General features: G+C 46.4%; 1 protein-coding gene across 1 annotated transcript; it reads right to left on the bottom strand.

Moving 5' to 3' along the window:
- Positions 1 to 19402: 19402 nt before the first annotated feature.
- Positions 19403 to 47919, bottom strand: LOC144802894 (uncharacterized). The gene is made up of 2 exons (XM_078671834.1): positions 47678 to 47919; positions 19403 to 23454 (listed from the first exon to the last, which is right to left on the bottom strand). The coding sequence occupies exon 2, from the start codon at positions 22739 to 22741 to the stop codon at positions 20732 to 20734; it is 2010 nt and encodes a 669-aa protein (XP_078527960.1). The 5' UTR covers positions 22742 to 23454; positions 47678 to 47919; the 3' UTR covers positions 19403 to 20731.
- Between the last annotated feature and the right edge of the window lie 24170 nt (positions 47920 to 72089).

Below are 72089 nucleotides of genomic sequence, written 5' to 3'. Positions count from 1 at the left end.
CTGGTTAAAAACGCGGATGGGAAAATAGGTTGAGCTAAGAGCCCAAATAAATAGGGAGTACCCGTGCCTCTATGCAAATGGCACCCCTTGGAACATAGGCCGAGATAAAGAACAAGATATATATACAGTTGGCAGTGTGTTCAAAACTGAACAAGAGGAGGCAAATGTTGGAGGGTCACGTTTTAATATCTAAATTCCCAACCTAGCATTATTGCTCGACCCATGTAGAATGAAGGTCCCTGTGTGCTAAAACCTGGAAATATGCTATTTTTACCATTTTCACCATACAAAGTCAGTAAGTGACAGCCCACACATCCCTTGAACCCCCAAAGCCCACTACCTCAGGTTACCATCTTTGATAATAAAATCTACTAGGCCCCAATGTTCTTGAACATGCATTTATTTTGTGCCGAACACGACGAGGCAGCTTGGGCAACCACAGAACTGAAACTTTCCATAATTGCAAGACCAACACACACACAAGATCAGTTGGTACATCTTTGACCGTTGCTTCATTTTTATTTTGAAATGTTCCTAGCTTCCTCAAATTAAACCACAAAGGCATCTTGCATAGGCATCTTAGAAAATAATAGCCCCTGTTTTTAAGTTCCGCTCTCACATATATTTTTAGAGATATCTACGCTACAAATGTTTTTTTTTATTTTATATTTTTAAATACATATATATTAAAATGTATTATAAACCCAAAATAGTAAACATCTGTAGGTTCGCTAAGACATAACAGTAAGATAAGCTACAACCTCTTCATTAGCATGACTGTATCAAGCACAGTGTTAGGTCACTGTACCATAATGTTAAATGATAGAAGAAGACTACTACTGCAGCTGTCGGCATATATCAATCACTACAAAGCAAACATGAAAGTTCTCATCTCTTAAAAAGGCAGAAAGATGATGGAAGGAGGATATTGGTCAGAATTTGAGCCGAACACATGTAGTTTAAGATTTGCTTACTTAATTTGTGTTTAAAATGGCACTAATATTACTAAATATATATATATATATATATTTTAACTTTATTTTTGATTTTATTATATATTATAACAATGCATTACCATAAACATACAGCAGGTTGTACGCATAAAAGACAGCATTTCCCATCATCATTACATTAAAAAAACAATAACCGATACATCTCCAGTGGGGCACATACCTATGATCGGCCATATTTACCGGTATGACATTTACATGAGGAAAAGGAGCTTCATTGGCATACGTCCACCCTCAACCTTACCAAACCAGTCAGGCGAATCATAGGTCCTGTATCATCCACCTCCCAACATGAGCGACAACAAATATATTGCCTTTTCAAATGGGACAAGTGCCAAAAGATATCTCGTTGTTCTCCTGTGCTATCTACGGGTGTTGCATCCAGCTCTTCTGAAGGAAGTAACTTTGAAGAGGCCCACATATATCATTCGGCCTGGACACCCTGGGGAGGGTTTCCGCATATGTAGTTGTTTGCTCCTGACAGTAGAGCATATCTGTCAATAATGATATTGCAATGAACTATTGATAGGATTTGGGAATTTGTGCTGTGTAGCTAAGAAAGGCCAATAACAGGATTTTTTTTCAAGCATGGCATTTGTCATTGTCCCAAGCGCCTCATAAAGTTGGTGCCAGAAATCCTGCACGACTGGGCAGTGCCATGCAAGATGTAAGACACCCGCCCCCTCCCTGCCATGATCCTGTAAGCGGAATTGGAATTTTTTGGCAGGTGTGTCATACAAACGTTGCAAATATTTAAAAAGTATAACCCGTAATCTGCAGCTGGTGGATATTTGTGAGGTTTGCATACAACAATAGTCCCATTGTTCATCAGTAATCTCGGAGCCCAGCTCCTCTTTCCAATGTATGCATGCGAGACTCGGGACTTTATTTTGTTGAGTATGAATGCCTTTGTATAATTGGGACACTAAATACCTCCGGTCGGTGGATCCCAGCATATTGTCCAATGGAACAAGATTTGCAGGCTGCTGGGGAAAATCCGTGAGGACCGCTTTCATCCCTTGTCTCAGCCGCACATAAAGAAAAACGTCTAGTGGTGTGGGTTGTATCCCCTGAAAGAGGTGTTCTGAGGAGCGGAACTTTCCCTCATGGAATAAGTCTCCCCATTTAGTGACATAGATACGTGTGCATAAGTGTTGAAACCATTTCTCTTGTAGCAAAGAAACAGGAGGATGATATGTCAAGGGCAAACGGGAAGAGTAGAGAAGGGGTTGGGAGAGAATCTCTGTGATCCGATGCCATGAATTCACTGTACTTGTAACTACCGTGGGGTGCATGGTGCGTGCCTGTCTAGGGCCATGTATAATGCCATTCAATGGTATGGGATTCGCTAACCAATCTTCCGTGGCTACTTGCGGCATGTATCTAGGGGGTTATATCCGGTAATAGGCATACTGCGCCTGAGCGTTCAGGTAATAGAGTTCAAAATCCGGTATATCAAACCCCCCCTGTTCATATGGCTTGGTCAAGGTTTTCCAATTGAGCCGAGGCTGTTCTCCCCCCCCCCCAAAAGCAATCTAATCAGCTCAGGGCGTATAGTTTTTAAATATTAGGAACCTGGATGATAGGGTATGTTTGAGAAAAGATACAAAAATTGTGGGAGCACTACCATTTTTATCAGAGAGGCACGGCCCGCCAATGACATTGGAAGTGAGATCCAGCGTGTGACATTACTACTTAATTTCGTGACAGCTGTACCATAATTCAGCCTGACTGTCTCCTCCCTATCCCTTGTCACCTGTATGCCTATATAACGAAGGTCTGTATCACACCATTCCAAGGGAAAATCAAGGGGGAATTTGGGGACCGCTGGCGTAAGTGGGAAGATCTGAGATTTCCCCAATTAATGTTGATACCAGATAATCTACCAAACACTATGAATTCTCATAAAAGGGGGTTAATATTCTGCTGAGGATCTCTGACATAGAGCGTCATGTCATCCGTATATAGCGAAATCAAGATTTGGCGGACACAACATGGAAATGCTTTTTCCTTATGGCATTGACGAAGTCTGCAGGCCAGCGGCTCGACTGCTATAGCGAATAATAATGGGGAGAGGGTGCACCTCTGGCGGGTGCCTCTCGAAATAGAGAGCGCAGAGGACATGTAACCATTAATTAAGACTTTAGCCATTGGCTGATTGTATAGTAACCTAACTCAGGATATAATTATCAGCGGAAAACCCATGCGCTGCAATACTGCAAAAAGATCATCCCATTCTACGGAATCAACCGCCTTGGTGGTGTCTAAAAAATGCTGCCAAGGGGAATTCAGGCGCTATCGTCTGGACGAAAGAGAACAGAGTTCTGAGATTAAGGGAGGTGGCTCTACCAGGGACGAAGCCCGATTGGCCAGGTAGCACAAGCTTGTCTAGTAGTAGAGTCAGGCAGTTAGCCAAGACTTTAGCCAATATTTTTGTATCACAATTAATCAAGGATAGCGGCCTATATGCATCACTAGAGTAGGGGGACTTTCCGGGCTTCAGTAGTGAGGTGACCATTGCCTCCCTCATTGAAGGTGGAAGTATTCCGACTTCCAAGGACTCCTCATATACCTCCTTGATAACCGGTGCCATTATGTCTATGTAACTCTTATAAAATTCGGCAGGGACATCGTCTAGCCCCGGTGCCTTCCCGTTACTTAATTGCATGATAACCTCTCTAATTTTGTCTACCTCAAATGGTAGGCTAAGGAATTTCGTTGTGTATCCCCAACCACCCCAATACTATATCTCACATGAACCTATCTAACTCTAATGTGCCATGCCGTTGTGAAGTGTAGAGTGTTTTATGATGCATAGTGAATTCTTCCAGTATTTCATGCGTATCTCGATGCATGATCTCCCTGGGCCCTTCTAGCTCCAATATATGAGATGTAAATCTCGGACATCTTATCTCCTCTGCCAATGCCCTCCCTGGACACTCCCTTTCCCCGTATTTACGGGCCATCCAATGCCGCCCTTTGAATTTCATCTCTCTTTCCGCAATCTCTTCATTCTCTGATACGTCTCCCGAAAGTCTTGTTGCGCCTGGCTCGCCATCCCCCTTCCATTTTCCCCTCCAGTGCTTTCAGTTCCCGTTCTAATTCCTGAAGGGTTCTTTGAATATCCCTCAATACCCCAAAACCTTTGGACATACAGAAGCCCCTAATCGTGACTTTGAACACTTCCCAAACCACTTCCACACTGTCCACGGAATATTTGTTTCTAGCAAAAAAGTCTTTTATTTCCTCCCCCAACTCTGTCTGAAAGACCACGTCTGTCAGAGCCCTTGGTTGTAACCTCCAGCTAGGCCTCGGTCTATCATATCCTGGAATTGTGAGTGCTAGCTTCACCGGACAGTGATCTGAGAAGGTTCTGGCCGGATGAATTACACGTCGAATACCAGAACCCAACCCTCTTGATACTAAGCAATAGTCAATGCGCGCCCATGTGCCTGTGTATGATGTGAAATGGGTGCCCTCTTTCTGTTGGGGGTGAACGTAGCGCCAACTGTCTATTAATCCGCCTTCTTCCATAATACCCTGCATGATCTCCTGACAGCGATTATAATGATGTATCTGTGGATTAGATCGGTCTCACACCGGGTTCAAAGATAGATTAAAATCCCCCCCCATATTAAGTGTGTGGAACCCATAGTGAGGATCTTCCCCCATATTGTCGTGTAAAATTCAGGGGTTTCTATGTTGGGACCATGGTAATTTGCCAGCGTAACCGTTTCCCTGCCCAACCTCCCCCATGGTACAACGTATCTCCCATTAGGGTCTTCCATCGCTCCCAATAATTCAAAAGGGGTCCTCTTTTTAATCAGTATGGCTGTACCTCGGGCGTAAGAGGAGTAGGAGGCAAATAATCTTATACTTGCCCATTTGCTGGCAAATGTGCTTGGAGATTTTGAATTAATATGCGTCTCCTGTAGCATAGCAATTTGAATCTGTTGTCTGTCTAGATATGCCAACAGCTGTCTACACTTTCTCGCATCCCCTAAGCCCCTGATGTTCCATGTTATGATTCTTAGTGACCCAGCGACCACTTGAAATGCCGGGTCGGCGCAATGCAGCGTCAGTCAACTGCCCTTCTGCTAATTCAGTACATTGCAATAAAGCATTCCTGCTACTAACAACCCTCCCCATGTCTCCCCCTCCCACTGAAGTATCCCAATCATGCCAGCATTCACCGTTCCCCCACCCCATCAACAAACATTAGAACCACCATCGGAGATATCCTTGGTTAGAACAAAGATGTCCAGTTATAACAACTATGGGGTGCACCTATGTGGGGATGTTCTGCTGGGTGGCCCACGATTACCTCTCACTTCTGAAGTTCGCTCAACGTTACCGCCCTGTCCCCTGAATGAGTGCCGAGGGTGTCCGGTCCTTCAGTTTCTTTATGTACTTATCCAAATCTTTATCTTGATAGCCATAGTGTGACCAATTGACAGCCCGTCATAATGCCAGTTATGTATCATCTAGCACCACTATCGTATGTATGTGGAGCGTGAGACAAGAGTCGCGAAAGCTCTTTTCTGATGTTTTAAGCACTATTCCACATAAGATGTCTGTGCTTCACTGTGTCCCTCCAGAACCGGGGCCACACGCTTTTGTTTCTTGATCTTTTTCAGGATGTCTTCCACTTGCTGAGGCGTGGCATAAATCCTATACGCCCCCTGATAAGTGATGGAAGCCGGGCTGGATAAAGTAATGCGTATGCGATTTGAGCCTCCCTCAATTTTTGCTTGACATGAATAAACTTCCGTCTTTCTTCTTGCACATGCAGCGTAAAGTCTGGGAACATAGTAAAGGGTATTCCATCATATGTTAGCTCTCTTTTCTCTCTCGCCACCCGTAGAGCTGTATCCTGGTCTCTATAGTTTAGAAGACGTGCAATTATTGGTCTAGGTGTACTTTCAGGAGGTGGCTTAGGCCCGAGTGCACCGTGGGCCCTCTCTACAATGAATTGTGAAGATAGCGATTCTGCTCCTACCACCTCTCTAAGTAGATTTTCAACATAGTCCACCATCCTACCTGTGTTTGCGCTCTCTGGAATTCCTAAAATTCGAATGTTGTTCCTCCTGCTGCGTGCTTCAATGTCCTCGTTCTTGGCGGCTATAATTTTTAAGAGTTTATCCATTTGTGTGACAGTTTTCTGCAGGTGGGCCGATGTGTCTTCAGTGTCCGATATTCGTTGCTCTGCCTCTTTTATCCGTGTTTCATGCCCTTCCAGTTTGCGAGCTATGGTGTCCATCCTTGTAGCAAACTTATCCATTTTGTCTACAATAGTGGCAAACCCCTGCCGCACCTCCATAAGCATTGATTTCCGTTCTTCACTTGCCTCTAGCTGGCAGTCATGGGCTCCCCTGACTGCTCGGACCTCCTCCTCTGATGATTGCTGCCTGGACCCCTTCTTAGCTTTGAATGTTAGACGAGGCTGGCGCGTGTCCTTTTTCCCCATTATGGCGCCTGGCCGTGGCTTACCTCTTCCCTGTGGCAGAGTGGAAGCCTCTGGTTGCTCTATTCGCTTCCCTTAGTTCTCGGCGTGTCTGAATGCAACTAGCAGGCTGGTGTTTACCCGTGCAAGATCGTGGTGTGCACTGTGATGCTATCTTGCACGCGCGCACTCGGCAGTAAGCCCAGTGTGGCCCCCCGCCTTCTCTCGCCACCTGGTACTTTTGCCTGTAGGTATCAACACACCCTCTACAGTTCCCTTCGAGAGGCACACCGTAGAATACAGCACATCAATATCCTGTTCTGAGGTGCTAGTTCGGTGTTGCCAAGGATATCGCACCTCTGGTTCCCTGCAGCGCCCTGCCACCAATATACTCAACGTTATCAGTGCTGCGATTTAGTCCAGTCCTTACGTTCTTGCTTGCAGAAAAATATGGCGCTTCCCTATCTCTGTCACTGTAGGATCTTGTATGACGCTGGGCCACAGGACCACCCTTACAGTTGGGGAGATGCAGTTATTAGGCGACACATCCTTCCGCCACTCAGAAATGCCCAAAAAGCCGGTATAGTTATCAACCAGCTTCGCGTCGATGCAAAACACCCCTTCAGGCACCGCGCGCTGTTTCTCTATTGTAGCCTGTCACTCTTCCGCCCCCGCCAGCAGACCGCATCCAACAGTCTCGAGGAGTAGTGCCGCTCCCCTCTGTCCTCTCACCGTGTTTTTACTATGTGTTCAGGTTGGCATCTGTGCAGCCAAAACCTAGTCCGGGGCTGTGGCAGGTAGCAGAGGCAGGCAGGCACTGATGTGCTTACTGTCTCCCACAGAGCGCCCGCTCCGCCATTTCGTGTCACCGGTCCAGTCGCCTGGTGTACAGCCGGGCCTTGCGTGCCCGCTGTGCCCCACTCTCTGCTCCAGACGGAGCAGGGGCACCTCTCACGCCTGTCCTCTCCGCTCTTGTCCCAGCAGCAAATCGCTCCACACTCCTCCAAACCCACCTCATCTGCAGCTGCCAATGTTCCGCTGTATATACCTGCACCTTCACGAGAGTATGACTGGATTAAGGACCAGGATAATTGGTGGATTACAGCTGGACTGCGGGAGCCTCACTCAGTGGCGGCCATTCCGCTCGTGCGCCACCTAGCGCCCCCCACGCTACAAATGTTCTTTGTTTATAAATTGCAGTCAGGCATGGCCGACCACTTGCTCAAACACCTGACCCAATAGGTCACCACTTCTGTGTCTTAGAATTGTAGCAATACCACCGTAGGCATGCAGTCAACCACCTGAGCCAGTATGACTCCAGTACCAACGTCAATGCGGTTCAACCATTCAGCATTAACCAGGTATATATGTCCTGCACCCCACTTAGGAGCCCAGAACTTTCCTGAAGTGCCTGGCACAAGCATGGGTTATCCTGCCTGCCGTTTATCTGATTTGGGACTTCCAAGCCTATGCTCAGGTGGTACATCCCAATTTAGATACCCTTATTTAATCTCTTTCTCTGTGTTTTTCATCCTCACCCAATTCATTGCATTTACAGTCTCTTAAAATGCTAAATCTTGCATGATTAGTTTTCTCTAGTAAAGTTATTTTTATTCTCTGATTGATTTCAATTGTGCCTTTTAAAAGATTCTTGCCCGGTTAATGAATTGCTGAATACATTTTTTGATGTTCTAATGACTTAATGAATAAAGTGCAATTTCAAAATTGTTTTCGTCGCCTCTCTTCTATGTACCTTTTTTCTCAGTGAAGAGGTGTTTCGGTAGCTTGTGACCACGGTGACCACACCAGAGGGGTGATTTAATTCCCTTTATCTCGACTTGAGTAGGGAGTTCTAGTTTTCCGAAGAGGAATCAAATAGATTGGTAGTAGCCACTATCTTTTTTGATTTAGGTTTTGTTGGCCATTCTTTAGCGAAATTTCCTGATTTTCCACAATATAAGCATAACTGTAATTTTCTTCTTCTCTCTTTTTCTTCAGTTGTTAGTGGCCCTTTCATTCCACCTATTTGCATGGGTTCTACTTCAGATCATTTCATTTTAGGTTCTTTACGATCTAGTCTTAGTGAAAATGGTTTAAAGTCGTTTTGGGATTTTTTTCTCCTTTTTGCTCACCTAACCTATGGTCTAGTCTTACCACTAGATTGACAAAATCAGAATAATCATCTGGTACATCAACTATGTGAGATAGTTCATCTTTCAGACTTTCATTTAACCCAGGATAAAAAAAGAGAAATGCTTTTGTCATCGGGTCATTGTGTCTCAGTGAGGAGTCTAGTAAAGGTAGTAACATATGTTAGTAAGTCTTTATTTCCTTGTTTAAGATTTAATAATTTGATATCACTAGCTTGCATACATTTTGTGCTTAGCAAATAAACGAGTCTTTGGCTACCTTGAAAGCTGACCACAATTAGGATCTATAGAGGGTAATTCATCAGGTCGCCCTCCACTCATAAGTCACAATAACCCAAAGACGTGACAAAAAGGGCACACAATCTATATAGCTTCCTTTAAGACACTGGACAGGGAGGATACACAATTTCTATATCCTCCAACTGACTCTCTTAGAAAAAAATCTGCAAACTGGGATAGCCTACTATATACTGTTGAAAATTCATAGCGCCCATGTCGGGGCAGCGACGTGATGCACGGGAGTCAGCTGACTGCGAGTGCCTCATTGACGCGCCCGCATTTAAATACACTACATTTTGGTAGAAGCATTGCGCCGGAACGAGTTAAGGTTAACAGTTCAGGGATACATTGTAAGAGTGTGCGTGTGTCCAGTTGTCAAAACTGGGAGCCGGTTTGATGCAGCCCAGTTAGGACGCGGTTTTATAAAATGAGTGCGTCTTGACAAGAGAAACGGGCTTAAGAGAACAGAGGCTCCTCCCGGCAGGTGACCTGGCAGGGTGATGCGTGTGGGATTTGAAAAAGTGTTTTGTACATTAATGAGGCTCATGATTGAGTGAGCGAGAGGTAAATGCATTGTGGAGTTATCGTCACAATTAGATTGAGTGTATGTATGATGCCAAAGCTTCCCAGTTCTAAGGGATAAAGCGACTTGGTAGTTGGCAGAGAAATAGCTATGTCGACTGTAGGAGGTCGCAGTGAAACACGTAGTGCAGACAGGTGGGGGTTTCCCGGTGATGAGGACTAATCATGTGATACATGTTTTACATGTATAATCTCAGTAACCGAGTGTGCTGGATAGGGGCCCTTTTATAATTGAAGATAATGCCCCTTGTCACGGTGGGAAGCCGGTACGATTGACTTTGGCTACCACATGGTAAATATTATTGAGTAGTAAAGTGGCATGAGCCAGTTCCCAACTTGAGCATGAGTAGTAGCTTTGGAGGTACCACATTCGTTGGGGGTTTTAATTATTGTTCTTTTTGTTTATCAGTCATTCTTCACACGAAAGTTGGAGTCCAGGGAGGTGAATGACGACCTCAAGCCCTGATGAAATTGCTACAAAAAACAAGAGACAATGAAACATGTTGGTCCATCTTTAAATGGTCTATAACGTGCAGTTTGGTTTTAATCTTGAGTAAGGCTCACGGTTTGGAATAAAATTGAAGTTTGGTATATGGGAGACCTAACTCAATTTTATATTGGAGGAATTTTTCCTTTTTGCACATTGGGGTCTGTTCTAGACATAGATATTTCTGTCTGCACCTCTTTTCTTTATATTGGAAGTGTTTTTCTGTTTTTTCTTCACTGGTGAGAGAGATTCCGATGATGAGAAAGTGGGCAAGCTGGTGAGAACCAACCAGCAGCCCCTCTGGTGATGCGCACGTGAGGTACTCTCTCACCTACACAGTACTTTGTTTCAAAGAAAGAAGGAGGTGCACTCAATAATTATTTCAGGAGAGCTAGTAACGTCCAAAGGATCTTCTTTATTCAAAAACATTTTTTTATATAGATTGAATCACAGCCAATGCGTTTTGTTCCTGTCTGCCAAGGAAATTCCTCAGGGCCGAAACAATTATATAAAAACATATGTTTGTTATTGTGTAATATAAATGTTACAACTCTATTTATATTATGTTTTTATATAATTGTTTCAGCCCTGAAGAAGTTCCTTGGCAGACAGGAACGAAACACGTTGGCTGTGCTTCAATCTATATAAAAAAAATAATAAAGAAGATCCTTTGGACATTATTATTATTATTAGGAGCATATAAATCGCACTTATACTCAAGGGCGTCCTGGCGCTGCAAACTGACTCCCTATAGCACATGAAGATCTAACCCCTGAATAACCAGGTCTTAAGCCCCTTTCTGAAAGAGATGAGCTCCGACACATTCCTGAGATGAGTCGTCAGGCTATTCCAGGCCTTAGCTGCACCGTATGAAAAGCTGCTTCCTCCCCAACTGGCCTTTTTTATTCGTGGCACCACAACTAGTCTGCCTCCCTGGCATGTACCATTTGAAACACCTACTCAAAAACTCTGGGCCACTGCCCATCAGAGTATAAAGACAATGCACTGCGCTTTAAATTGTGCTGGTCTCATTACCTGCAGCCAATGCAAACATTACTGGCTCTCCTGAAATAATTATTGAGTGCACCTCCTTCTTACTTTGGAACTCTTTGTATTAGTGGCACCTATCCCCGGCAGGTGCTGGGAGTTGTAGCACCTAATTTCTATAGATTTGGATTAAAAGTGCTTAACCTTGGTTAGCCGTTGTGTTCTTTCATGTAAAACAATTCTTTGTTTACATACGCTTTTCTATTAAGGGGATATGTCTATAGAGCGGGAACTAATAAACAATTATTTTTAAGAATGTTCCTCGGGCAGTTAAGACTGGATAAAGACTGAAAACATTTTTGGTAACCAGCAGAGGGTTGGAGGATATAGAAATTGTGAATCCCCCCTGTCCAGGGTCATAAAGGAAGCTATATAGATTGTGTGCCCTTTTTAGGTCGAGCCTTGCTCGACTTTTAGTAAGTGGGATTTCAAAGTGCTACCCACCGCTGGCCTAAAGCTTGTGTTCACGTGGGCGTAAATGTGCACAGCTGCCAGCTTTCGCGTGATTACTTTAACTTTTGGCGCTGCTGCGCGCGCACCACTCAGGTGTTTGCCGGCGCATGCACTCCCCCACCCCTCCCACTTGTTTACTTTACTTCTTGTGACTTCCAGCTTAACCTTAAACCAAGACCCACCCCTAGCAGTTTCCGGTCCTCGCATGCTCCCTGAACGCTCCTACCTTCAGTGCTTGATATATTGAATAAAAGTCTCCCTCTGAAGCAAGCTGACTCTCGCTTGCTCTCTGAACTCTCCTCCACCCCTCCCCCGCCGTGTCACGCAATTGACGCGCTCATTTCACTTTCGCCGCACACCAAACAGAGCCTTCATGTCTTTAGTGACTCGCTCAGGCTTTCGACCGGCTTTGTGTGCTGCAAACAACATTTCCCAGATCTGCACTCTCCCCTCATCTTTCACCATGCAATACTGTAGAGTCGGCGCTCTAGCTGGCGTGAGCCGGCGTGAGCCGCGTGATGACGCGGCACGCCCGCGGCCATGATGGGATGCGCGTGCAGCCCACACAGAAGGAGCGCGAGTGTCGGAGCCGGCAAGACTTGCGGCTCGGCGCTCTCTGATTGCTTGTAAGTAGAATAAAGGCTCAAAAGGTACCCACGGCTCTTGTCATTATTTCGGGAGCGATAGGTAACTTTACAATGGCGACGAGGAGGTGATGGCATATACAGAAAAAAATGATGATGAAAAAATGAACCACAGGCAATATCGACCACTGAGCCTCGGGGCAGGAGCACTCCCTAAACAACACGACGTGCTCGCCAAACCCTCCACTATTACTGGACAAGGAAATCAGAGAGCGTGGCAGAGCCCACCCACGTGCAAAGGAGCCACACAGCCACCACAGAAGGTGAGAGGGCCCGAAAGGAGGGGGCAAGACAGCGCAGGAACCCACCGACCCCACACCCCAAGGGCTGGAGAGCTGGCTACTCCGGGGAAAGACAAAGGGGAAGACAATAAGAGCCCCCAGAGACAACCAAAGAAACAGGAGGAGGACGACTCGACAGGCAGCCCAAGAACCACAGTGGGACTAGCCCCCCAGAAAAGCGCGAGAGGATGTGTGCCCAGACATCTTCAGCTATGGCACCGGTGCCATTCCTACCCAAACCAGGGGAACCCCTCATGCGGTGGGAAGATTGGAGAGAATATATATACAACTTTATAGAAGTACTGGAGGAGGAAAATGAGGAGAAATTTACAAGCCAGAGGAAGAGACGTATACTACTACTTAACCTAGGCCCAGAGGGACTCAGGGTCTTCAAGAACTTAGTACCCAAGCAACGGGCAAGCACGGACGACGACGTCTACGCCCATGCCATCGAGGAATTAAATGAACACTTTCGCCCAGCGGTCTGCGTCTCAATCGACAGATACAATTTCCAACAAAGGAAAAAAGAGGCAGGTGAATCAGTTGAAGAATACGTGGCGGCATTGAGGAAATTGGCCTCCACGTGCAGGTATGCTGCGTTCCAGGATGAGTTCATCAAGGATCAGATTGTGATGCACACCACGAGCAAAGCTGTGCAGGAGAAACTATGGGCAAGCGGAGACACCACGCTGAAGGAAGTCATGGTGACGGTCAAGAAAGCAGAACTCGCAAAACGGTGTGCTGAGGCAGCGAAGAAAGAGCCGGTGGCCAGACCAATGGTGAACAGGATAGAGGACGAGGGGCCCCGAAGAGAAAGCAAGTACAAAGGTACGGTGCAGAAGAATCCCAACAGATGACAAGGCAATCCAGGACCCCCAGGGAAACAGGCGGGAACCAACAAACGGAGCTGTTACAGGTGCGGGAGCATGGCACACGAGGCTCACGACAGGAAGTGCTTGGCATTCCGCGCCAAATGCCTGTTCTGCGGGATCGTAGGGCACTATGAGAAGGTGTGCCGCAGGAAATCAACCAAGACCATGGTGAAGTTTGTAGAACAAGAGCAGGAAGACCAAGGAGAAGACAACTACGAAGAAGACGACACCGTGCTATGCATCTACGACCAGATACTCTGCGTCGACAACAAAAGGTCAACCAAACCAGTGCTGGACATGACAATAGGAGGAGTACCAATCAGCATAGTGGCGGACACAGGCTCTCCATACACAATAGTCCAGAGGGCGGTATGGAACGAGACATTCAAGCCGTCACTGGGACCGGAACTGGAGGGTCTAGATATTCGCCCGGTCACGTACAACAGAGACCGCATACCCATGGCAGGGTTCAGGCCGTTGAAGTTCGAATTTAGGGGGCGCACAGCCACCTCCAAACTGTACGTCTCGGAGAAGGGACCCTCAGTCCTGGGTTGGTTGTATCAAGGGGACCTGGGTATCAAACTAGACCCGGGGGGAAAGGTCCAGATACTGCTCACCGAACCAGACAGTTGGCCGGACTTAGACCAGTGGAAGAAGGAGTACCCCAAGGTGTACCGAGGCAAGGTGGGGAGACTTGAGAAGTTTACGCACAAGATAGTACTCAAGGAAGGAGCGGTACCGGTATCGCACAAAGTGAGGAACATACCCCTGGCCGTAAGAGAGGCAGTCCAGGAAGAGCTACAAGAACTAGAGAACAAGGGTATAATCGAACCCATCACGTGTGCAGAATGGTTGGCACCACTGGTGGTGGTAATGAAACCCAGTGGTAAGGTCAGGCTGTGTGTTGACCTCCGAGAGCTCAACAAGAGCATCGTAGTGGAAATGTTTCCCTTGCCCCGCATCGAGGAGATGCTAGCAAAGACCCGGGGGATAAAGTGGTATTCCACGATAGACTTGACTTCTGCCTACCACCAGATCGCACTACATCCTGAGAGTAAGAGACTGACGTCCTTCATCACCCCCTTTGGGTGCTACCAGTTCTGCCGCATGCCGTTTGGACTGGCATCGGCTGCGGCGGTGTTCCAAAAGTTGATGCATCAACTTTTCAAGAACATGGACGGCATCCAATATTTTCAGGATGATATCCTGGTGATGGGGCGAGACAGACTAGACCACGACGCCAAACTGACCAAGGTCCTGAGCGTACTGGAGGAAAAGGGCCTGACGGCGGAATGGAAAAAATGCCGCCTGGGCATGGAGTCAGTAACCTACCTGGGGCACGAGATAGGAGTACAAGGAATCAAACTAAAAACTGAAAATGTGAGAGCAATTTGTGACGCACCGCCCCACGCCAACAGAGAGGATGTCAGATCCTTCTTGGGCATGGCGAAGTATTATAGTAAGTTCTTCCAACATTTCGCAACAAAGACCCACCACGTGCAGCAATTGACAAGGGAGAAGACGCCGTTCAACTGGACGGAAGAAACACAACAGGAGTTTGAGAGTGTAAAGAGAGACGTGGTGAACGCAGTGCCCCTACAAGGATACGACCCCCAGGGCCAAACGGTACTCACGACAGACGCCAGCGACAAGGGGCTAGGCGCAGTGTTAATGCAGGACAGAGGCCAAGGAGTGGTGGAAACGTTGAGCTTTGCATCGCGCACACTGAGTGACACAGAAAAGAAATTCAGTGTCATAGAAAAGGAGATGCTGGCGGTAGTGTGGGCAATGGCAAGATTCCGACAATTCCTGTGGGGCACACGGTTCCCGTTGAAAACGGACCACAACCCGTTAGTGAAGGTATTAACCTCAAGTGGACATGCCAGCGCCACGCCCAGAATAGCCAAGATGACGTTGAAGCTGCTGGAGTACAGATATGACGTGGAGTATATCCCGGGCAGTCGGAACAAAGTAGCTGACTATCTGAGTAGAGCAGCAGCAATGTAGACGGAAGCAGAAGACGGAGAAGTCAGAGGAGAAATGGTGGCATTGACGGAGGACCAGGAAAGAGTCATCAGCAACCAAGAATGGCACGAAAGCTTATAAAGAGGACGAAGGCTTACAGGAGGTGAAGGAATGCATAGTGAAGGGATGGCCGGAGAAAAGACATATGGATGAAAATCTAAGGAAGTACTATCAGTTGGCGACAAGGGAATGTTCGTATACAGAGGGGACAAGGTCATCCCCCCGGCTGGAATAGTCCCAAGATTACTAGCGATACTCCATGAGGGACATCTGGGGATTGGAAAGATGAAATTACGGACCAAGCAAGGGTACTGGTGGCCGGGCGTGGATGCCCAAGCTGAACGGTACGTCAGGGAGTGTGCACAATGCCAAGAAGCGGACAAAACACTTAAGCCCTTGAGGCCAGCACTAGGGAAATTCGAGTCCCCAAGGAACCCGTGGGAAGAACTGTCCATTGATATCCTAGGCCCGATTTTGGATGGGCAAGGGACCCAGAAGTACGTATGCGTCCTCATAGACAGGTACTCTAAGTGGCCAGAAATGAAGGTAGCAGAAGTGATGGACACGGAGACAGTGGTAAAGTTCCTGAGCGACACATTTGTGAGAGAAGGTATTCCCAAAACCATATTAAGTGACAATGGGCCTCAGTTCACGTCAGAGAAGTGGACCAACTTCATGAAGAGAAATGGAATCCTATCCAAACACACGTCTATTTACCACCCGGCTGGGAATGGCCTAGTAGAACGTTTCAATAGAGTGGTAATGGGGTCGGTGCAGGCGGCCATCATGAGTGAAAAAGATTGGGAGAAGGAAATATGGAAAATGATATCGGCCTACCGAATTACACCCACGGGAACAGGATATAGCCCTTTCCAGATACTGAGAGGTCGAGACCTATTCACGAGAGACAACAGAGTGTGGAAGGAAAAAACAGTGACCAGCCAATGGTCCCCTGCTGTAGTTCATGCCAATCTGGAGAGAGCGCAAGCAGTATATGCCAAACACTACAACACACGAAGGAATGTGAGAGACACAGGACTGGAGAAAGGCGAATGGGTGAGAGTCAAGTTGGCGACGTTACAAAGGAAAGGGGACAGCAAGTACAGCAAACCACTCCAAGTCAAGGAGATATATGACAGAGCGGCCTTATTGAGTGACGGTAATGTATGGTCCCAAGATAGGATGGCGAGGTGCAACAGAATAGTGAGATGGGACGCCGATGAACATGATCAGGAAGGAACTGTGGAGCGTGGACAGGGAATGGAACCTTCCAGCTTGGAGGTGGACGCAGAAGCAGGAGGTTTGAGTGAGGAGCAAGACAGCAGTATCAACTCACGAGTGGAAGCGGAGAGGAGCACAAGGCGATTAACGGGGAGCCCAGCTGAACCCAACCAAGGTGAAGGTAGCGGAGCTACCCAGGAGAGAGAGGACACTGCGACCCCGGTAAGACGCACCCGAGGGGGGAGAGCAGTGGTGAGACCGTCCAGGTTTCAGGACTATGATATGGGTGATGGACAATAGTTCAAGTTTTGTTATATGTGTAAAAAGGGGAGATATGTAGAGTCGGCGCTGGAGCCGCGTGATAACGCGGCACGCCCGCGGCCATGATGGGATGCGCGCGCAGCCCACACAGAAAGAGCGCGAGTGTCAGAGCCGGCAAGACTTTTGATTAGATCAACATTATTTCCATTTTATGTGTTCACAGAGCCGACTCATTAAAAATATATGTTCTTGCTTTTACATGATACCTTCAGTGCTGGAGCTATTGAATATAAAAGTCTCCCTCTGAAGCAAGCTGATTGCTCTTCCATTCCCACTGAAGTAGCTAACCGCCAGTGTGTTTTTCTTGAATAATTACACACAATTGCAATATGAATACCCAAAGGAGAAACACATAATTACACATTTTATAAATTACACTCACCGAAAATTATTGCAATCTTATAAATATGGATTTATACTCATTCCCTAAATGGGTCATCTATAACATTCTGCTTCTAAAAGTGGCTGTTGGGCGTTGCTAAAAACAGGATACACACAACTTGAGACAGAGGATGAAATGTGGGGCTCTGCAGATGTATGTCTTTTTCAGTGTTTTCCTCTGTTGCCAGCTAGAGGGTGGGCGCAGAAAAACTAAAAGGACTGAACCCGGGAAACGGCAACGTGAAGCTTTTTTAGATCACATATCAATGTTTGCTTTGCACCAAAATTACTAGTTTTTCCCTGGGTTTTTCTGTCGACCATGGTTTTTTTTCAACATGGCTGCCCGTTTTTTTGTTTGTTATATGCAAGACTATGACAGCTATTACGTTCTATTAGAACGTAACAAAGCAGACCGGCTGAGAAAGACTTATCTTTTTGTTTGCAAGCATTTCAAAATATATTTTGAGTAATGCATTTTTGTATTGTTATTATAATATGAAAGGCACAAAGGAAACCGGTAATAGAAAGATTCATTCTTTTGTGTCCGCAGCTGGGAATTTTATGGAAATAAATATCTTGCAGTAATGCGTTCTTGTCAGAGGCATAACAAAGGGGATTTCTATTCAGACAGTGGACATGTTTGTTTTGCATACCTCCTTCCTCAACCTCTGTACCGCTCTACCTCTCTTTCTACCAATATCTCTACCTCTCTCTGTCTCTCTACCGCTCTCTACCTCTATATCTCTCTCTACCTCTACACACCTCTGTCTACCCCTCTCTCTACACACCTCTCTCTCTCTCTACAACTCTCTCTCTACACACACCTCTCTCTCTCTACACACACACACCTCTCTCTCTCTACACACACACACCTCTCTCTACACACCTCTCTCTCGACACACACACACCTCTCTCTCTCTCTACACACCTCTGTCTCTCTCTACACACACCTCTCTCTCTCTCTCCACACACCTCTCTCTCTCTCTCCACACACCTCTCTCTCTCTCTCTCTCTCTCTCTCTCTCCCTCCCTACACCTCTCTCTCTCTCTACCTCTAAGTAGCAGTTGGAGCCTAACAGCACTGCTTGTCCTTAAAAAATTTTTTAAAAAGCATTGGCATAGCCATTAGGTCTCGACTTTGGGGCCTTATAAGTGTTTAACCCTGCAACAGTTCATGTTGTTGCACCAAGGATATTGTGCTGCATAACTAAATACTTATAAGGTCCCAAAAGCGAGACCTATTGGCTATGCCAATGCTTGTTTGTCAGGTCTTTGTGGTTATTGTACCTTGAAAGCGGGCCAGTTATAAAGAATCGGGTAATTCCTGCTATGAGAGGTATAGATCAATTTGCCGCCTCCCCACCAAGGTATGATAGTACAAACGCTACTTTTGCGGAATCTGTGTGCAAAGATTGTGGTTTACATATAAAGTGCAGCTGACACTGACTAAGGAATATAGCAAACTTTGAACTATCACCCAGAAAACGTTCAGGCATGGATAGGGGTACTGAGGTGGGCATAGCTACAGGTACCTGTACTTATTTAGCAGGATGACTACTACGTGGGGTAGGATAAATGCTTGTGCAGGTAATAAAATCAAATGATGCCTTCTCTATTTCTGGAAGTGGAATATCCCATGGTTTCCCTCTGTTGTATCAATTCTCTACATAATTCCATATTTTCTGCACATAATTTGCGCATTTCTAATTGCAACGACTGCAACATATGAGCTACGTCTTGATTAGCTGATAAATCAGCTGCTAAAGCTTGGGCTATATCCTGAATATTAATGTGTTCGGATTCATGGTCCATATCTCCAGAAGGGAAGAGTTTTTGTTGCATGGTTTTCTATCAAGAACAGTTACCTGAAAATCCAGTTTTTCCCTTCAGGGGATGCTAGAACCCGATACCTTCTAAAACCCATTCCAGCTACAATGTTTAGGTAAAGACATTGAGCTGTGGAGTAGCACCAATGGTAAAGGGGTTGGGATGAAAGAGAAAATAAAAAGAAACACCGGAGTGCTGGAAATCCTCGTAGCAACAAGTTCTGGGGCTGGAAATACCGTGGCATTCCTCTAACTGGACTTAGGGTGGATGACGCTAGGGTGAATGGTTTCTATAAAAAAAAGAAATGAAGGAAGTTTTCACCTTATTGTTATCATCACAATAATGTTTTATGACTTATGATGAATGATAAGGACATGCCTTTCAAAGTTTGTGCTCTTTATTCTTGAATATGCAGGAACAAAGCAGAAGACCACATTCAATGTAGAATATTATATGAATGAATTTGTGGAATCATTTTACTGAAACAATAATGAGAAACTATAGCATGAAAACCCTTATTAGAACTGTGGGCAATGTATAATTATTCTTATTCTATTACTTACACAACTTAAACAGAAACTTCACATTAGCTTGAATGTACTTGTACAAAAACAGACAAGGTTCAAGGTTTCTTTCAGGATCAAAAGAAAATCAGCAATGATCACAAAATTTTTAAGGAGTATTTCAGAGAAAATCATCAAATCAAAAGGTAACACCGCAAGGATTAATATTTTCGAGTTTAACAAAGTCATCAAATGCAAGAAAGGAGATTCATCTCTTTTGTTTTTCTCAAAGTGGCGTTTTTATAAGAGTGCTCCTTTAAACATGTCCATTGTGCTCATGAACTCCAAAAATATGGTGAAATAAAACACAAAAGCAAATACTTTGTCTCTCTTCTTCGAGCACTCGGGAGTGTCTTTAAGCAATAACTCACGGTTTGTTGATTTTTTCTTTTCATTGCTTCAAGCTCTGGATCCGGACGAAAAGCTCTGGAACTGGGAGAAGTGAAGCGAAAACTGATCGGGGCACTCGGCAAGGAATGGCAGCCTGCAGTACGATGCTGGATCTCAGGTAAGTGGAGTGAAGAAGAGGCCAAGCGATGCTCTACGAGACGACGGCTTATTTATAGTCAGCTGTTCCACATGTTTTCAAAATCACAAGGAGCCGTTAGTGCGGTGACAGTTGCCTTGTGTTCCTTCCGACTTATAGCTTAATCACAAGTAATGGGTGTTTCCGTGGGAACCAGCTTGTGCATTTTACAACTGATTTTCACTTGTTGAAACAATTGCTCTGAATTTTACTGTTACTTTGTACAATATAATAGTAATTGAAAAAAAGAAAACAAAGAAATAAATAACTAACTGAATGTTCTTTCCTCCTATGTGTTGTATGATATATTCACACCTATTCTGCATTTAGGTTACTCGGGGCTAGGAGTATTGTAGATCATAACAGAAAGGCCTCTGTGTGTGATCGCTGATGAATCCTTGATGTTGACAAGTCACTACACCTACTTCTATATTCATTTTAATGGTATGGGTTAGGCCCTGTGTGCGTCCACTGATGTCTTTCTAGTTTTGATAATCAACAAAAACCCTTCAAACATTCACTGCACCTGAATGATTTTACCATGTGTGTATTTCTTGATGTATTTGTAGGCCTGATAAGTGACTAAAGTTCGTCACACATTCAGTGCAATTGAATGGCTTTACCCATGTGTGTTGTTTGATGCTCTTTTAAGTTCTATTAGGTGTGCTGATTGACTTAAGCTCTTCACACATTCACTGGACTCAAATGGTTTTTCTCCTGTGTGTGTTCGCTGATGATTGCTTAACGCTGAAGAGTCACTAAAACTACTGCCACATTCATGACAATGGTAGGGGTTTTCCCCAGTGTGTGAGCGCTGATGTTTCTTTAGGGCTGATTGGTGACTAAAGCTCTTCACACATTCACTGCATCTAAATGGCTTTTCCTGTGTGTGTGTTCGCTGATGGACTTTTAGGTGTCCTAGGTAAATAAAGCTCTTCATACATTCACTGCACTTGAACGGCTTTTCCCCTGCGTGTTTTCGCTGATGAATCCTTAATGATGAAAAGTCAATAAAAGCTTTGCCACATTCACTGTAACAATAAGGTTTTTCCCCTGTGTGTGTTTGCTGATGTTTTTGTAGGTTGGATAAACGACTAAAGCTCTTCACACATTCACTGCACTTGAATGGCTTTTCTCCAGTGTGTGTTTGCTTATGTTTTTGTAGGTGTGATAACTGAATAAAGCTCTTTGCACATTCACTGCACTTAAATGGTTTTTCCCCTGTGTGTGTTTGCTGATGTCTTTGTAGGTTTGGTAAGTGACTAAAGTTCTTCATACATTCACTGCACTTAAATGGCTTCTCCCCTGTGTGTGTTCGCTGATGTTTCCTTAATGATGAAAAATCAATAAAAGCACTGCCACATTCACTGCAATGGTACGGCTTCTCCCCTGTGTGTGTTTGCTGATGTTTTTGTAGGTGTGATAACTGACTAAAGCTCTTGGTACATTCACTGCACTTGAATGGTTTTTCCCCTGTGTGTGTTCGCTGATGTATTTGTAGATGCGATGACCGTCTAAAGTACTTTGCACATTCAGAGCACTTGAATGGTTTTTCCCCTGTGTGTGTTCGCTGATGATTTCGTAATGTTGAGGAACAACTAAAACTACTTCCACATTCATTGCAATTGTATGGTTTTTCCCCATTATGTGTTTGATAATGTACTTGTAGGTTTCCTAATCGACTAAAGGTCTTCAAACATTCACTGCACTTAAATGGCTTTTCCCCTGTGTGTGTTCGCTGATGAATCCTTAATGATGAAGAGTCAATAAAAGCTTTGCCACATTCACTGCAATGGTAGGGCTTTTCCCCTGTGTGTGTTTGCTGATGTCTTCGTAGGTTGGATAATTGACTAAAGGTCTTGACACATTCACTGCACTTAAATGGCTTCTCCCCTGTGTGTGTTCGCTGATGAATCCTTAATGATGAAGAGTAAACAAAAGCACTGCCACATTCACTGCAATGGTAGGGCTTTTCTCCGGTGTGTCTTTGCTGATGTTGTTGTAGGTGTGAGAACTGACTAAAGCTCTTTGCACATTCACTGCACATGAATGGTTTTTCCCCTGTGTGTGTTCGCTGATGTATTTGTAGCTGCGATAACTGTCTAAAGTACTTTGCACATTCAGGGCACTTGAATGGTTTTTCCCCTGTGTGTGTTCGTTGATGAATCCTTAATGTTGAGGAACGACTAAAACTTCTTCCACATTCATTGCAATTGTATGGTTTTTCCCCATTATGTGTTTGATGATGTACTTGTAGGTTTCCTAATCGACTAAAGGTCTTCACACACTCACTGCACTTAAATGGCTTTTCTTCTGTGTGTGTTCGCTGATGACTTTGTAGGTTTGATGAATATCCTAAGCTACTTTTACATTCACTGCACTTGAATGGTGTCTCCCCTGTGTGGATTCGCTGAAGGCTTTGGAGCTGTGATGACTGACTAAAGAACTTTGCACATTCACTGCACTTGAATGATTTTTCTTCTCGGTGTGTTTGCTGATGAAGCTTTAGAAGTGATGACAAACTAAAGCTCTCGTTGCATGTGTGTGATTCTTCTTTCTCGGTTTCTGTCTGTGGGTAGGGTATATATTTGTCTACATCCCAAGACTGTGTTTCCTGAAGGGCCAACATGGCTGATAAAGCACTTGTGTTATTCTCACACTCCCTGTATGCATGTGGTATTTTGTACGATTGCTTTCCGACTCAACAATAACGTGCTATAGCCACCAAATACTTACCACACTCATAATATCTATACTTTTCTTTAGATGATTTTGCCATTAGATTGGACTATGGTTATGCACGCTTGCATGTAAAAATTTATCTTCCTTCTGGCCAGTGAAAATTGGGACAGTCCATTGTATTGTAGATCACATAACCGCTCTTATCTTTACCCTTCAGTTGTCTGGCTACACTCTGTTGTGCTCTGCTCTGGTTGCTGTGGATTAGCCAAAAACAGTTAACAATATACCTAGAGCACTGATTGATGATCCGTTATTGCTTTAGAAAGCAGAGTACTGTGTTAACCACATCATACCAATCACATGATCATGGCTGGTGTTGGACACAGGTTTATACAGGAGGTGATTTGCCAATGTTCTTATCTAATTGTTCTAGAGGCGATTTCTTTGTCTTGTGGCCTACAGGTGCGCAGCTCGGACTGTTACATCCAATTAACTGCCCTTGACTGCTTTTTCATGGATTTGTCAGTTTATGTGCAGGTTCCTCTGTCGCCGACTGCATCAATGTCTTCCTGAATACTGGAGGTCATTATTTCTGCAATGTTTGCAGAGTTACAATCTTAGCTTCCTTGTTCATAATCATTTCATGCACTCAAGGTTTTTCTGTTGGATGTAAAGATATTCAGAATTATTAAACGTAAAAATTCTAGGATATGAATTCATAATGTTTAACTGATTGTAAAATACATCTCTTCTTTACCGTCTTTGAAACGTAGCAAGGAATATTTCAACATACATAGATATTTAACTAAAAGTTCTGTGGATCACATCAACTACTGAAAAGAAAGTACTTTACCAGTGTTCACAGAGAAACTTGGTTAAAAAGTGGGCTCACATAGCACCCACATGCTAGAGGTACAGCTTTAGGCAGATACACATGGACAAGATTTCATTCATACAAAAACTGATTGTGGAAAACAAAGGGACCAGGATGGCCTGCTGTTAATTCAGTAACTCTTCAGGAAGTATATAATAGAGGTAACTCTTCAGAAAGTATACAACAAAGTTAACACAGGATCAGCTCAAATGACAACTCCTGTCTTTACCTTGCTGTTCAATAAGTCATCTTAGACACTTGCAACAGCTCCCCTGGTTCAAGCATTTCTAGTTTCTTCTAACCTGGAAGATTGGAGCCTCATTGTGAGTTGAAGTGGGTTTTCTATCGCAACAACATCTGTCTATCTCCCTAAAACGAATGCAGCTTACAGGGCCTTGTTCTGGCCCTAAAATATAACTTAAAAAAGCAAGTCTAGTTCTTCATAAAGTACATGAAAGTCTGTATGATGCAGCTCCTTCTAGGGCTTTTTTGTGAAACAGAAAGAGGGGTTCATTGTAATGCCCATCTATTACATAATACATGCAGATAAGGCAAACAAACTGTGAGAAGTTGGCCTGATGTGCAGTGCTCACTATTCTAGTGATCACTATATATCAGTCCAAACAACCCTTATTGATGATTGGTTGTAAGTCAACCTTATAGACCAGCTATCCTAGTAGCATGGATACGAGCAGTCGAAGGCTAAGACTCTAGGGGGCGTGTTAAGCCAGCTGTTTTACCATCACATTACCCCTTGAACACCCAGTGAAAGGACACCACACAAGTGTTATGAAAATAAACAGTGTATTTATTAGAATCACAACAACCCTGTACTCTTTATGAGGACAGGGTGCTAGGCACACAACAAAACTCTTACGAAAATACTTAAGTTAGCACAGTATATACAAATGCCCGAGGGGCACGAAAAACCATATACTCTAAAGGTGGAATGCGAAATTACTAGCAGGTAAGTACAGTACTAATAGGCTTTGGAATCGCTAGGACTTGACTATGGAATCGTTAGATTACTTCTAGGAGACCTAGGGGACTCGGGTGCAGAGTGTGCACTCTCACGCGGGATGCGGGACAAAGTCTATGGTAGCTAGTAACGCTAAAGTTAGTGTTCACGGGCGAACCCGACCTGGTAGGGAGAAAACGACAGTGGATCCTGACCCTTGGATAGTGAGGCTACGCTGGGGCACCGAAATGCCGAAGTTACCTAGCCCAGGGGCTGCAGCTGCATATGTCTCAAAAGACGTGGGGAATCCTCGTTGCCGGACCAGGAGCCTGGAAGAAAGATGCTGGCAGGCGACCGGTGAAGATAGTTCGAGTTGATCCAAGCTTGGATCTGGAAGATGGATGACACCTGAAAGCAGAGGGGACCAAGTTCGTGACTACTAGCCAGTAGTCAGTGGGCACCAGGAGGGCACCGGATGGTAGTCACCTCAACTAGGTGAGTGGGCGACGCTGTGCTCTGCAGATCTCACGGACCAGGAGGCGTTGTCGGCGACCAGGATGGAGAGGCGAGCTGTCCCACGATGGATGAAGCTGTCGGCGTCGAAGTACCCAGGATTGGGCAACAAAGCCTTGGCTAATTCAAGCCCACGCGGTGGACTCAAAATGGCGTCTTGAGTGGACCAGGAGGGTCCGGGGTGCTCCTCTTCGGGAAGGGAGCAAGGGCCAGTCTGGAGCAACCAGACCAGCAGCAGTGATGTCGTCCGGCGTCGTTCAGAAGGCCACAAGCCAGCGGGCTAGTAGCCAAACAACGCAGTGAGCAGCAAAAAGCAGAAGGGCCCCACGCCAATCGTGGAGATGCTGGGGGGGCTGCTCTTCGGTGCTGGAGCTGCTCAGGGTCGGGGCTTCTCGGACCCCAAAGCACTCGCCAGGAAATTACTCGGCGGGCTTGCTGTGCAGAAGTCGTGCAGTCTTGGCAATAGTCGGTCCCTTGAGGTCTCGTCGCACTCACGGTTCTCAGCTTGGCTGTAGAGGTAAGTAGAGGTCGGAGGTGCCAGGGAAGCCGGGTCTTGTCGAGCTGGGCAGTCGGATTCCGGAGGAAGGACTTACAGCAGACCGCAGTGTTCTTGCGATGGTGCCTGCGGATGCAGGGTGACTACTCCTTAGTCACAAGGGAGAATCTTGAAGAAGGAAATCTTGAAGTCCTTTCGCAGAAAGTCGTGTCTTGATTCCAAAGATGATCTAATTTGGAAGGGGGCCTGCTCCTACCTTTATCTGGGAAAAGGGGGCTGGCACGCGACTAGGTCCTGCCCTATGGGTGGGACCAGGAGGGGGGTGGTTACACCCACTTCCTTGGCGGGCTTTTCCCCAGCTCAGGGTCTGGAGTGTCCCTGGAACTGGTTCAAGCCGGCCTATGCATAGTGAGCACCGGGGTGCCACTTGCAGTCACCTTCCTCTGAAGCCCTGCCTACCTAGGATACACAAAAGCCTGTCTGGGACGGTGCTGGCACCGCCCCTGGCAGGAAACCCTTTGTCCTTATCTCCTGCTCTGGGAGGACTCCCAGCAGCAGGAGGGCAGACTTGTGTCTCGGTGGCAGCATCCATTTTGTGGAGCTGAGGCTCTGTTTGACTTTAACCGGGGTTAGGGGTTACATACATGTCGTGTCCCTCTAGAAGGGTGGAATGCTAACCCCGTCGCCAGAATTGGCGAGGGGTTAGTATTCCAATTCGTATGACACCTTACTCGACATGTTTTGATAAAGCGATACCAGAGTTGGCATATAACCGCGAGGATTATAATGCACTTAAGAGTATATGGTATGCAATATCATGGAAACGGCTAAGGGATAGATCCCGAAAGCCGCAGACAGGCTCAGCTCATGCCAGAGCACCATCTCACACGATTCCAAGCACTCTGCCTTCAGGATTGTTAAGGCCTGCCATAGGAGTGACTGATAGGAGATCTGTGTGTCCATTTTAGGGTTAGATATAGGTATACTATATCTAAAGCAAAGGGTGAGTACACCACCTTGCCCCAGCTGTCGTGCAGCCAGTTGCGTCAGTTTTGGATGGCCAGCCAGGGGGGGCATAATACATGCTGCAGCCCCTGGTAGGCCCTGGGTACACCTATGCCCTAGGTACCTAAGGTACACTGTACAGGGACTGATAAGGTGACTCAGTATCCAATTTAGATATGTACCTAAGGTACATGGAATCCATTTTACAGAGAGAGCAGTAGGCCTGGGGCCCTGAATAGCAGGGTCCCAGGTCAACTAAGTCAGAAAACCAGCAAAACACCAGGCAAAAAGTTGGGGGCAACCATAGTCAGGGATCTACCTTCCTACATAACCCCCCCCCCCCAAACGAAAGGAGATAAGGCTAGCCTTGCCAGGTAAGCCTATATTGCCTGAGTGGCCATATAAGGAAGTACCAGCACTGGCATGGTTACCCCCTATCTCATGGTCCACTAAGCAATCCCTCACCCTAAGGGTGTCTGAGGGTCTCCACCATAGGGAATCTCTACCTGTGGTGTGTTTTGGCAAAGTAAACGGCTGGTGCTGAAATGGAGTACTGAAGTGAGGCTCCACTAATTTTGGGCTCAGCTTCCTCCAATCATTTTCCACCATAGAGGCCTTTCTTTCCAAGACTGAGTTGTTTTGGGCTCTCAGGGTCAACCTCTGGCTACCTACAGCTGGAGGTTGGGTCCCTCTGTTTGGCTTACTGGAGGGACAGGTCAGGTCTGGGGCCCTCAGGTCCCAAGTTTGGCTGTGCCCAACAGTGTCCATCTGTGGGAGGTCCCTAACTAATTTTAAGGGGGATCCCTCAGGAGTATGTTTTATTTTCACTTGGCTAGGACTACTAGCTTCAGTGCCCTTAATCTGCTGATTGGGAAATTCTTTTGGACAGGGGGCCCCTTGGGGTCCAACACTGGCCTCCCTGGCCTCTACAGCCCTGGGCTGACTGAGGCAGGGTAGAGAGGGGCAGGTTACCTGCTCCAGACTGGGTCCCATCTTGGAAGGGTCCACTGACATCAGGGGTTCTGCCAGGCTAGGCCTGACTACCTCTGTGGCAGTTTCTTCACAAGGGGTCAGATCAGTTCCCTGAGGAGGCTGATCCTTTCCTAAAGTCTGGTGGGAGGGAGATTTCTCTTCCTCCTCAATGCTCTCTGTCTGAGTGGAGTGATCCATAGTTTCAGGCTTCACAACACTATCATCTGTCTGAGTTTGAGCTGTGGCCATCACAACTCTCCCAACCTTTTCAGGAGGGGGCTCAGTTTGGGTGTGGGCTGTTACCATGACAGCCTTGACAACCTGTTCTGGGAAGGAAGTTGTCTGAGATTGGGTTGTGACTGGCACAACCCTCCTGACCTGTTCAGGGAGGACATCTTGGACTGGGGCTGTGGCTATCACTGCCCCACTAACCTTACCATGGGTGTTTACCATTTTAGAATGGGTTTCTTGCTCAACTTCAGCCCAGGCTGAGAGCTCTAAATCATTCCCCAGTAGGCAATCTACAGGCAAGTTTGGTGACACTGCCACTCTCTTGTGGCCAGTGACACCTCCCCAGCTGAGATTGACCACTGCCATGGGATGATCTCTCTGTACTCCATCAATATTGGTCACCTGGTATGTGGCACCAGGTAAAAGTTGCCTTGAGGGAACTAGACTCTCAGTCACCATAGTGATGCTAGCCCCTGTATCTCTATAGGCCTCAACTTTTATACCATTGATGAGGGGCTCCTGTCTGTACTTGCCCAAAGTGTTGGGACAAGTTGTGAAGTTGGCAAACCCCATGCCAGTCTCACAGACAAGAGTATCTAAGTCAGGGGACCTGGTTAGGCCAGAGTCCCCAGGAACTCCCAAAGTAAATGCACCCAAATTCTTGGGGGCACTCCCACCACCTGGGGGATTACTACTAGTAGTAACAGGAGGTTTGGGAATGTTACTTAGGGGTATGTTTTCCTTATTGTTATTCTTTGGGCAACTGCTGTCAGTTTTTAAATGACCCACCTGTTTACAGGGATAACAATAAGGTTTCTTCTGGTTATTGGAAGGATTCTGGGACCCACCCCCCTCAGAGGATTTTTGGGGCCCTGATGTGGTTTGATCTGTAGATTTATTCCCACCCTTCTCTTGAGGCTTGGTTGATTCCTTTTTCTGGTCACCACCTTGGTTCTTGGGCCTAATCCTGGTTCGGACCCATTTGTCTGCCCTCTTACCCAATTCTTGTGGAGAGGTCAGATCAGAGTCTACCAGGTGCTGGTGTAATAACTGGTTCTGACAATTATTTAAGACTTGCTCTCTCATAATAAGATTATACAATCCTGTGAAGTCAGTAACCTTGCTACCCAGTAGCCAGCCTTCCAAAGCCTTAGTGGCACAATCAACAAAGTCAGACCAGTCCTGAGACTGAGTTTTCTGGGTGTCTCTGAACAGTAACCTGTACTGCTCAGTGGTTAAGCCAAACCCATCAACCAGTGCATTTTTCAGGACCTGGTAATCATTAGCATCCTCCACTCTTGTAGTGAGGAGCTTATCTCTACCTTTACCATCAAAGGAGAGCCACAGTATAGCTGCCCACTGACTCTGGGGAATGCACTGCACAGTGCAGGCCCTCTCCAAAGCAGCCATCCATTTCTGGATGTCATCCCCTTGTTTAAAGGGGGGCACTATTTTAGTCAGGTGTTTAGTATCTAAACCCTTCTCTCTATCTCTTGGGAGATTGCTGCCACCAGTGGGAGCTAGCCCACTCATCTGCTGCTCTCTAGCAAAGGCAAGCTTTTCTTTGGCCAGGGCAAGTTCTTCCCTTTCAATCCTCAGAGCAGCCTGTCTCATTCTAGCTTCATGCTCTATTCTCTGAGGGGAAGTCACTCTCCTCTGTGGAGAGTTCCTCCTCCTCTGGGAAGAGGCATTAGAGTGCAGAGATCTATTGGAGTCCCTTGAAAGAGATCTATCTCTCCTAACTCCAAGGTTAGGCCCACTTCGGGTTAGTACTGGGGGTCCCCCAGATCCTAGCCCAAGTACGTCTAAGTTGGCCCTAGTTAGCCTTCTGACTACCTCAAGACCTTTGTCTACCTCATCCCCAGAGAGTTCCTCTTGATCCTCCTCCTCAACTGCAGTAGCAGTGTTGGGGAGGTCTGGATCCCCAGAGGTTCCCTCTAAGGCTGGCATATTCTCATGTAACTGAGAAATCTTTCTGGCATCATATGTCTCTAAGAGACCTATCAGAAAGGGAATGGTGGGGTTAGACCCCTGCTTCAGTTTCCTGGAGGTACAGACTTGTCTCATCTCCTGGAAACTGAGAGCTGCATATCTTGAAGTGACCTGTGGAGGGTCAACACTTACCAGGGGAGTCTCAGTAGATTCTCCCTGGGTAGACATGCTTTTCTAGTGAGGTGTAAGTGGTGCACTTACCTACACTATATGTTTGCCTACTGATCCCTTGCTAGAGTTGTAGTTTAGGGTGTGCTAGGCCCTAGGAGCTACAACAGCTGGTTCAGTAGAACTCAGAGTATTCTAAGCTAAGTTATATGTACCTTTAGTACTTATGTGATCTTTCACAAGATATTCTTAGGATATGTGTGGTAAAACAACAGCAAGCTCAAATCCCACCCGCTGCTCACCAATGTGAGAAGTTGGCCTGATGTGCAGTGCTCACTATTCTAGTGATCACTATATATCAGTCCACACAACCCTTATTGATGATTGGTTGTAAGTCAACCTTATAGACCAGCTATCCTAGTAGCATGGATACGAGCAGTCTAAGGCTAAGACTCTAGAGGGCGTGTTAAGCCAGCTGTTTTACCATCACATTACCCCTTGAACACCCAGTGAAAGGACACCACACAAGTGTTATGAAAATAAACAGTGTATTTATTAGAATCACAACAACCCTGTACTCTTTATGAGGACAGGGTGCTAGGCACACAACAAAACTCTTACGAAAATACTTAAGTTAGCACAGTATATACAAATGCCCGAGGGGCACGAAAAACCATATACTCTCAAAGTGGAATGCGAAATTACTAGCAGGTAAGTACAGTACTAATAGGCTTTGGAATCGCTAGGACTTGACTATGGAATCGTTAGATTACTTCTAGGAGACCTAGGGGACTCGGGTGCAGAGTGTGCACTCTCACGCGGGATGCGGGACAAAGTCTATGGTAGCTAGTAACGCTAAAGTTAGTGTTCACGGGCGAACCCGACCTGGTAGGGAGAAAACGACAGTGGATCCTGACCCTTGGATAGTGAGGCTACGCTGGGGCACCGAAATGCCGAAGTTACCTAGCCCAGGGGCTGCAGCTGCATATGTCTCAAAATACGTCGGTGTTGGAAACCGGCTATTTCTGGTAGGCTAAGGCTTATGCCAAAGCCAGGCAGAAACCACCATTCCAGTCAGGGCAAGGAAGTCACACGCCAAGATAACCCCTGCTCGCCCTCTAGATAGCATGGCGCGGGCAGTCTAGGCTAAACTCGGAGGCGATGTGTAAAGCATTTGCGTCAGCGCACGACAGCAACAACATACTAGGCACACCACAAAAGAGACTCCACACAAGGTTATATTAAAATAACTTTTGTATTGTCAAAACATATCAGATAGAAATCACACATGTACATTGTGCCAACTGGCACGGCAATATTCACAAGGGATTATGTACACAGGACAGGGCCACATAGGCCACTGTCATAATCAGCACTTCTAGAAATAGAAAGAGTACCTATAGAACTTAGAATAAAAGTGTATAAAATCACTGTACCACAAAGTAACAGTTATAGATCACATCCAGTAACTACTGGGAACAGGTAAGTACATCCTCCGCAACCCTAAACCCCTTAGGAGACTGTCACGCAGGGGACCAGGACCTCACTAGGACCACCTGTACTAAAAGAACAACCCCCTAAATATCACACAGCATTTAGGGGTCTAAGAAAAGAACACATTACCCATGATGCAATAACCTACATTCAGAGGAGTAATAAAGAGAAACACAGGATGCCTAAAGCATTCAGAGGTGTTAAGAATAAAGCACATGATGCAATAAAATACATTCAGGGGTGCAGCGCAAGAAGACACATGATGACTAAACATTCAGAGGTGCAGCGCAGGAAAAGTAAGACACATGATGCATACACCTACACATTCAGAGGTGTCAAGAGTAAAGCAATAGCGCAAGAATCACATGATGTCTAAAAACATTCAGAGGTGTAAGATCAAGGTGCGTAATCATACTAAATGCATTACATTTCCTAGCACCACATCACAATGCGCAAAACTCACATTAGGCAGATACTATCACATGAGCCACTACCTGTGGCAGTCCCTAGGCCAACTGGCCTTGTTGGGGCTCAGACGCCCTGAGTCTCAGTGTCAGGGTGCGCTGCCATGCAGCGCCAGTCTCAAAGTATAAAAAGCCTAAACGTGGCAGCTGCCCACGAAGTGCTGGGCAACTGTGTACCAGAAGCTGTGGCAGGGCTCTCAGTAGCCCCTAGAACAAATCTGCGCCACCTGAGCCACACAGGCTCTAAGACAAACACTGCGCACGTTGGAGCCACACAGGCCCTGGCCAACACTGGTCAAACGTTGGAGCCACACTGGCTCTAAAGCAACATGCCCCCTGGAGCCTCCCTGGACACGAGCTTCTCCCAGGCAGGAGGGGACGGGCACCGACAATATGCCCCGACGCCCCTACTTATCTAACATGGCCCCCACGAGCCTCAACAGGCTCTACACACCGTTGGGGAGGCCCGCTGCCATCCGGGACCACCCTGAAGCAGTGCCTCTAAACCGGCACCAACACGAAGCAATGCGGGCCCTCAAGAGCCCCTCGCGACATGGCCCCCACGAGCCTCTCAGCTGTACATCACGTTGGGGCGGTCCACTGCCATACGGGGCCGCCCAATCTTCCGGCCCACAGCTGGCGCCTCGCATCGGCACCACCACAGCCTCGCGGAGCCCCCCCCAGCCGCTTGCACTCACCGGCTGTCATCGGTGGGGGCTCTTCTCGGCAGGCCGCCCTCTCATTCTCATCTTCTCCGGTCTCCCTCTCAATCACGGGAGACCGGCGACACCCTCCAGTTCACCAGCAGGGCTCTCCTCAAGGCACGGGAGCCCTGCTTACGCCGGCGCCGCCATGCTCCTCCATCGACTTGCTCATCTCCAGCAGGTCACGAGCGATGGGCCAATCCCATCGCGGCTCCTTCGGCGAGCCCCCAGTGACGCGTAGCTTCTTCGGCCAATCGGAGCGCGGCTCCTGCCGAGGGACGGCCAATCAGGTCGCGGCCCCTTCGTGGCTTCGTCCACGGCCGTGCACCGGCGAACGGCGGCTCCTGGACACCTTTAAGCCCCCGGGCAGCGGCAATCACGGCGTGGGCAGCCGAAGTTAAATAAAACTAAAAATAAGCGAGGTGGGCACTCGCCAGGGCGGGCAAAGCGCGCCTCAGCGCTATAATCAAAATAACGCGCTCTTCCAGGACTGCGAGCACCAAAGCGCCCACAAGGCGCTAGATCACAAAGTCCCAAAGTCCTTCCAGCAATGCAGCTCCACCATGCTGCACAAAGGTCCCAGAGAGTCTCAGCTGGCTAAGCAAAGTCCCCCCATCAGCCCAGGCGAGGCAGAGGGTCCCCCAGGAGTCCAGGAAGGTCCATCAGGTGCCCAGGGCTGGGCAGAAAATAATTGTAAGCAAAAGTTCCCAGGCATACACAAACGTACTAGCAAGTACACATGTAGATAAGATTATCTACAACAACATTAGCCAAACTGCTTTCTCCAATAAAAATTGGTTTTAATTTCTCAGATATTCATAAAAAATTCATATGATAAAAATACATTACAATGTTCAGAGTCAATGCAAACTTCATTGTAACTATACATGATTTGTTAAGATTAAAATTTCGATAAACATTTTAAAAATGATGGTTTCCTGTCGACGCGTTTCGACACGTAAGTTGTGTCTTCCTCAGGACTGTACCATCGGTGTTCTGTAAAAATAATAATCATGGACATTTTTTACTATATGATTCTTTTCCTGGTAAAGCAGTTTGCACTCGTTTATAACATGTTCGTTGTACCGCTAAACATTCTTCCATGGCTATTGATATACCGCATTATTGCTCAAAACATCTGTATACAACCCATTTGACTATGTCTGTTGTCTCTATACATATATGCATCTTCAAGGTGGAACATCAACTTATTTAGAATGCTAATAACAGTGTCAACTTTGGTTATATAACATCATAAAAATAGAGCACAAACATGTCTTATCATTCTTTTACATTATTACCATTTGCCATATACACTTAAAGTTGTTTGGTGACCCTGGTGGTTCGTTGATAGCTTAAGGACAAACTTATTTTGTTAACTTAAAGACACGTTTTTGTCAGGTTAGGCTGGCATAAGTATATACTGTGCTGTATATATACATAAACTGAGTATAGGCATACCCCAAAGGCGTATCAGTCTGCACAGCCGTAGATGTGTTTCTGCCCACTGTGCAGAGTAAACCTCGCGGAAGAGGGTATCCAGCAAGGCACCACAAGGAATGCTTGCTAATTTATTAATGCATATTTGTTATTCAAAAATAAATAAAACATGGAAAATAATAAAAATAATAAATAGCTCATGCGTGTGAGCCAGTCTCTGCCTGTATCACTGGATAACACACATATTAACCCTAAACTATTTTTATCTAGGGGACAGATATTTCAGATACACACGTATATCACGAAAGCCTGTCTCTTCCCTATATTACGCGATTGTTTATTAAATCGTACTTTATACTCACACTTGAAAGTGTCTCACCTTATAGCGTGTCTCAACTAGGCGTTGGTATGTATTGGGTTTCAATTTTCTAAGGGCGAGTTACACAGCGAAGTTACCCAGTCACAGAGATATCAAAGTATTTAATATCTGAAATGGTTTGGACACAAACAGTATCATATAAGTTGATATAATTTCGTTAGGACAGCACATTTATATTACATATTTAACACTAGTGCCTATTACCTCGAATGTGGTGGCATATCTTCATATGACAATATTAAAATACGCTTTATCAGGAAGCTGGGGACGCTGTAAACCGCTTGTATTACCGCCCCTAGAGTTAAAACAATTTTTTAGATAATGTAGAGTATGTTTACTTTTCCTTTTTATATTGGACAACATAGCGGTTCTTACCGACTTAACTTCAAAAGACCACGCTTCCTCAAAGGGTTTAGTATTACATGTAGACCAGCAGGGGGATTGACCGACTTGACGGAATGGAAACCGTCCGTTTGGTGGCGGGTAAAATGAAACACCGCTCTGTGCAGACCCCGGTAGCTGTAAAAATGAAATCCTAATCTCAGATACATGGTCTATACATTTACTTGGCCTTATTCTTTAAATTTGGAAAAACAAAGCGGTGCTTACCAACTTAGTACCAAAAACGTCCCAACTGCTCAGAGGGTTAAGTATGGCGTGAGAACAAGCAGGGGGACGGCCAGACTTGACGGAATACAAATCGTCCGTTTTACAGCTACCGGGGTCTGCACAGAGCGGTGTTTCATTTTACCCGCCACCAAACGGACGGTTTCCATTCCGTCAAGTCGGTCAATCCCCCTGCTGGTCTACATGTAATACTAAACCCTTTGAGGAAGCGTGGTCTTTTGAAGTTAAGTCGGTAAGAACCGCTATGTTGTCCAATATAAAAAGGAAAAGTAAACATACTCTACATTATCTAAAAAATTGTTTTAACTCTAGGGGCGGTAATACAAGCGGTTTACAGCGTCCCCAGCTTCCTGATAAAGCGTATTTTAATATTGTCATATGAAGATATGCCACCACATTCGAGGTAATAGGCACTAGTGTTAAATATGTAATATAAATGTGCTGTCCTAACGAAATTATATCAACTTATATGATACTGTTTGTGTCCAAACCATTTCAGATATTAAATACTTTGATATCTCTGTGACTGGGTAACTTCGCTGTGTAACTCGCCCTTAGAAAATTGAAACCCAATACATACCAACGCCTAGTTGAGACACGCTATAAGGTGAGACACTTTCAAGTGTGAGTATAAAGTACGATTTAATAAACAATCGCGTAATATAGGGAAGAGACAGGCTTTCGTGATATACGTGTGTATCTGAAATATCTGTCCCCTAGATAAAAATAGTTTAGGGTTAATATGTGTGTTATCCAGTGATACAGGCAGAGACTGGCTCACACGCATGAGCTATTTATTATTTTTATTATTTTCCATGTTTTATTTATTTTTGAATAACAAATATGCATTAATAAATTAGCAAGCATTCCTTGTGGTGCCTTGCTGGATACCCTCTTCCGCGAGGTTTACTCTGCACAGTGGGCAGAAACACATCTACGGCTGTGCAGACTGATACGCCTTTGGGGTATGCCTATACTCAGTTTATGTATATATACAGCACAGTATATACTTATGCCAGCCTAACCTGACAAAAACGTGTCTTTAAGTTAACAAAATAAGTTTGTCCTTAAGCTATCAACGAACCACCAGGGTCACCAAACAACTTTAAGTGTATATGGCAAATGGTAATAATGTAAAAGAATGATAAGACATGTTTGTGCTCTATTTTTATGATGTTATATAACCAAAGTTGACACTGTTATTAGCATTCTAAATAAGTTGATGTTCCACCTTGAAGATGCATATATGTATAGAGACAACAGACATAGTCAAATGGGTTGTATACAGATGTTTTGAGCAATAATGCGGTATATCAATAGCCATGGAAGAATGTTTAGCGGTACAACGAACATGTTATAAACGAGTGCAAACTGCTTTACCAGGAAAAGAATCATATAGTAAAAAATGTCCATGATTATTATTTTTACAGAACACCGATGGTACAGTCCTGAGGAAGACACAACTTACGTGTCGAAACGCGTCGACAGGAAACCATCATTTTTAAAATGTTTATCGAAATTTTAATCTTAACAAATCATGTATAGTTACAATGAAGTTTGCATTGACTCTGAACATTGTAATGTATTTTTATCATATGAATTTTTTATGAATATCTGAGAAATTAAAACCAATTTTTATTGGAGAAAGCAGTTTGGCTAATGTTGTTGTAGATAATCTTATCTACATGTGTACTTGCTAGTACGTTTGTGTATGCCTGGGAACTTTTGCTTACAATTATTTTCTACCCTGACCCAGGATTGCTATTTGCACCAGGGGGCTCCTGTTATTTTAAACAGGGCTGGGCAGAACCCAGGGATCTTCCCCGAGCCCAAGCAGCAGCAGCCCCTGGCAGATTCAAGTTGAAAACAAGAACATTTTGGAAGGGGAACAGCCCCTTCTTATCGACAGAAAAACCTTTGAAGTCTTTAGAAGTCTTTGTGTAGGCGAGCCCTAAGCTCTGGGAGTATCTGGTTTCCCTCTCCTGTCAGCCTCAGGTCAGAGGTGACAGGGGGCCATCGGGAGGGAGAGTCATCCAGGGTGGGCCGACAGACACAGCCTGGCACCACCAGAGCTCTTTCCACTCCCCCCTAACAGCAGCCTTTCATCTACGGCTTGACTCAGACCCCCTCCTCCAGACAGTCCATCTACCAACAGGCCCAGGCATGCCTGGGCCAGGCCCATCAGCCAATCACGTGCTAGCAGACTCACTACACAATTATGCCAACTTCTAAAAGTGGCGCTTCTGGACTAGATACAGCCATGCCGCACACACCATTCTGCAGCATTCATTCTCACGAGTTCATACATATCAAACTCGACCCTGCACTCCCCATGCATCAGGAATCTACCATGGGCATACATATTCCCCATTCATTCCTATGGGAGGGCAGGGCGCTCACCATCCATACACAGAAAGCACACGCACTTTACACTGTACCACAGTGAAAAAGTGCGCAGAGGCCTACAATCCCCAATCCAGGTTCCAAAAACAGGCTAGGAAAAAGCAAAAAGTCACGGGGTAAACCTGCCCAAAGGACCGGGTCCAACAGTCGGGAATCCTCGTTGCCGGACCAGGAGCCTGGAAGAAAGATGCTGGCAGGCGACCAGTGAAGATAGTTCGAGTTGATCCAAGCCTGGATCTGGAAGATGGATGACACCTGAAAGCAGAGGGGACCAAGTTCGTGACTACTAGCCAGTAGTCAGTGGGCACCAGGAGGGCACCGGATGGTAGTCACCTCGACTAGGTGAGTGGGCGACGCTGTGCTCTGCAGATCTCACGGACCAGGAGGCGTTGTCGGCGACCAGGATGGAGAGGCGAGCTGTCCCACGATGGATGAAGCTGTCGGCGTCGAAGTACCCAGGATTGGGCAACAAAGCCTTGGCTAATTCAAGCCCACGCGGTGGACTCAAAATGGCGTCTTGCGTAGACCAGGAGGGTCCGGGGTGCTCCTCTTCGGGAAGGGAGCAAGGGCCAGTCTGGAGCAACCAGACCAGCAGCAGTGATGTCGTCGGGCGTCGTTCAGAAGGCCACAAGCCAGCGGGCTAGTAGCCAAACAACGCGGTGAGCAGCAAAAAGCAGAAGGGCCCCACGCCGATCGTGGAGATGCTGGGGGGCTGCTCTTCGGTGCTGGAGCTGCTCAGGGTCGGGGCTTCTCGGACCCCAAAGCACTCGCCAGGAAATTACTCGGCGGGCTTGCTGTGCAGAAGTCGTGCAGTCTTGGCAATAGTCGGTCCCTTGAGGTCTCGTCGCACTCACGGTTCTCAGCTTGGCTGTAGAGGTGAGTAGAGGTCGGAGGTGCCAGGGAAGCCGGGTCTTGTCGAGCTGGGCAGTCGGATTCCGGAGGAAGGACTTACAGCAGACCGCAGTGTTCTTGCGATGGTGCCTGCGGATGCAGGGTGACTACTCCTTAGTCACAAGGGAGAATCTTGAAGAAGGAAATCTTGAAGTCCTTTCGCAGAAAGTCGTGTCTTGATTCCAAAGATGATCTAATTTGGAAGGGGGCCTGCTCCTACCTTTATCTGGGAAAAGGGGGCTGGCACGCGACTAGGTCCTGCCCTATGGGTGGGACCAGGAGGGGGGTGGTTACACCCACTTCCTTGGCGGGCTTTTCCCCAGCTCAGGGTCTGGAGTGTCACTGGAACTGGTTCAAGCCGGCCTATGCATAGTGAGCACCGGGGTGCCACTTGCAGTCACCTTCCTCTGAAGCCCTGCCTACCTAGGATACACAAAAGCCTGTCTGGGACGGTGCTGGCACCGCCCCTGGCAGGAAACCCTTTGTCCTTATCTCCTGCTCTGGGAGGACTCCCAGCAGCAGGAGGGCAGACTTGTGTCTCGGTGGCAGCATCCATTTTGTGGAGCTGAGGCTCTATTTGACTTTAACCGGGGTTAGGGGTTACATACATGTCGTGTCCCTCTAGAAGGGTGGAATGCTAACCCCGTCGCCAGAATTGGCGAGGGGTTAGTATTCCAATTCGTATGACACCTTACTCGACATGTTTTGATAAAGCGATACCAGAGTTGGCATATAACCGCGAGGATTATAATGCACTTAAGAGTATATGGTATGCGATATCATGGAAACGGCTAAGGGATAGATCCCGAAAGCCGCAGACAGGCTCAGCTCATGCCAGAGCACCATCTCACACGATTCCAAGCACTCTGCCTTCAGGATTGTTAAGGCCTGCCATAGGAGTGACTGATAGGAGATCTGTGTGTCCATTTTAGGGTTAGATATATGTATACTATATCTAAAGCAAAGGGTGAGTACACCACCTTGCCCCAGCTGTCGTGCAGCCAGTTGTGTCAGTTTTGGATGGCCAGCCAGGGGGGGCATAATACATGCTGCAGCCCCTGGTAGGCCCTGGGTACACCTATGCCCTGGGTACCTAAGGTACACTGTACAGGGACTGATAAGGTGACTCAGTATCCAATTTAGATATGTACCTAAGGTACATGCAATCCATTTTACAGAGAGAGCAGTAGGCCTGGGGCCCTGAATAGCAGAGTCCCAGGTCAACTAAGTCAGAAAACCAGCAAAACACCAGGCAAAAAGTTGGGGGCAACCGTAGTCAGGGATCTACCTTCCTACACAAACATTGATTCATATCATTTAATATTCAACAATATCAGTCATTTAGTCCTTATAGAGAATCCATCACAACCAATAATTTACGCCGCATATCCCTACAACAGTGTGCATATTAATATTTTTTTCCCCTTTTTCTACCTTTACATGGTATCTGACTTAATGTTGTCCGTTTGGGTCCCAGGATGCTACTTTGTGACTGAATGGGCATGTGGGAGGAAGTGTTTTTTCTCCTCAGGTGATGCACCATTTCCACCTTGCCATATTTCCTATATGGAAGTTTACCTCATTTCCTGTCAAGACGCCATGGTTCTCGCTCCTTCTACAACACTTGTTGCAGCCAAAGAGCCTAGTTTGGAGTTTGCTGGACAAGTTATTGCCTCAAAGCAAGACAGATGTCCCAGCTGCCTTTTTACAAGGATATAATGCACTTTTATTAGGGCGGACAGGATATCTATCACTTTTGTGATGGAATAAACCATTCGGTGAAATCTAAAATCAGTCCCATGGTGTACACTGTGTCCAGTGTGGCCTGCTGGACTTGACATATCTTGTGGTTTGTGGGTCTCTCATTGCTTTAAGGCCACTGCCATGCAGGACTTCTGTTAGCTGTGCCTTGTGCAAATCTCCCTTCCAGGCAGGACTTCTGTCAGCTGTGCCTTGTGTGGATTTTCTTTTAAGGCACGGGCAGGGTAAAGGTAGGGTGAGGCAAAACTGGTCTAGGGCATCTTCTTTGTTGGAATTCAACTGATAAAGCCACAGAGCTCAAGCTGTGAGATGAAGGGGAATCTGGATTTTCTGAGCTCTGTGGACCATTGAGACAGTCCTACCACATCGACCCGTTACTACAAGACTTAAGGAGTTGGCGTTAAAAGTACAGCTTCAAGGTACAATTCAACTACTGTATCTGAATAGATCCTGCGACATGGCAACTAGAGAATAAAGGTCCTGCCTGTAACAGCACATTGCGGAAAGCTTTTCAAGAACTTCAAGGTAAATGGATTTTCTCTATCCGTCGTACCTGAGGACAGTAATCCCTGCTAACATCTATCCTCTTTGGACAAGCTGATGCATTTTTCTATCAGATTCCAGCCCAGATACACACCCTCATATCGTGTTGCATGATGTTGGGCAGTTCTCACCCAAAAAGGGCCCTCAACAAATTGCTGACATTTTCTTAAACCCCTGGACAGCCATGCCAAAACACAGACCAATTACACACACTCCTCAGATTACCAATCAATTTTACAGAATTTGGAAATCCAATCCAGACTTCAATATTTCAAACCATCTACCAGTCTCCAAACTCAAATCTTTCAATTTTTTAAATTACCATACTTGGAATGGCCCGTTCCTGAGATTTGTGGAAGGTCCACACTCAGTGAGCTCAACGTTACCTTGCAAAACTACCCCATGAGACTGGAAGAAAAGAACAATTAATGACACAAACTGAACAAAACTGTATATAAATCTACCATGTTATTATTCTACGTACCATTGTTTTACTGCTGTTGTTTTAACATAGATGTTTTGCTGTCTATCACAGCAGTATCTTCATTTAAAACCTTATTTAATAGTCTGTTTCCATCATACCTATTTAGCTATGTACTGTTTCTGACCTTACACATCTCTGTTAGACATATTGTGCTGTCTGTTACTACATAAATAGGTAATAGACTACTACGGCAAGAACTGTGCAGTATCCTTGCAGTAAGATGCACTTTATTAGTATTAAAGGTAGCATGTTTGTTAGACAAGCATTTACAATGCAATAGGTCTCGCAATGACATTATTTTGAGCTATTGACATTGTAAATGGCAATGCCTTTAAAAAAATTAAAAGGCATTGTTATTTACAATACAAAAAGCAACACCTATTGCATTGCATAGCGCGGTGTCCGTGAAGACGGCGTCACACTTATTAAACTTTAAAAAAAGGGAGTGTGTTGGGGGGCAGAGAGAGAAGAAGAAATGACGAGACATGTGAGATGGGGAAATAAGGTACGGAGAAGACAGTACAAGGAAGGCGTCACTGTGCAGTGAGACTCCATTCTTAACTTAGGCCATACCTCAGCTAACAAACGCTGCAGACCCAATCGCGAAGGTACTGGCGCCTAAAACGCTCATCTCAGAAAGAGCATTAAGTGAGTGAGTGTACCCGTGTGTGGGTGAGTATCTGCATGTGTGTGAGTGAGTCTGCCTGTACCTGTGTAAAGCTCAGTGTTCCCTATACATTGCGCGTTCACCAGCATCAGATACCCTATAGAATACATGTAGTGACTTCTACACACTTGGGGTTATCTGGAAGAGCTACCAATGCGCAGCATCGGCTGTATACCCCTATAGGTAACAATCAGTGTCCCTCAGTGGATTGGGGGTGGCTTGGATGGGCTAAACAGGGCCCCATGGATAGCGTGCGGGATTCGGTTCCCTATAGATGTGTTTGTTTAGTGTTACTACAATTCTTCCCCTGTGGATTGCAGGGTTATCTGGGTATAATGGTCCCTAAAGAGGCTCCGTAGGAGGTGAGGGGGCTGTTTGGATGTATATAACACCACCTGAGTGTTCAGCTCACAGTCCAGTATAGATAGCACACAGCAGCCCTTACAGCGCGCATGGTTACCTGGATGGGCTGGCTGGGGTCGCCAGTCGCTGGCCCCCCCACCAGCTTGGAGTAGAGGTCCGGGATGGCCGGGCCTGTCTCCTTCTCCTTCTCCTTTCCGCATGCGGCCGAGGCGGAGATCCAGGTGCCCTTGGCCAGGTTGAAGTACGGAGGGTGCACTGTTTCCATTCACCCCGGGGGTGCTGGTGGGCAGGTCCTGCCCTGGTGCTGAGCGGGGAGGCTGAGGAGGAGCACTGAGAGCAGAGGGATAGTGTGCCCGGGGCCCATCACCCCTCAGAGGGTGGCACCTGGAAAGCCAAGAGAGGCAGCGCGAAAAGGAGCAGGCAGGGCTGGGCCCACTGTTGTGGTCTGTCCGGGCAGCGGGCACAGGAGCTGGGTCCTCTGCTGTGGTCGTCTGGGCAGCGGTCACAGGAGCTGGCGGGCTGGGTCCTATGCTGTGGTCTGTCCGGGCACGGGAGCTGGCAGGGCTGGGTTCTCTAATGTCAGCTGGCGAGGGCTGTGTACTCTCCTGTGGTTTGCTCACGATTGCAGAGTGCGACTCATGGCTGAGGGCAGGGGCTCAGAGTGAGATGCGGGGATGCCCTTGAGAGCGCACCTGCTGCCCTTAGAGAGGCACAGAAGAGATTGACGCTCCTCCGGGGACGGGAGCTGACCTGTGTTGGGGCCGCCTATGCTCCGGGATATGGCGAGAGGTGCTGGACGGGCTGCTCGGGAGGCAGGGCAACCTAATAAAGTGATGCGCTATCCACTGTGCGCCTCGCTCCCCTCCCCCACCACTCCCACTGCCAGCCTGTTGCCACAATGGACTTAGCACGCTCTATACCCAAGGGGAGGGTTTATTTTTCTATTTATCTTATTTGTTTTTCTATAGCGCGGACTTTACCCGAAGGTGTCAGAGCGGTTCACAATAGGAACAGTAGAGATACATGAGGAAAGAAATACAAGTCAGCATGTTACAAAAGCAAATGTTACGTTACATGAGGCAATAGTGACAACTGTGCAAGTATCAAGAGCAAACAAAGTACAGGAGTTAGAAAATGATATGTTACAAGAGGAAACATGGGGGTGGGGCTTGTTCAGGACTGCTGTTGAGCCAGGCTCCTCCCTTCTGTCCACCCAGATCTCACGGGGTTTAAAGTTCCCTGGGGTTTGCTGCGCGAGTACACATCACGGAGAGAGAAGCATCGTCTGACCGCAGCAGTTGACGGGAGCCTCGCGGATCAGACTGGTACGGAGAGGGAAGGGTATGAGCGGGATAATGACCGGTGTTGAAGCGGGGTGTATGTAGCAGTGCTTCCTCGCAGGGTGCTCTCCGCAATTACCTCGCATAGTCCAAACTGGAGGCCGTGCACCTCCCGCTGCTGAACAGAGCTGTTAGTTTACTGCCCAAGCCGAGTCTGCAGCTGCTTCTACCAGCTGCTGGTGGGGCGAGGGAAATCGACTTCGGTGCGCGTTGACGGGCCATGGAGCCGATGGCGGAGAGGGGAGGGAAAGTGAAAGTAACTGCATGAGGCTTACAAGGGAGACAGGAAATGAACAGCGCGAAACTGTACGTGGTGAACGCGCGTGTTTACATTTCCAGTCCGGCCGGCCTGCAGCCTGCGCGTGCCCATCTCCTGTCTCCCTTGCAAGCCCTTGAAAGCATAGTCGATGACAATAGGTCTCGCTGGCGACAGTGCTTCGCGCTGCACCGCCAGGTGCGAGACCTAAAAATTGCACCTACTAGAATTATAGCAAAATTAATGCAGAGCACACAATGCAATAACACAGGCCAGGTAGTAGGAGAATCTGATGCAAACAGTGCACTAACACAGGTCAGGTAAACATACGCAAACAATGTAATATAAAGGGCCGAGGCTAGCACTGTATATTAAAAGGTACAGAATTGATTCACACCAAGCCATGGTATATTTACATAGTTTAAGACAACAAGTTTCTGATACTCTAGACTGTTGGACTTAAGGACTCTATTGTGATGGGTATTATGTGAGACTTGGCATTAGTTCACTGGGCAGAAATATAATACACAGCCAAAAAAGGCTGCCTTTGCTCAAGGCCCAAATGGGTTCTTTGGATACCAAACACTGAAATTCCTGATCTGAGCTCTTCTGCACAAATATGTCTGTCCCACCCTCCTCCATCGTCACCTCAGTGAAACAAGCAGGATTGTAAAATAAGCTAAACCAGAAGACCTTTCTTGAATATGTCTTTCAACCAGTCTCCAATCAGCAAGGCAGCTTTTTTTGTAATTAGGAGCAGTCTCCAACAAGAAAGGAGGATATTTTTGGTTCATCTCTGTCAGGCTTTCTGCTCTGAGTGGAGGCAAATGGGATGGAGCAGGCTACAGGAGACATCTACTAAACAACAAGGGGGTTCCTCTGGTTTGCAACCAGGGGTTGCTTCTGAAGCAGGCCACATATGCAAGTACTCATCCTCCTGTAGGGACTAATCCAATTTCCTCTTCCTCTGATGCATTTGCTAGAGAAACAATGTTCTGTATGACACCGATCGAAGCAATCAGCACCCGTGGTTCTGGAAACCTTTGGTAGGATTATAGTGCCTGGTGTTATATATGAGAAATATACAAAGTGAATCTCCAGAAGCTAGGAGTTTGATTATAGGGAGATGTAGGTCTGTGTGACAGAAGGATTGGATAGTGGAACAAATCAATATCTAACAGAGTATTCATGTTCTAACTTCTCTTCCACTGTCACAGTAAAAAGCAGTGCCAGGTGTAAAGATGACTTCTCCTGCAAGTGCCACCTCAAACTGAAGCACAGTAAAAGGTAGGGCAGAGTAGAAAGATTGTCTTCTGTTACCACTACTTACACAGTAAAAAGACATGCAGAGTAGACATGTTGTCTTCTCTTAGCGCTACTAAGTGAGTAAAATGCAGTGTAATGTGCACAGATTCTTGTTTAAATAAGACCCCCCACAGTGTCAGTAATAATTGGTGCAATTCTTAAAGGATTCCACAGTAAGTGCTCCTTGTCTTGCGAGTAAAAAGCAGTGTACATATACTCTTTACTCCAAACACTTCTCTTAGTGGGAGGAAACATCATTACTGCCCGTAACAGTACAGATAAATGCAGTTTAGTGTTTACAGGTACACTCTGTAAAGGCACCTCATAGTTTCAGGAAACAGCAGTGCAGAGTGTAAGATGTACTCTTTTTGTATACACCCCTCATGTTGTAGTAAAATAGTTTTCCTCCTGTAGCTTTGAAACCTGCTTAAAGTTCAGTTAAAAGTAGCTAGGTGCAAATTTCCTCTTCTGTAAATGTCTCTTGTAATGTAGTATTCAGCTGTGCAGAGTACACAGATTAACGCTTTTCTAACCACCCCTCATTCTGCTATAAAATACATTTCCTCCTGTAGATGCAAACACCGCTTCTAGTGCAGTTAAAAAAATAGTGCAGTGGACAGATTTCCTTTCCTGCAAACGCCCCTTGTAATGTCGTAAAAAACAATGCAATGTGAACAGAAAATCTCTTCTGAAAATACCACACGGTCATATTGTGTAGTAAAAATCAGTGCAGTATATACGGATTTTTCACAGTGAAGATTACAAAAAGCAGTGTGGGCAGAATTTCTCTTTTTGAACAACCCCTCAAACTTTAGTAAAAAGTAAATCAGGATACACACTACATATGTACTCTAAGCACATTTGGTAGAATAGTCAAAGGTAGACGAGTCTACACAGATTTAATCTTTTATTTAAAATCCCCTTAATAATGTAGTGGAAAGCAGTGTAGTGTGCACACATATCGTTTCCGTCAACAGCCATCATAAGAGTAGGAAAAACCAATGCAATACACAGATGTTCTCTGAAAAACGGTTCACAGAGATTAGCAGGCTCTAGTAATTTTCAGGTTAGATTATGACTGCACAACACTCTACAAGTTGGAACCGCTCAGGGCTTCCCTGAATTTAGCGGCAAGGCTCATCCCAGGTTCCAGAAGAAATAGCCACATCACACTGGTACTGAAATCCTTAAACTGGCTGTCTCTGGAGGCTCATATTAAGATTGCGTGCATGACTAACAAGGCCCTTCACTTTAACACCCCACTATACCTAGCCCAAAAACTGGAGCTTTCTGTTGGGAGCCGATCTTCTAGCTGTTCCAGCACTCTGCTGCTGAAACCTCAAATATTCCAGAAAAAGAAAACTTATAATCGGGCGTTCTCGGGTTTCGCCCCAAGAATCTGGAACTCCCTGCCTCCGCACATCTGACTGACTCCCTCTACAGCATCTTTCAAAAATGAAGTGAAAGCTCTATGGATGAACCCCTTTACCTCTTGCTGTTGGTTTCGCTACTGGTGGGTTTTTCTCCTTTTCGCCGGGGGTAATATGCTTTTGACTATGTCTGTGATTTGGTTTGTGCTCAACCCCTCTATATATCTGTTGCACTTATATGCTCTTCTATTTTCTCTTGCGTTGGCATATTTTATTGCTCCTCTATCTTTCCCAGTATCTTGCTTCTCACTATTGTTGTTTTTTACCTGCAACTCTGTTTGTACCTCGATCATCTGTAAAGCGCTCCAATACCCACTTGGGTCACGTCTGCGCTATATAAACTTTATATAAATAAATAAATAGTAGAAAGCAGTGCACATATTTCTCACAAAGCAATGCCATTTTCACAGACTTCCTCCTCTGTCAATGTCCCACAAAGTGTAGTAAAAAAGCAGCAGGTTGTACTGATATTCAAGCAGTGCAGTGTCACAGAATTCTTATACTGTAGTAAGATGCAGTGCATAGACTCTTCACAGTGCAGTAAGATACAGTGCAGCGTGCACAGATTCCTCGTAGTGCAGTACAAATGCAGTGCAGATTCCTCATAGTACAGTAAGATGCAGGGTACAGATTCCTAATAGTGTAGGAAGACACGGAGCAGCATGTATACATTTCTCTTAGAGCAGTAAGCTGCAGTGCATTGTGCACACATTTTTCCTAGTGTAGTAAACAGCAGTGCACACACATTTCTCAAAATGCAGTAAGATGCAGTGCAGTTGCACATATTCTAAATAGTGTAGTACGATGCAGTGCAGTGTGCAGATTCCTCAAAGTGCAGTAGTATGCAGTGTAGTGCCATAGATTCCTTACAGTACAATAGATGCAATGCAGTGAACCGATTCTTCATGGTGCAGTAAGATGCAGTGCTGTGTAAACAGATTCCTCAAAGTGCAAAAGGTTGCAATGCAGTAGACGGATTCCTCATAGTGCACTAAGACGAAGTGCACACAGATCACCCAAATGATAATCACAAACACCTCTAGGGCCGGCACACCTCCCCCACCAACCCAGAGGTTCCCGGATAGAAGATCCCAGCTCAACCCCGCTCCTCGCAGGGATTTCCTCCAAGATTATTCACTCTATTTCCCCCCAAAAATAGTTTATGGTGCTGTCAATCTCCTACCTTAGCCGAAATCTGTGCAGACGCTTCCAGCTCTTCCCTCCTCCTGTAGCAGGTGTGAGGCAGGTGCAGATTTGGGGCCTTCTGCAGCGCAGGGGGGAGGGAGGTGAGGAGGGAGAAGGGGGCGGGCCGGCTGCGAGGGCCTGAAGATGAAGATAACTGCACAGGCAAACAGGCATCTTTCCTCGGGCTGGACGCCGTGAGAGGTCAGAAGTGATGTCAGCATCCGCTGCTGGTGCTGTCTCTGCCGCCGCTGACGTGGAGGAGGAAACGCTTCTCCCGTTCTTGAAAGTGCTCAGGATTTCAGCAGCATGGGAGGAGCGCCCTCTGGTGGCTGCCGACAGAACCTCTGTCTCCAGTCTCCAGCAGGGAATAGTTTTTCACACACAAAAAACGCATTTTGTGGCAGGAAAGATCATAGATGTCGCAGATATGGTTGCTTTTAAGATTCACACAGTCCTAGTATACGGTCTCACGAATGTTGGTTCTTCCTGGTGTCAAACAATTACCAACAATCTTACATCGTGCATTCAATGAACACCCAAACTGCTCATCAAGCCCCATTTTGCAGCTTCGAGGATTTCCATTCCTTTGTGTTGATTGTCCTGCCCTCCCTGGAGTGTGGTTGCTGTTGTATTATGTGACGGTGTGTATGTCATTAAATACACATGTCATATCCAGTGAATACATCAGACACTCTACTCTCATTCTTCGCCGCCATGTTGTGTCGCAGAAATGATGCTGCGAACTGGAGATGTGGAATGAACAGGTCTTACTGCATGTGTTGTGTTCCTCGACGTCTTTCTAACTTTTACTCAGCCATGGCCAGTCCATTGGCCATATTCAGGTCAGGCAACCAGGAGCTAGACATGCGCTAAATGTGCAGGCTCCTGGTTGCCTGAGCTGAACTTTGCTGGGCTGAGGATGTCACAGCTCCTGTGGGTGTGACCTCCTCAGCTCAGCAAACGACCTTGAGGCCCTTCCCCTCGTGACGAGAGGAAGCATCACTGATGGCCTTGCTCCTGGGTGCTTCAGTTTTAAGCCCTGAAGCCCCCAGGGTCGAGTTAATCAGTGACACTGCGGGGTGGGGTCAGCAGTCTTACCGACCCCATCCCATCACTGTGATGATGTTGGGACTGCTGACTTCCCTTCCCAAGCCTCCTGGGACCTCCGAGGCAGAGCTGCAGGTAAGTGTGATTTTTCTTTTTTTAATAATGTTTGGTGGGTGGTTGCATGTATGTATGAATATTTGGTAATGAGTGTTGTCAATGGATGTGTGTGTGTATGCAGGGCTGCGAGTGTGTATGTGTGCTTGTGTCCCTTCTGCCCCCTCCCTACTAAATTTACCGTCCGCCACTGCTTTTACTTCTTCTTTGAGTTGTATCTTCCTCACAAAGCATTGTAAGAACAGCTCTTTGACTTTACTCTGCAACTCTCCAAGCCAGCCAGTGCAAACAATTCAAGCTCCTCCAGATGTGTTTTGGTGTGTTTTTTTAAATTAGCTTTTTATTGGGATTTAGATACGGAAGTCAATACAACCCAAAAAAAAGTGCCTGGAAGGAGAGAGACCAGAGCAGGGGAGGAGCAGGGTGAAGGTGAGGAATGAAAGGAAAAAGCCATAGCATTAATAATAACATGATAATGACAATAAGCATATGCATGTCACATTCACCACGTAGTAAATCAGAAGAAAAGACCCCAAAAACATACAAAGAAACCAGGTATTTCCTGAAACCCAGTGAGGAATGCAACCTTGATATAGGAGCAATCGACAGACAGCACCACATGACTAGATGCACTTATAGCTGAAGACACAGCCTGGCACAGCAAGGACCAGTAGATGCAAAGGGCGTGAACTTGGGCAGACCCTCATGGTCAGGATTAACTCCTGACTGGTTATCTCCGATGCTGAATTGGAAGGGGTCCTTTGCCGCATGAAGAAGAGAAAAGGTTCCCATATATCCTTGGGATGGGAGCGGGTAGGCATCCACTCCCAAAAATCAGATAGCTGCTCCTGACAATTCACCATGTCCGAGAGCCATAACTTTATGGTGGGAGCGGCCTTACAACCCAAGTGCATGGCCACCCTTTCCTTGGCCAGGAGGAACAGCACCGCGGTGAGGCGGCGTACACCAGCAGGCATCCAAGGGGATGTGAGGGATTGAGTGCCCCATGACTGTGCGGATAGTCGAGGACACTTCTGCCCAAAAAGCTGCCATTTTGGGGCAATGCTACGCAAGATAAATGAAGGACGCCTGGGGTACGGAGTATCCTAGGGAATCTGGAGTCGGTACTAAGGCCCATTTTGGCAAGCTGTAAGGGAGTGCAGTAGAGGTGGTGTAAGAGGTTAAAATGAATTAAACGTAGTCTGTAGTTTGGAGAGAGTGACTGCAGCTCTGACTGCAGAAAATGACCATTGAGTATCAGTTATGGGGGAGTCTGTGTCAGCTTCCCATGCTGTCCGCGCCCTGGGAACTGTGAGTGGCGCAGAGGTACCCATGCTGTTATAAAGGCTGTGATCAATTTTCGTGGTGAGGCAGTGGTGAGCATGTGTTCTAGTGAAGGGACATGGGGAGTGGGGTGGGGGGCTGGGAACGTATCATGTAATGTCCAGCAGGTGGCTCTGAGTTGGTAGTACAGTAGAGTGTCAAGCATGGAGGGAACCAGAGATGTCGTGGACTCAAAAGGTGGGATAAAGTGGTTGTCCGGGTACAAGTCAGAATAGGTTATGAGGTTACGGACACGTGCCTTCTCTCTCGCCCGTATCCAACAACAGTGGAATTTTAGGGCTATTGCCAAGTGAAATAGAGGGAGCATAGAGGTAGGGGTGTTTTGCCTTCTTTCTCAGCCCCTCCAAAGCCCATTGTACTCTCTTAATTGTGTCTATGTCTTCCCTTGGTGACCTGTAGACACAAAGAGTGCTGTGGTCAGTGGCAAGGGAGCCGCCCAGTCAGTCAGGCAGTCAATTACTTTATTTGATTCTTATAAAATAAGATCATAAAAGTATAAAGTACAAGATGAGAGAAAACATCCATCATAATAAGAAATACTTGGTAAAATAATACAAAATGTAAACTGTGACAGATAATACATCAATTAAAAACACAGATAAAACAAACAATTCATACATGAGTGTTATGTTGTCGCTTAGTCTTCGAAGAAAGAAGTTAAAAGGACGCCACAGAAAAACAAACGAGATTGTTCAGCAGTGATTGTGAGAAATACATTCCTAAGCGACATAATATATAAAGTTGTATTCGCACATAAGTGGCCGATTACATCTCTTACTATGTTCTATATAAAAATTGCAAAAGAAAAAGATGTGTAAATTAGCTTGATTGGAAACACTGTCACACGGGCAAGGAGGAAGATCATGTATATAGTAGATTCCTGATGTATAGGCCAACACGGAATCAAATTCAATAGAAACCCTACTAAAATATTTCTGTGACGTAAATTTGTCATTGTGAGTTAGAATTAGCTCTCTCATTTGCCCTTTGTTTGAGGAATTGAGTCGTAATTGCCATTTTTGAGAAAGTAGAGCAATTAGATGGAGAGCTAAATACATGCTCTAAACCAAGAGAAGAAAAACTATTTTTAATGTATGTTAGCCATGGAATCCTATGGCCGTATTCGAAACAGAGACAGTCTTCTATTAGCCTCCGAGTAAAATTGACAGACTCTCTTCTCCAAATAGGATGCCACAGTGTGATTGGGGCTACACTAATTATGTAATTGATATAAGGAATGTCCAACTCTTCATAACAAATAAAATTAGAACAACTTACGGGAAGACGGACCAATTTTTTCCAAAAAGTGTCCTCTATAGTCTGGAGAGTTGAAGAGTTTGAAAATCCGCAAATGCCTGCCTCATAGGTTGCTACAGAAACCGATTTCGCAATATAAACTTTTTTGACCATTTCAAGGGGTTTTGCGCCCAATTTCTTTATAAATGAATGTAGGGCGCTTATACTTTTTTCCAGCAATAAACCCCTATTAGCGATCATATATGACTAGGTTAATTGACTGTCGAAAGTTATTCCCAGATAAGAAAAAGTATCAGTATGGGCTATTTTCTGACCAGCTATAAAAAAGTTTGGAACCTTCTTAATTTTACAGCCAGCAATTAAAATAAATAACTTCTCTGGATTCATTTTGAGATCCAAGCTGCTCATGTATCTCGCGTAAACTTCTAATAGTTTCTGTAGGGCTAGGCCTGTGCGGGTGACTAACACCGCATCGTCTGCATAAAGGAGAATTGGGGTGCTCACATTATTGATTCTTGGGACATCCTGTACTGCAGAGCTTTCCAAACTGTGTGGCGCGACACAGTACTGTGTTGCCTGCCATGAGTTGGTGTGTCGCGGAATGACGAGGAGATGCGCGTATACATTTTTAGCAGGACGGTACTGCACATCGCGGATGAAGGCATCGGTGAGGGAGACTGTTAGGCATGTGCGCGCGGCTTCGTTCTCTTTGCTGCGTGTGTCGAATGGACAGTCCAGTTCAGAGAGCCCCCTCCGCTTCCCATTCCTGGCGCTCAGTAAGTTTTGACACGAGTGGGACAAGAAGGAACGGGGGTAGTAGATGTTACAAACTGACCCTCAAAAATAACTTGAATACTGATGCCTCGTGCTCCGTTTTAGGACTAAAAACATATGAACGGTTTCAGCAGTAGCTGAATCTAACGCACCTTGATAAATTGATGACTTCAAACAAGCAGTTCATAAGCGCTATCAACAACGCACCTCAGGCGTAACCTGAAAGAATGCAAACTAATGTGTCTGCTTATGAATCGGTCCCCAAGGCGAAACATTTGGCACAAACCCCGCAATGCAAGATTTCCAGGCACTTTTTAAATTGTCTAACAAAATACAGGGTAATGGATTTGCCAATTTAATAAATGTTTGACAGATTCATGTTTCTGCGGTGTGCGAACAAAGATGTTTAGAGCTCTGTAAAACCAAGGACATGTTTATGATGCAGGAATAAGCCTCCCATAAAAACTATGGCACAAGTAAGGACCCATACTGTGTTTAACTAATTCGCAAAACACTTTACATGTGAGTATTTTAGAGAAAAGAATTTATGATGCAGAATATGTCTCTCACCACTACGTCATGTGTGGCACCTGCTGCCATGCCTAATTTATGGAAAAGCACTTGCATCCAGGGACTTGTAGTTTGTGGTATGGGTGTAAAAAGACAGGTGTCCCTGAAGGGGTGGTTTGCTTGCCCTCCTTGACCCCTGGATGTTCTTGCTACCCCTGTTTATCATCTACAGTTTCCACTCATTCCTTTCTTTTGAGTTAAAGGTCCGATATTGGAAACATTGTCTGGTGACAAGAAGCAAGGTTGGTACCTTACCTCTTTTGGCAAAGGGACCACAGGCCCATGTGGTGAGGTATCATCTGTGGGCAGTGTGATAAGAAGCCAGGGACTTGGACAGCGACATCAAGTCATGCCACCTTAGCCCTTATATTTAGACTACACTAGGGTTAAAAAATGGTATCTTGTGACTATTAAGGCTTGTGACTGTGTTGCCTTTTATTAGCCCGGTTCCACTGAGAACTAAAGTCCCATTCATTGCGAGTGAGGCTCACACATTTGGAAGTGCGGTGAGTTGTCGCGCAAAAGAGGCTAAATGTGTCAAGCAAGGGCTAGAACTGTCTCACTGCAAAGTAGCTCATGGGAGAGGTTGAACCTATGCAGCCACAGAGTGATCACTGCCACAGACCCGTTTAGTTGGTGGGAGGAGCTGGTTGGGGCCCACCAGGTGGTTGTAATGCTATTTTTAAGCCAGGAGTCTATTTGCGAAAGGATCTGATGTCACTTTATTTATTTGACACATTTATTTTATTTTTGTTTCATTTCATTGATGTCATTAGCCCTGTTATTGATGCCAAAAGTTGGGTGCCGATTTGTCCTCATGTCATTAAAGTTGCTAATTAGATCTTACTCCTACACATTTTCAAAACTTCGTGGTTTGCAGCGGCTGCTAACCCTAAGGGGCATCACTTGCACACCGGTAGACCGGCAGGGCTGCGAGGGTAGAGCGGAGGACTCCACGGACCAGGAGTCCCCGCGCGCCCGATTCCAGCTGGGCTCCTCTCCCTGCCGGCCCCGCCCCCATCACCGCAAGTCTTAAGGGGCTGTTAACTGCACCTTCGGCGGATTCCCTGCACTGACGCCGCGTTCACCACTCCTTACCTCGGACCCAGCCAGCTGTGAGCCGCCACGCCTCGCCGGACCCGCTCCGCGGGTCCCGCTTCGTGGTTTGCAGCGGCTGCTAACCCTAAGGGGCATCACTTGCACACCGGTAGACCGGCAGGGCTGCGAGGATAGAGCGGAGGACTCCACGGACCAGGAGTCCCCGCGCGCCCGATTCCAGCTGGGCTCCTCTCCCTGCCGGCCCCGCCCCCTCGGTGTATTTTGCAAACTTACAAAGAGGAGGTAGTAGCCCCGCTGCGCGGGAGGGCGCCGGGAGAAGCCCGGGACAAGGGCGGGACCGTCTGTGGCCGTCAGAGGCCGAAGGAGGCCGGGCTGGGCCCACTCCCTTAATCCCAGTCTCCAATACGAATAAAGTAATGCCCTCGCCACCACCACGTGAAACTCCATCAAGGGAGGGAGCCCCCAGTACAGGGACTTTGGACAATTATTTTAAATCTGCCAAGGGAGAGGCGGGTAAAGAAACCTCACTAGAGAAACGCAGGGCGGAGCGCAGGCGCTCCATAGAATCCATGAAAAACAGATCCCTGACTGAGATTATCCCCTACCCTATCTCTCAAGAGGAAGGTACGCCCCCTAACAGCCCAAATCCCCTGACCCTTGAGGACTTTCCCCTTTTACTTAGGGAAATACCCTGCACCTCAGGGACGGTGCCTGGAAAGCATGCAGACCCAGTTCCCCCAATATTATCCGTTACCCCGGTTAACCTGGTAACCCAAACCCCTCCTATGCAAATGGCTAAGAAGAGTAAGCCAAAACCAAATGTTGTGGTGGAGGTGCATAGGCCTCCGCCTAGCAAACGTACTAGGAAATCAATAGGGGGATGGGGGAAACCTAAACTATCGCATCTTGATTTTGGCAAGAAACACACTAACCCACTCCTACCGGGGAAGGTTGATGAGATCGTGCCTACTATTCCATCTCCTAAGGCTCAAAGCCCCACTATAGTTGCTACTAATAAGGATTTAGAGGCTAATACATCGAACAAAACCCCCCCACTTATATCCATATGGAGCATCGAATTTTTATTCCGCTCCCTCCTGCAGCCCATTAGCGATAGTTTGAAAAAAGTGGAGATTAGGCTCACTTTATTAGAAACATCTCTTACTACCCTGAACACCTTAGTCAGTAAGCAAACTAAGCTAGTGGGTACTCTTCCTTCTGTAGGGGACCCTCTAAAAATAGGAGTTTCAACATCTGCCAACAAAGCCCCCCCCCAGAGTGCGCCATCTACCCCCCCTTTTCAGCCACTTATGGCTATTCCATTTCAGGCACAGTATAACAACCAAACTAATGGACCCCCACAACCAATAGACCATGCCCCTCAAAGATCCCAGGCAGAGACCAACGAAAGATGCCAGGAAAACGGTAAAGCCACCCCACATTCTCCGGTCCGGCCAGCCCCAAGAGCACGGAGGCCAGATCTCCCGCCAGAAGCCAATAGCCTAACAGTGGTCTTAGCAGGTGCCCCCCATCTAAGATCAGGGGAAAATGAGGATTACCTATCCCTTAAGAAAAAGGTCATTAAATGGCTTAATTGGAACCGACCCCTACCATCTCATTTTAACAATGAGATTATTATGGTTAGAAGGGTCCCGTGGTTAGGGAAGACCAGAAAAACCATAATAGGGGACTGTATTCTGGTAAATTTAAAGATCCGGGCACTGTGCTGCACATTTGTGAAGGAGTGAATAGATCACTGGATTCCACCATTCAGACCCTTCCAGTATCCTTCTTCTTCCCCCCCATTCGCATGCATAAGGTCCCATTGCATGATGAATGGACAAGGGTGGAACGTAGACGCAGACACAAGGACCATATACAACGCCCGCACTTCCAACTGCCGGACACACCCTATTTTCATTTTAATCGTTTCAATTGCTTGAGTGGCCTGGACGGGGTCGACTGACTTGCTGTACACAAGCCAGTTACCCGGGATAACGGCTATTGCGGACTTTCTGAACCTCCCACCGTGGATACTGGCATAACCTCTGGCCTATCGGACGATCTAGTGGCTCCTGATAATGGCATCAGTGGACCTTCTCATCTACCTGCTGATAATGTAGATACAGCTGAGGGAAGTGACAGGGACCTTCTGCCTGTGGACAACGGTTCGCTTAGACTCTCTGAGCCATTTGCCCCTACTGTTGCCCTTGCCTCAGGCCTTCCGATGGAAGTGGGGCCGGGAACTTTCTCCCCCAATCCCTATGGCTTGGCAACCGATACCCCTGAACATTTGAAGTTAATTTGCTGGAACATTGCGGGTTTGGCCAACAAACTGGGCGAGCCGGATTGGGTAAATTACATCGAGACTGGCGACGTTTGTATGTTCCAGGAAACCTGGGCCAGAGAGGACTACGGGCACCAAGGCTATACATCATTCTCCATTCCAGCAAGGTGGGAAGGCAAAGGCCGTCCATCAGGGGGGCTCACGACGTGGGTCGCTTCTCATTTGGGCTGTGTGGCCACACGGTGGCCGTTTAATTCCGAAGATATCCTCGTGGTCTCACTACTATGGCCAAACAAAGCTAAACTTGTGCTGGTCAACATCTATTCCAGGCCGATGGGAATGGCAAAGGAATCACCAACCATTGATGAACTTTCGAACTTTTTATCTGAACTGCCGAATGATTCATATTATGTGGTGGGTGGGGACTTTAATTCTCACTTTGAGCCACTCCCCGGCCTTCTGGAAGGGCTTTCATTGGAAGAAGATGCCAGGTGGGCAGTACCCGTGGTGGAAGCACCTCCCGCGAAAGCCTGGACCCCACTAGCACTACAAATTACTGCCCTCACCCTAAGGTTCGGAATCAGAGCCTGTAATGGGCGAATGAAATCCGACATACCTAGTAAAACTACCTACAATAGACGGGGGAGAGAGTCCCGCTTGGACTACGTCTTGGCCCAAATAGTGAGGTGGACGACAATTCGGGATTTTAGGGTGATGGAAAGGATCGATAGCGACCACAACGCCCTTGAGCTCGACCTTGTTCACCCAGGCCCCCAAGTTCCAGTGCCTACAGTGGAAGGGAATAAACCCGCGCTTCTCCTGGATAATAGCAGGAGAAGAATTAGGTGGGAGCACTTGGTTACAACCAAGGATAAACTCCCTTTGCTTTATGCTGAGATTATTCCTATTTTGGAAACCATGGGGAGCTATGACATCGAGGTAAACAATATAGACTCCCAGACCAAATTGTATAAGGCCCATGAGGACCTTATAAAAACTGCGGCACTCCATTTCACTAGTAGTTCGCGAAAGCCAAGGGAGAGGCGCCAAGGCAAAACATTGTGGTACAATCTAGCATGCAGACGGGCTAAAACAGAACTTCTTGGAGTAATTAAGGAGGGTACAGGAGGGGAACGCCTGAAACAAAGCAGGCGAGCCTATAAAAAGCTTCTTGCCCAGGCTAAAGCAGAATGGGAAGAAAACCAGTGGGAAGAACTCACAAAGGCTTTAGCGCTTCAAAATCAATGCCTGTTCTGGAGGACAGTGAACGGGGGGTCAGGGAACCTACAATCGGCACTAGAGCCTAATATAGCACCTGGGGTTTGGCAGGCTCATTTTCAGTCCTTATACAGCTCTGAGCCGGGAGAACTTCCTGCTCCTATTGAGGTGGACGGGCCGGGCTGCCAAGGGGAGCCAATAACACTGGGTGAGGTCACTGCCGCCATCTCAGGCCTGGCTTCTGGGAAGGCGCCGGGACTGGACAGCTTACCGGGGGACTTGTTTAAACAAGAGCCCACTGTCTGGGCGCCTTACCTCGCCGCCCTTTTCAACAGTGTTCTCGGTGGGATGGAAATCCCTAGTACTTGGCTGGGGGCAGAGGTTGTTCCCATCTTTAAAAAGGGCTCCCCTCTCCTCCCAGCCAACTACAGACCGATTAGTCTGATAGACGTACCGCAGAAGCTGTTCGGTAGGGTTTTGCTGAACAGGCTTCAGGATTGGATGGAGGAGGTGGGAGCCCTTAGTCCCTACCAGGCGGGATTTAGGAAGGGAGTATCCACAGTGGACCAGGTTTTTAGATTGAATCTAATCTATTGGAAGACAGCAAAGTTCGACGGCGGCAGTTTGTACACAATTTTTGTGGACTTACGGGCCGCCTTCGACCTGGTGCCCAGGGGGAAACTTTGGAGCGTCTTGGCAGAGATGGGTGTCCCCCCAGATATCCTGTCAATCTTACAGAGGCTGCACCACAGTAACTACGCCCGCGTGAGGTGTGGGAGGTCGGGGGAACTGACTGATAGATTCCCCGTTGGCCGAGGGGTAAGACAGGGCTGTGTGTTGGCGCCGACCCTGTTTTGCCTTTTTGTCAACGGGGTAATCGCCCATCTCAATGCCACCGACTATACTGACGCCCCCAAACTAAATGGCAGCAGGGTGCCCGCAATTATGTTTGCGGACGACACCCTATTGCTATCTAAAACCCCTATGGGTATACAAAGGATACTCGACTCCTTCATGGCCTTCTGCCTTGATAGAGGATTAGAAATTAATGCCACAAAAACCAAAATTCATGGTTTTGAACCCGAGCCAGAAACTGCGCCCGAATCCACAACTGGGAGCCGTGCGGCTCGAGAGAGTAGCCACCTTTGAATATCTTGGTGTGACCCTCAACGAAACCATGACCTGGGGATCCCACCAGAGTAGGGCAAACCTTAAACTTATACAAACCACTGGGGGCATCGCCCGGATGATGACCGGCTCGTCGTACCGTCCATTGGGGGCTCTAATCCAGATATATAAGGCCCAGGCTAGGGGAGCGACTATGTACGGGGCTGAATTGTGGGGTCATATGCCCTGCCGGAGTCTGTCACTAACAGAAAATAAGTTCATAAGACAGATAGCCGCACTCCCCCCGAGTACCCCGCTCCTTCCCTTGAGGCTTGACTTAGGGTTACGACCACTAGCTGACGAGATAAGCCTGAGACCCATAGCCTTCTGGCGTAGGCTATGGAGTAGCGATGATCTCGCAGACTACAGGGCGGAACTGGTCGAATTACTGAATCACCCCAAGGTGCTTAGTATCCCCTGGGTCAAAAATATTCAAGCTACCTGTATGGAATTAGGGCTCCCTGATTTATGGACTGAGCCGGCGATGGTAGCATCAAACATCTCCAAGAGGTCCCTGGCGAATTTGTACCACGAACACAAATGGGCAAGGGCCAAAGCTACCCAGCCAGACGGGTCCCTATCATCTGTGTTCTTGCAGAGCAAGGATCTTTATAGGTTTGAGAAGGCACTGGATCCTATCTACCCCATACTTGCTAGAAAGCTGTTCCTCCAGTGGAGATACGGCTCATTACCCTTCCGGTCCTTTACAAGCTCGTGGTCATCGGCTTCTCCCGCAAAGCACTGTCCTGTATGTGCCGATAAGGAGGAAAACGACCTGCATGTGGTCTTCTTCTGCCCAGCCTACAAGGCAGCTAGAAAATACTGGCTCCTCCCTTTGATAAGGAATATGGGTGGCAGGGAATATGCACCAATGTACAGGATTTTAAAATCTGATGTTACCGGCCCAACTGTTTTTGCACTCTCCAAATTCTTTACTAATGTCTGGTATACGCGTAATCGCTTCTTAAAGATGTTGGGTAGTGCTTAGAAATTCTTCTCTTTTTTAAGATGTTTTAAGCCTGTACAGGAGTCTTTTAATATATGTATCCAATGTTTTATCTGTTAAGATGGAGTTACATGTGTTTTTTTTTTTTCTGTACTGTATATCTTTTATGACCGAATGGTCGAAATAAAGATTGGAAATTGAATTGAAAACTAGGACACAGTCACTCAAAGGAACTCCACGTGCTTGCCTGTTGGTCTGAAACATGTGATACTCTGTGCAATCCAATACATCCTGCATTAATTAATAGGAGCAGGGACGTCATCCACCCACAACATTGGATGCTCATGATAGGCAGAACCGGTTGTGCAACATTTTCTTCCATCTACACATCCCACGACCTGATATCAGTAAAAACTGCTTCTCTCAATCAGTGTTTGCACTTTGTCTACCTCTAGTTGGCTTTTGGCCTTTCGACTTTTAGCTCTGGTGGCTTTTGGCGTGCTGCAGAGAGCGGTCCCATCTGAGTTCAATGCACAGAGACCAGCTGATAAGTTGCATGATTGTTTTACCACTCACAATTTCACCTTCCTGAACGGATTTTTCTATAACTCATATTCAGCCAGGCAGCAGGCGGACTTTGTGCATGGTTGGAAGGGTTGGCAATGAGTGCACCTGCCCTTTTTGTGCCATAAATCACTGGGGCATGTGTCAATGTGTGCATGATTATATTCTTGTTTCAGGCACAAAACTAACCTTACACTCAGTTTTGCCAGTCACTGTCTTTGTTAGAACAGATTCACAATTGCTTTATTAACCTTCCTGCTTTCTCAAATTTGCTAGAAAATGCACCATTTGCCCACTATGTTTTCAACATTTTCTCTGGGGGACAACCCTCCCGGAACCACCCTTAGGTGGTTCTGGCGCGCTCGCGTCCATTACCGTGTTGCAACATGAACATTGTCAAAAAGGTGTGTCATCAACATGAAAAGTTTGGAAAGCTGTACTGTACTGAGTTCAGCAGGGTGTTTACACCCCATAAGTATAGATGGAAAAAAGAAATGGGGCGAGTACACAAACCTGGCGAACTCCCCTGTTAATTGGGAATGACCCCCGCTTCCTGTAGCGGACACAGCTGAGGCTGAGGAATAAAGCTGCCTGATAAAAAAGATAATAGCCTCATCTATGCCCATTTCTTCCAATATCCCCCACAAATGGTGATGGGCAACGCAGTCGATTGCTGCAGATAAGTTTATAAATGCCAAGTATAGCTTACCTTGCTTTACTTGAGTATACTTAGCAATTAATAGACTTAGGTTGAGGCATTGATCCTGGGTTCCTTTCCCCTTTTTAAAACCATATTGTACCGTAATTAAAACATTATTACAGGTGGCCCACTCCTTTAATCTATTTAATAAAACTCGACCCTTAAGTTTGGAGTGAAATTGGCCTATAATCTTTTGCCTCAGATTTGTCTCCTTTATTGTAGATAGGGTCTAGAATGGATTGCAGCCATGAATCTTGTGGGCCCACGATGGCAACTGCATTAAAAACATTTGTCAGCACTGGTCCCCATAAGTCAGACTGTTCTATAAAAAAGTCTATCGGGGGTACCATCCGGGCCAGGAGCTCTATTACTGGAACAGAGAACTGCATAAGGGCCTCTCTGATCATGTGTAATTTAAAAAAAAGAAGAGGCTTGGTGGGGGGTAAAAGATGCCTGCTGTGTGGCCACTCCCTCACCTTTTGGATCGAATATTAAAGAGAAGTGTGTGACCCAGGATTCCTCATCCACATGACAAGCTAAACACGAGTCAGCGGATAGGTTGAGAAATGGGGCATTAATAACTCTTCAGAAATCCTTGGCATTATTTAATATAGCAGCATTGTTCAATTGTTCCCAAGTTTCTTCGTTTTGGGTTTTCATTCTCATCTTCCTTGCCTCTTTATATCGAAAGCGCAAGAGCTTGACCCATTCCACATCTCTAGGATTAGATCGAAGGACCTTGTGTAGGTTAGCTAGGGTTTTAGTGCATGCTTGATCAAACCATCTTGGGCCTGATGTGTTGACAGTAGTTCTTTTCCTGGTTAGGGCTTTTTTAACCTCTGATAGTATCTGATCACAGGCCATGGTTACCTGAAAAGGGTCAGGCTCTAATCCTAGACATGTTGTGATGTCATTTAATCTATTTTCAATCACGACCAGAACAATTTTTGATATATCTACCGCTACCCATTTAGGAATTGTTCCATTATTTCAAGTAACTGTTGGCTTAACATGCCTCGTCTGCATCGGATGGACTCCTTCCCATTCTAGGTCACCAGTAATGGCCCCATGTTCACTAAAACTAAAAAACTTTTTTGTACCATCACAGATAGACTTTTTGAGGGGCACCGAGACCAATAGATAAACTAATGTTGAGCCCTTGATGGCCAGGCCTATAGGATCTATAGGATTCCCAATTTCCAGATCATTTATAATGAATAATCTGTTCAAAGCATCTCCAAAAGGATTATGCATAAGGTGTGGAATGGGGTCACCTGACTCCTCAGTTATGCCGCACACTGTATTACTAAGGAGGGCACAGCTGTGCGCGTTAAAGTCCAACACCCATAGGATTTTAGGAAGCTTTTTAAGTGAATTAAAAGATACATTATTTTCACCTTCCAGCGTATCAACAACCTGCTTCATCTTACCAGTGAAATTATTATAATAACAAGCATTTGCAATGCAATGGGTCTCGCATTAGGAAAGTTTGAGCTATTGGTATTGTAAATGGCAAAGTTTTTATTTATGTGTTTTTTTTTTAAATAGCTAAATTAATAGCTTTGTCATTTACAATGCCAATAGTTATAACTTTCGCAAATGTGATACCTATAGCATTTGTAATGCAATATGTTTTGTATTTACATAACTTACATGGCATCCCAGAAGCGCAACCGCGCAACGCCGCCGGCCTGCGACCAGGAAGTCAGGCAGGCCGGGCGGGACAACCGGAAACAGGAAGTAGGAGGGCGGGAGCCTACCCCGCCTCCCACGGAAGAGCCGGAAGAGCTGCGATTGTTTGCAGCACCGGAGCAGGCAGGAGCCTACCCTGCGCCCCGGTGCCGAAGAAGGGAGGAAGAGTCCTGCTGCCGGTGAGTGGGGCTTCGCTTTGTGGCTGGCCTGCGAGGGCGGGGGGGCATGTGTGTGCGCGCGCGCGGCGGTGGGCTGTGTATGTGTGTGAGCGTGCGCGCGTGCGTGCGTCTTGGAGTCTGTGTGTATGCGTGTGTGACTGTGGGGGAGGAGGAGGGGGTTGCCTGTCTGGGTGCCTGAGTGTCTGTGTAAGTGTAAGTGCGTGTGCGCGCGCGTGTGTGTGTGTGTGTCTGTCTGTGTGCATGCATGCGCGGTAGGCTGGGAGTATGGGAGGGCGGCGCAGGACGGAACGTGCGCGTTCGCGCACACGAATCCAGGAAGAAAAGCTCGTGCACCCTCTTGTCCTCCTTCCCCCCAGACTGATCACTATACGTCTCCAGCTGGACAAATGCATCCTTGCGGATGCATTGCCAGCGAGACCCAAAAATGAAGTAGAAGAAGTGTATCACCCCAAGGGCCTTTAAATGGATAAGGTGATAATAAGGGGAATTGTTGTGAAAAGACGGGACTTCTAGATTAGGAGTATTATTCAACAAGGTCACAATCCCACCTCTGGTGCGACACGAGTTAGACAGGAGAGCAGGTGTATAAAATGAACGATAACCATCTAAGTTAATAGGACCTAGTTCCCATGTTTCCTGTAGACAGATCAGATTTCATTACAAGACCGGAGGCTACATTATGCATTACATCTTTAATGCAGATCCCAGCAGCCGCATCACAATATAACAGTTCCAAAACAGAACAAAGGCAACAGCTAAGAGCCATGAGCCAACAACACACAGCCTCTTTTAAATGCGGCTCCCAAGCAGATAAGTCCTACTTTAGCTTGTCTTTCTCTTATCTCTCTTTAGACTTTAGACTTGTAATTTTTATTATATTATATTACTGTGATATATCGCTATGCTCTTGTATTCAACTGTTTTAGTTAGCTACTGTTGTTAGCTGTTCCTTTTGGTATGGTGTGCTGATAGCGCGGTACTTTCCCTTCCCCGCAATACCTCACACCCTTTCCCACCAATTTCCAATCTATGGAAATTCCCCCTCTCGCGACCCCCCCCCCCCTCGAGTGTGTGTGGCCTCGGTCGCGTTGCGTGAGACCTTCGTGCAGAGCCTTTATGTACACTCTCCGTATCTCTGACTCACCCTTAACGTGCCTCGCACGTCTCCTCTGGCGATGACCATCGTTTTTATTCAGTGTCCCCAATTGTTATCCCCGTAATCCATCATTTCCGTAGTTGTTTACTCGCTTTTCTGAGTCTCTCGCGCTTAACGAGAGACTCGGAGCCTTAGAGGAATGACCCTTGGCAACCGCGACGCCGCGTAGTCGCGTTGCCAAGGGCATTTTCTTGGAAATGCTCCGCTCCGTGAGCTTGGGGTTTCCTTGGCAACCCCTCGTCTCCGCATTGCGCTCGTTAGCACGAGTGGCGGTTTGTCTCTCGGTGAATTTCACCTTCTCCTCAAAAACTTAACCAAACAGCATATTTGGATTACTATACCAGACTCCCCCTTTTCTGTGGAGCTTTCTCACTGTGCCTCAGTCAAGCACACTTCCTGTGGGTATTTTCCTACATATATCTAGCGCTGTTGCTGGAGACCACGTTACTCCTGTTTGGACCATATTATCTTTTAGCCTCATGTCTAGCTCAGGCTCAGAAGAGGCTTCCGCCCCCCCCCCCCCAGAACTGACTAAATTTAACAAAATGCTCCAGAGGGAGATGAAAACATGTTTGAGGGAGGGGTTCTCTCAGATCATTAGCTCCAAGCGCCCCCCTCAAGAAGACAGCTCAGCCCGGGGTAAGAGACAGAAGAAAAATAATTACAATGAATTGAGCTTGGAGGGTCTTTGCACCTCATTGGATAAAGGAGGTCCTAGCACCTCAAGGAGTGAAGGAGGTCCTTGCACCTCAAAGACTTTGGGTGTCCCTGGCGGCACAAAGAAACAAGGTGTCCGAAGCGACACACGCTTAACAGATGCTCACGATAGCTATGATGATATTGGATCGGATGACTCCGAATTTCTTGACGAGTATGTCCTCGACCTTAATGATGAGGATCAGGACTTCGGAGACCCTATTGAAGAGGGAACACCCTCCTCGAAAGATGTGATCTGTAACCCCTTGGGCGAGGAGATGCTCTCTCCTCAAAATTTAAAACACCCCCGAAGCTCTGAATGGTTCCCTCAGGAACACGTTGCGAGGTTTGTTAAAAAATGGATCAGATTCCCCTTGGAGAATGAGACTCGCAACATTCTACGAGCAGAATGCGCTAGACCTTCTGTGGGTGATAAGTCCTGCTACACCCCTAATCTCGACCCCGATCTAATTAAATTCCTTTTTAAACTGGGGCGCGACCCCAGGAAAGGTATGGAGAAATCCCTGAAAGTTTGCCAGGATCGTCTGCTCGACGTCCTTGGCCCCCTTACGAGGATTCTCGACTCTGCAGAACAGAGCCACATTGAAGGCACTCGCCTCGATGCCGAATTAATCAGGGGCTGGAGCCAAAGGGCCATTATCCTCTTGGGAAATGCGAACGCAAGCATCAACGCCGAAAGGCGTAGAGTGGTTCTCACTCGGATTAACCCTAAGCTCAGTGATCTGGCCGATAAAGAACCTACTAAAAACCAAAAAGGACTCCTCTTTGGGGAAGATCTGATTAAATCCCTTGGGAAATATGTCTCGACTTTTACGGCCCTCGACAGGGCACAACAAAACATGCGGAAAGTTTTTAATTCAGGCAATAACCTTTTCGGAAGGGCCGGAAGACGAGGCCAACCTTCCGGCCGCTACTTCCAGAGGCCCAATTTCAGATCACGTGGAACTGGCAGAGGATACCAGCAATTTCAGCAGTACCAACAATACTCAAGCCCGCAATTCTACCCCCAGAGAAGTAGGGGACAGCGCGGCAGAGGCTTCAGATCTCGTGGATCGAGCGTCCAGAACAATCCCTCAGGTGAGTGCTCCCCCCCTCCCTTCCCTTTCTTTCCCCTTAAAGGTAGGGGGCAGACTGAAATATTTCTTAAAAAATTGGGAATGCATCACTCAGGATGCGTGGGTTCTGAGCACCGTGAAAGGTTTTACAATAGATTTCGAGTCCGAACCCGTCCAGACTTCACTCCCGATGAGTATCCCCATGTGCCCGGCCCAACAAGGCATCATCGAAGAGGAAATCTCTTCAATGATTCAGAAAGGTGCAATATTGGAGGTTCCCATGGATCTCATGGGTTTCGTAAGCAACCTTTTTTTAGTCGAAAAAAAGGACAAGGGTTGGAGGCCGGTTATAAATCTCCGCCAAGTGAACAGATTCATCTCTTACAGACATTTCAAGATGGAGGGCATTCACCTCCTGCGAGACCTTCTTCTGGAAGGGGACTGGTTAGTCAAGCTAGACCTCAAAGACGCCTATTTTACCATTCCCATGGCCAAGATTCATCAGCGTTTCCTCCAGTTTCTCTGGAAGGATCGCTTATACCAGTTTCAAGCTCTACCCTTTGGTCTTTCTTCCGCACCATGGTGCTTCACCAAGGTTATGAGGGCCGTTGTGTCTCACCTAAGATCAAGAGGCGTTCGTCTTATTATCTACCTGGACGATATCCTCATTATGGCGCAGGAAAAAGTGCATTTAATTCAGGACCTGGATTTCTCTATGAAACTCATAGAAAGCCTAGGCTTCATCATAAACAAGGAGAAATCTTCTCTGACTCCCTCAAAATCAATAGAGTTCCTGGGCTTCACAGTCGACACCTCTCGTTGCCTCCTCCTCCTTCCCTCCAAGAAAATCTCAAAGATAAAGAAGCAAATAAAGCATGCTTTAACCCGTCAGAATCTCTCCCTCAGGGACCTGGCCAGACTCCTGGGCCTTCTTTCATCTTCAATTCAAGCAATATTTCCAGGCCCACTCAACTATCGGGCTCTTCAGAGGGTCAAGGCAAGAGCCCTGAGATCAGGTCTCTGGTATGGGGACCTTGTTTCTCTGGATTCGGATTCTCGCTCAGAATTGCTTTGGTGGCTGAACAACCTGGAGGCATGGAACGGGAAGGCCATTTTCGGCTCCTCCCCGGATTTCGTCCTGGAATCGGATGCCAGCCTGCATGGCTGGGGTGCTTGCCTCTCGAATCAAAACACAGGAGGTCTTTGGTCTCAGGAGGAATCTCTCCACCATATAAATTTCCTGGAATTGACCGCCGGTCTTTACGCTCTCATGAGCTTCAGGAATTCTCTCCAGGGGAGGTCTGTCCTTTTGAAGATGGACAACATGTCAGCGGTGGCCTATATCAATCGCCTTGGCGGCACGAAGTCTGCAGACCTCTCGGACCTAGCCAAGAAGCTTTGGATGTTCTGCCTAGAGCACAAGATTGCTCTGAGAGCAGAATACCTTCCAGGTGCGGCCAACTCCTCCGCGGACTGGAACTCGCGTTTCCTTGTGGATTTCAGCGACTGGAAGCTGAATCCTTACGTCTTCAGGACCCTGAATCAGATCTGGGGCCCTCTAGAGGTGGATCTTTTTGCAAGCAGACTCACCTTCCAGCTTCCGGATTATTTCAGCTGGATGCCCGACCCGGGTGCTCGGGCATTCAACTCCTTCCTCCAACATTGGGGCAATCTCCGGGGTTATGCCTTCCCTCCTTTTTCAATGATTCAGCGAGTACTTCAGAAGGTGAGACACGACAAGTGTCTCCTCCTTTTAATAACTCCTTTCTGGCCCTCCCAGGCCTGGTTTCCCACTGCCCTGGAATTGACTTGCAGCGTTCCCTTCCTGATCCCTTCACTGGAGGATCTCCTCGTAGACTCGGACGGTCGCATTCACCCTCTTATCCTCAATCGGAGTTTATCCCTTCTTGCCTGGAAGGTGTCAGGAGATCTAACGAAATCTCAGGCCTTTCGGACTCAGCTTCAATCCTCCTCAGGGAGTCTTGGGCCCCAGGCACCCATTATAGATACAATAGAATCTGGAAACTCTGGGTTTGTTGGTGCCTGGAAAGGAACCTGGATCCCTTGGAGGCCCCTATTGTTGACGTGACCAACTTCCTGGTTGAGCAATTCGAGAAGGGTCTTAGCTACAGGTCTATTAACTGTTTTAGATCTGCAATTTCTGCAGGCCATTCCCTTGTTAATGGTAGGTCCATTGGTAAAAATGTCATTGTTTGCAGGGTCATGAAGGCTATTCGTATCAAAAGGCCTCCTAGACCCAAATATGACGTCCTTTGGGACGTTGATTTGATTCTTCGTCTCTTTTCGGACTGGCCCTCTAACTCTCTCCTTAACAGGAGAAATCTTTCTTTTAAACTGGCTACCCTTCTATGCCTTGTTTCTTGCAGAAGGTCTTCAGACATTCGTTCCCTGGATATTACTTATCGCTCTTATAACCCGTTTGGCGTTAAGTTTGACGTCTACAGGAGGACAAAAACTATGTCTGACTCCATTTTTTATCCTCGTTTTGACCTTCATCCTAAACTCTGCGTTGTCGACTGCATGAAAGAGTATGACCTTAGAATGTCTGGACTTCGTCCAGTCGGCGTTAATCAATTACTTATTTCCTTTGTTAGACCTCATAGAGCTATTAGCTCCCCCACTATTGCTAGATGGATTAAATCCATTATGAGCTTAGCTGGAGTGGATTTGACCAAATTTCAAGCTCACTCCCTTAGAGGTGCTATGGCTAGCAAATCACTCTGGTCTGGAGGTAGGTTGGATGACATCTTGAAAGCTGCTGACTGGTCCAATGCCGGTACCTTTGCGCGTCATTATTGTAAACCTATCCAACACATGTCTGATGCTGTTTTAGGAAGCTTCCAACATGCATAATGTAGCCTCCGGTCTTGTAATGAAATTGCGATTCTCATATTTACATGACTAGAGAATCTGGATTTCATTAAAGACTCGGAGGCTGACATTATCCCCCCCTCCCTCCACCGGAGGCATGTCAATTTTTGCATTTTACCATGTACAATTTATTGTAATGTATTGCAATGCTTACTGCCTTTGTTTTTTCCTCTTGTGACATGTTTGGATTGGTTTCGTTTGGGCTTCTTGGACTAATTCCGTTGTCCTTTCAGATGTTGCCTGATCCTGTATTCGTCTCTCAAGAGAACTTCCTGGGACATCCTTCCTGGATTTCTTCCTTCTACCTTCTACAGTCAAGTTTCGTGATGTTCCGCCTTCCATCGTTGTGGAGTTTCTACTCAAGCCTTTGATTTCTTCCTGAACTTTTCTACTTTTTTCCTCATTTAAAAGAGGCTGTGTGTTGTTGGCTCATGGCTCTTAGCTGTTGCCTTTGTTCTGTTTTGGAACTGTTATATTGTGATGCGGCTGCTGGGATCTGCATTAAAGATGTAATGCATAATGTCAGCCTCCGAGTCTTTAATGAAATCCAGATTCTCTAGTCATGTAAATATGAGAATCGCAATCGTAAATCGTGACAATTGCTAGCCAGTCTGGGTTAGACAGTTTAGATCTCAATCTGGCAATATTCCAGGTAACTATTTTAACATGATCTACATAATTACATTTTGCAGTGAAATGCATAGGTGGTTCAGACTCTGGTGTTGGACAGCTTTGGGGTATACAACCTTTACCACGCAACTTTTACCACGACCTACCTTTACCACGCAACTTTTACAACGCAGGACCCTTTACCACGCATACCATTACAACGCTGGTATTTACAACGCAGATACCTTTACAACGCATACCATTACAACGTAAGTATTGGTAAGTATATAATTTTATTTAAAATATTTTAGGTTTGGGTTTTGGGTAAATGGGTATTTTTAGGGTTCAGGGTCAGTTTTCAGTTTTTGGGTAAAGGGGTATTTTTAGGGTTCAGGGTCAGTTTTCAGTTTTTGGGTAAAGGGGTATTTTTAGGGTTCAGGGTCAGTTTTCAGTTTTGGGTAAAGGGGTATTTTTAGGGTTCAGGGTCAGTTTTCAGTTTTTGGGTAAAGGGGTATTTTTAGGGTTCAGGGTCAGTTTTCAGTTTTGGGTAAAGGGGTATTTTTAGGGTTCAGGGTCAGTTTTCAGTTTTTGGGTACAGGTGTATTTTTAGGGTTCAGGGTCAGTTTTCAGTTTTTGGGGTACAGGGGTATTTTTAGGGTTCAGGGTCAGTTTTCAGTTTTTGGGGTACAGGGGTATTTTTAGGGTTCAGGGCTGGGTTTGGGTTTTGCGGTACAGGGGTATTTTTAGGTTTCAGGGTTGGGTTTGGGTTTTGGGGTACAGGGGTATTTTTAGGTTTTAGGGCTGGGTTTGGGTTTTGGGGTACAGGGGTATTTTTAACATATATATTTAAAAAATAATAAATAAATATTAATATAAATAATTAAAATATTAAATATTAAAATAATTTATTAATTAAAAAAAATATTATTAATAATTACATTATTTTACCATATTATTTACTTACCTATACTTACGTTGTAATGGTATGCGTTGTAATAGTACCTGCGTTGTAAATACCAGCGTTGTAATGGTATGCGTGGTAAAGGGTCCTGCGTTGTAAAAAATGCGTGGTAATGGTCTGCGTGGTAAAAGAACGCGTGGTAACGTCATATATCCCAGCTTTGGGCATGTATTATAGTGCTCCTGTTCTCCCTCAGTCAATCACAATGAAGGGGCGTTCCCTTCCTAATAGCGAGCGCAACCCAATGTAAGAATGTTTTGTGTCTGCTTTTGCAGGAGCAAAACACTTGCACATTACCACCCTCTTTAAGAGGGTTTTAATGGGGTCGCAAAAGGGGAGCGGTCCCAGGGAACCCTTTCCCCTTTGCAAACACAGGGGAAGGGACCACTGCCTGCCCTTAAAAAATTAAACTAAAAAGTTTCATTTTTTTAAAAAATACATCCCGTTTTCCCTTAAGGAAAATGGGCTGCATTTAAAAAAGAAAACTGCTTTATTTAAAAGCAGTCCAAGACATGGTGGTCTGCTGAGCCCAGCAGGTCACCATACCTGGGAGGGCCTGCCATTCCCAATGGGGTCGCAAATTGTGAGAGGCTCATTAATATTCATGAGCTTCTCTATTTGCGACCCCATTGGGAATCGCTAAGAATGTGCTACACACTGTTGTACATCCAAAATAGCACCTCGCTATTTGCGAGGCGTTATTTTGGCCAGGGTACATCTGCCCTAAATCTATTGTGAGTGGGGAAAGGGGTATAACGTTGTCCTAAAGGTGGCCATGGTTTGCTCCTGTGGATGGTTCTTTCCGGTTTGTAAAAAAAGCCCAAAGGCAGTGCAAACATTTGAGTGTTCGGCGTTGCCCCTGATGGTAACCAAGTAAGCAATTGCTGGACCAGGTGATGTGAATTCAAATTAACCACCACACAATCCCCCTGAATTTCATTGAGTCCCCTACCCAAGCCACCCTTCTTGCCATTAAAATGCAGGAAAGTAACTAACCCCGCCCTCCCCCGTGTTTACAGAGCCAATGGCATTCCTTTGATATAAGCTGGGCCGTTGTTTCCTTCTGTGCAATGTCTAGCTTGGGAACGGTTGCCAAAAGTATCACATAGGGGCAGGTGGCTGGGGGGAAGTGCTAGTCTCATGTGACAGTCTGCTAGACCTCCTCTGTCCCGCATGTCTTCGCCACTGGTTCCGAAATTCTTCTGTAAGGTGGCACTAGATGTCCCCTGAGGTAAGGGGGTATCAATTTTGACGAGGGTAGGTTTTGGGGGCGGGTAATTGTTTCGCTGCATTGGAGGTAAAGAAAGGCTTGTATGAGCATTAGAAGACATGCCCCCTAGGAAAGAGTCTTTAGTCTTGCCACCATCAACCCCTCTTGTTAGTCCCAAATTGGCTATACAATTATTAGAAGAATACAAAGGTAAAATAGGCAATTCATTATAGGAAATTGACTCGACAGACTGAGCCGTCTGATGAGGATGGGTCATGCCCTCCCGTACAGAGCATAAGGACTCTATGCTAACCTCAATTCTGGTTAGTCTAACCGGAAGTGGTTGCAATAAGAAGGTTAGGAACTGTTCCATTTTTTAAAGTAAATCATCCGTAAAAGATGGGGAAATAACTTTGAAGCCTCAAGGGGTGACAGAAACTAGCTTAGTTATTCTCCCTCCTCCCTTTTTAGGTCTCGCCTAGGCAGTGCATGCACTGTCTCGTCAGAGATGCTGTATACAGTAATGGGGAAGCTCCGCCGACTTTCCACCCATGCTTTTGATTGGCTCAAATCTGAAATGCTGCGTTCTGATTGGTTGCCAGCGTATTAGTCCCGTCTCCTGACTGCCATGATGTCATTTTCGTCCTTCCATGGCTATCGGCCTCTTTACTTCAAAAACTGTTTTGTTTCCCTGCCTCTCCCTATTCCCTCCCGTAACCTGTAACTTCTTGGACTGTCACCCTACCCCACCCCTCCTTCGTGCCTTCTTTCGCGTGCGCTCTGCTGTTTAAATTGGTCTTATGGAAATACAAGTCCGAATGCATTTTCAATGCTTGTTTTTGTCATTTCATCGGTCGGTGAATTGGCACTCTTTGTCTTGCATGCACGCGAT

Source organism: Lissotriton helveticus, chromosome 1_2 (genome assembly GCF_964261635.1).
Source record: "Lissotriton helveticus chromosome 1_2, aLisHel1.1, whole genome shotgun sequence".
Lineage (NCBI taxonomy): Eukaryota > Metazoa > Chordata > Amphibia > Caudata > Salamandridae > Lissotriton > Lissotriton helveticus.
Note: the sequence above shows the minus strand (reverse complement) of the source record. Positions and strands in the feature narration are given on the sequence as shown.

Bases quoted from the DNA above. Each gene is read 5' to 3' on its own strand.
- LOC144802894 (XM_078671834.1), bottom strand. From the start codon at position 22,741: ATGTTGGCCCTTCAGGAAACACAGTCTTGGGATGTAGACAAATATATA.